The 60,948-nt window shown below is 36.2% G+C and overlaps 1 protein-coding gene across 2 annotated transcripts; it reads right to left on the bottom strand.

Annotated features, from left to right (window-relative positions):
• Positions 1 to 1,364: 1,364 nt before the first annotated feature.
• Positions 1,365 to 32,035, bottom strand: Dsc1 (desmocollin 1). Of its 2 annotated transcripts, XM_074070095.1 has the most exons (17): positions 31,605 to 32,034; positions 29,160 to 29,244; positions 27,508 to 27,710; positions 26,195 to 26,314; positions 25,211 to 25,366; positions 19,660 to 19,804; positions 18,547 to 18,713; positions 17,398 to 17,532; positions 15,945 to 16,130; positions 14,579 to 14,838; positions 14,299 to 14,441; positions 8,345 to 8,557; positions 7,671 to 7,904; positions 5,659 to 5,780; positions 4,322 to 4,576; positions 3,525 to 3,570; positions 3,210 to 3,442 (listed from the first exon to the last, which is right to left on the bottom strand). In XM_074070095.1, exons 1-16 carry the CDS (start codon positions 31,665 to 31,667, stop codon positions 3,535 to 3,537), a joined length of 2,523 nt encoding a protein of 840 aa, XP_073926196.1. In that variant the 5' UTR covers positions 31,668 to 32,034; the 3' UTR covers positions 3,210 to 3,442; positions 3,525 to 3,534. The 2 variants fall into 2 exon arrangements, with proteins under 2 accessions (XP_020009266.2, XP_073926196.1); XM_020153677.2 differs by lacking the exon at positions 3,525 to 3,570 and having other exon boundaries at positions 1,365 to 3,442; positions 31,605 to 32,035.
• Positions 32,036 to 60,948: the final 28,913 nt, after the last annotated feature.

The following is a 60,948-nucleotide window of genomic DNA, read 5'->3' as shown; positions in this document are numbered from 1 at the left end:
TTTTTCTTGAACTTTACAAGGTAGAAAATACTCTGCCTAAATTTTAGGTATGAATTCTACATAAAACTCACATATCTCAAATGAAGCCTTGAAATTTCTTTTTAGAGTAAATAATTCATTTGACATTATATCAATTAAAAGTTCTGAAATATGGGCAAATAAAACTCCACAGTTACAGGTATTTATTGTTGCACACTGACAACTAAATTAAACAAAATGTAGATAAGAGGAAAGCCACACCTGTTTTAGTTTTTTTTTTTTTTTCAAAACTAGGGAATAAATTCCTAATTCTGTAGGTTGGTTTGGGTATTTTAGTCCCATAAATCAAATAACTTACTTAAAAAGTGTAGATTTTAAGTAATTTGTCTTTACAAAATGCATATTGTGAACGCACTTCACACATTCATTGCATGATACACAGCTAAATTAGCATATATACATTAGACTAACATGTACATTTAAGTTAGTATGTATATATACAGTTGAAAATTGTTATTGTCTTATTGTTGATAGTAAGGATTTGAGGTAATAGAAGGATGATTTTTATCTTTCACACAAATAATATCCATTGCAACTGTTTTCTTTTTTAATGTGTTCATTTACTTTTTTTGGCCTACAAACTTAGCAGGATTAGTCATCCTTAATAATTCTATTTTCTGTTATGCTTCCTTTCCCACCCCCCTTTCTCTAGCTAAGTAGAAAGACAAAGGAAGTATCTGGTCAAATACAACATTCCTTCAGATTCACTAGAGAAGTATATAAAGAGACTGAAGAAATGCAGTGATATACACTATTTACATAGTCCTAATTTCAGTTAGGATTTTCAAGGAGTGCAGAACTTTTATAACTGACATACTATAAAAAAGGATAATAAAAATTCTCAACTCTGAACATCTATTTTGAGCGTGTAACATGGTTCAAATAATTTACATTTTCTACAAGTAAGCATATGCAGACGTATCAAGTTTTATGAAATACTTTGGATAAACTCAGAAAGAAATTAAAAGTTCAGTAAGGTTAGGAAGTGTTTAATGAGGCTCACTAATAAAAATTACATCAATTTTCATCTCTCCTAGTGTCCCCATGAAACTTTTTCATGTGAAATATTTAAAATCTGAATGAAGACAAAGAAAATTGGATTGTGTATTTCCCTCACTGTAGACTTAACTATAGAAAATAATTCATAACTATTAACTTATTAATACTGACAATTAACTCATATGAAACATTTTATTTACAAAATAAATTTGTAAACAGCTGGGCTGACTTTCATAAATTTCATCAATGGTGAAATTAATATTTAATTTGAGATGTAAACAGACAATGACTTTGAATTGCCTAAATAAATCAAACAACAGTTATAGTTTCTCTGTGAGACACATTTTAATAATACTTTGAAAATATTTTAAACAGTCCAAACTGTATCATACAAATTCATTTCTCACATTTTAATTATTCTTCCTATGCTTTACATTATTTGATGACTAGAAAACTCTGCTTATGGATATTAATTGTTCTTTTTTCCTTAGATATAAATTTTTTCTTCTATATGTAAGCAAGTATAGAGAAATATGAAGACCATATATATAACTTAATGTTCAACTAATAATTTTGATTGCTCAGAGAGTATATCTATATTCATGAATATAACATGATATTCTGATATATTTCTAAATTTGTAATAATTTAAAACTTCAAAACTCAGATTATTGTCAGAGTAACTTGCACATCACACAATAGAAATCACATTACCTGCCAAAGTTATCTTACAATGGCCATAAAAATCATACATCATGGACACTTTATAAAATATAATCTTATTAAAACAATCTTTTTTGTTTTAATATTCAATTTCATAACAAGAAGCACCTTTCCTTAGAAACTAAGAATGAGAAGACTAGTCACAAAATGCAGAAGAAACAACCACTCATTTTTTTTAATAGATAACTAGTTAATGGACATTTTAAGAGAACAGTGTGGATGAAAAATTTCCATGTGATGTAAATTGACAATTATAAATTCATAGAGTTTGCCACAAATGACCAATAAAAAATTATTGAAATATACAGTTTCTTACTATACTAATAAAACATGATGTCTTATTAAAATGTTATACTTTCAAAATAATTTATTTACTCATGTTTGATAATTGACCCATCATTCAATGAATGTTTGGTCACTGCAGCTATAATCAATTTAAAATTTTTAATACATACATGCTGGGCATTATTTCTGATTTTCCTATTTTTAAAGCAAAATTACCAATGTAGGCTGAGTCTCAAGTTCCAATATGGATGTTAACTCAATTTTTGGCATAAAGGGCCAACCTCTGTACAGCAGGGTTGCAGTCTAATGCCTCTAGGGTTGGTTATATAAATGCTTAAAATGAAGAGTGAAAACCAGGATAGTGGGTTTGTGTCACTGTATTTGTATTTGTTAAAGGTAACAGTACATCAGGTTGGACAAATAAGCATATTTTTAAGTCCATGTCAACCCACAGGCATCAAGGGTGCAATTCTTTCATGGAATCTTCTACAATCTTGGCAAATCTCTGCTGCTTATGTTGCTGTGAGCATGTTCTGGTCCATGTGGTTCCAACAGAGGACCTGGGAATCTTATAACAGCCACATGAGCAGAGAGACTCCAGGACTAAGTGCTGAAAGCTCCTGAAAGAAGAGAGTGGCTGGTGGCGGGGCATGGGGGGGACACAACCTCTCAGAGGATGAAAAGTGTGGTGAGACTTGAGCTCATTTACCAAACCAAAGACTGTACCTCAGAATACTTAGAAATCCTTCTTAAACCACTCAGCTAGAGAGAGAAAGCAATTCTCTGGCACTAAAGAAAATATTTCTAGAAGCCTAATTCTCCCAAAGATTTTGAAGAAAATATTTAATTTGCACATCCAAAATGAAAATTCATTTTTGATTATCCTCTACAACACCAACCTCTCCCAGGAAAACTTCCATAGCACACAAAGTAGCCAAAGTTTTCAGGTGCAAGACTACACATCAGCTGTCCTGAAAGGGCCCTATACACATGCACAGAAAAGATGAAAACCGTATGCCTGGACGGTGGAAGTTCTCTCAGATAAGGAGAATTTAGGGGAGCCTCATATTTATAGTACCCCTAGCTATACACGACTTTACCTCCAAAAATCAAAACCAGTAGCAGATACTGCTATCACTTTACATTCAATAAACTCCTATATATGTATTTGCAAATGTTACGCTATTCAGAGGCACATTTATTTCTTCACACATGTCTTTGCCAGTGTCCTAAATTTGGGTTCCAGATGATCTAGAAACTCCAGCCCTTCTTCTTCTTGCCTATCACTGCAGCAGCCAACGGAGCCAGCCATAGAGCCTTTGCCTTCATAGTTGTAGGAACGAACGTAGTCTTCAGAATGTTTATGTTCCTCGTCTTGCCCACACAGATATACCCTCTGTATCAAGAAAGAGCACATTTTATTATTTTTTTAAAAAACACCTAAACATATTAGCATAAAAATGATGTCTTTGATTTACCTTTTACTGTTTAATTTTTACTCAGAGTGTGTCCTCTAATGGATTCCTACATATAAAAAATGCACATGATTGGTCTGTATTATATTCATTTTTAAAATATAGCAAATAAATAAATGTTCCTAGAGAACACATTTATGAGAATGCAGGCTACACATACATTGCACAACTAATAATTTTCCATTTGAACATAAGGTGTGTGTAATTGAAATTTACCTCTGTAGCTTCCTTACATATATGGAGAAAGCTGATATAGGCTATGGTTCCTATGATTATACACTATTATACAACTATAATAATAGTGGAATATATTTAACTGGGTAATATCAACCTATGCTCTCTAATCTGAAACTCCCTTACCCAAAAAAACCAAAGTACTGAAATAAAAACTGAAACAAAAGTTTAACGATCTATCAGGTTGATTTCAATAGCCAGGACTTCATAACTATATGGAGAACTCAAGGATACTGGACAAATGCTTGCAATTTATGATCTGTTCATTATTCTGTCACAAATACTTCACCCCAGATGGTTTTTCTGGACATTTTTAGGAAAGAAGCTATCAACATCCACATAAGGAACTCCTAAATCAAGTTCTGCAAATTATATTTTAAAAACTGAATTTTAAAAGCTCATTTTTTTTCTTTGGGTTTGTACCTGACATCCACATCTATAATAAAACACAACATTAAAAGGGTGCTGTGTTCCAGTTGTATGTAGAGTAAAACTTTTGGGAAATCCTGATTTCTAATTAATGTTTAACTTTCAGGTAATGTGACTGTGAAGACATTGGAACTTACTTCGCCAAGCCGAGGTTGGGTGAAACTGTGCCAGTCTGAGTACATGTATCTGCCAGTGTCTGTTACACCCTGTCCTGCTACTTTGCTGGACTCCAAGGTGTGGTGGCCACCTCCTTTGTTGGAATCCAAAGTGTAGCCTCCTTTAACCATTTCAAAACTTTGCTGTGTTTTGACTCCTTGGCCACCAAGAGTACCAACAGACATGGTTGTGTCACAAATGTTGGATGTCTGTGTGGGGATCCTGATATTTGCTTCCTAAAAATAAAGTTAGAGTTATAAAATGAATGAATCAAATTGAAAAGAACATTTTACTTTCATTTCTTTCTCATCATAGAAAAATCACTTACCTGCCGTGCCTTAGTTCCCAGATGTAAAATCAGAAAAATGATAGTAGCCATCTCACAGGTGTTATGGATAAAACTGTGTCTCCTAAAAATTCATATGTTAAGATCCTAATCCCATATCTCAGACTGTGACTGCTATAGTTTGAAAATGAAATGCTCCCCACAGGCTCTCATGTTGAATGGCTTGGTCCCTAGTTAGTGACACTTTTTAGGAGATTGTGGAAATTTTAGGATTTAAGACCTAGCTAGACAAAGTAAGTCACTGGGGGGAGTGGAGTCCTTGGGAGTACCCTTCTCTCACTCTCTCTGTTTCCTGTCTGCCAGGAAAATGAAGAACAACCTGCAACATATGCTCTTGCTGCCATGGTGATCTGTCAAGCAATCATGGATTGAACCCTCTGAAACCGTGAGCCAAAATAAATCTTTGTTCCTTTCAGTTGTTTATGTCAGGTATTTTGATTATAGTGACACAAAAGTAACTAACACAGTGATCTTATTTGGAAATAGGGTCATTATAGATGTAATCCTTTCAGTTAAAGTGAAGTCATACCACATTAGGTGAGTTCCTAATCTAATATGACCAGTATCCTTATAAAAAAGGGAAATTTGGACATAGATATACAGCCATCTAGGAAGATTAGACTTATGCTGCCATAAGCCAAGGAAATTCAGGAAAGTAGGAGAGAGGCCTGGAATAGATCCTTTCCTAGTGCCTTCAGAGGGCACATGGCCCTGCCAACAACTTGATCTCTGACTTCTAGCCTCCAAAATAAACAAAATATTTCTATTGGTTAAGTCACTCTGTTCCCGCATTTACCACGGTAGCCCTTTGAAGCCAGTATAGTAAGATTATGAAGTCTAACTGAATTAAAATATGCAGAACACTCAGAACTCTGCTTGGCATTTCAGGTTATCATGATTGCTACTAGTGCGTAATAATCAAACTGTCATTGAATCACCACACAAGTCCAAGGGAAGTTAAATCTGATTTACCATCACTTCTTCTCCAGGTCCTTCGGTATTTGATACAATTAAATTTTGTTGGGCTACATCCTCTGGGAAACATTTCTTTACTGTTTTCTTAACAGTAACACAAAAACATGTAAACAAAATACCTAAAACACACAAAAAAAGATTAAAGAAGATTCTTTTTCATTCTGGGCTATATTAAATAATTTGATAATAAGATTTTTCTTAAAATCTCTTTGTACAACTTTTTTTCAAAAAAAATCAACCATAAATTGAGATCACTTCTGGTCATAAAACATAAGACAGACTATTTTTAAAATGCATTACTGTATAGAACATTCCTGTCTTAGATTAATTCTCTTCCCAGATCCAAACTTAAATGTATCTCTTACTTTCTTTACATTGAATCAGTTACTTCATCTGACTAAAATTTGAGATAATTTGTCAGTATTTAAAATTACACAAACACAAACACAAAACAAAGAGCATTAAGCATAAACATAAACAAGAAATCAATGATGAAAAGTCAATGTCTGTTTTTGAAAGTGTGTATCAACTAATATAGTGCTAAGAGAAAAATCCAGGTTCACCTGAAACTCAAAATGAATTAGGTCCTAGGAAAGACTATGGGGAAAGTTGCAATCACAACAGTTCTTCAGAGTTGAGAGGGAAGAACTTAATCCTGAGAGAGTCTTCTATTTCTTTCACATTTCCAAAAAGCATTTTTTTCAAAGTCAAAATTTTCGTTTCCTTTGGCCGCATTACTTTTCCTCAGTGTCTCATCAGATGACTGTTTTTCACTCACTGAAGCCTTCTCATGATGTATTCTAAGTCACTTCATGAATAATATTGAACACGGGGCTGGGAGAGTGGCTTAAGTGGTAAGAGTGCCTGTCTTGCAAGTGTGAGGTGCCAGGTTCAAACCCCAGTGCCACAAAAACAACAACAAAAAAAAAACCAATTAATATGGAACCCAAAAAAGCAAATGTAACTACCCTGCTCCCACTAACTCTTTTTGTATTTATGTATTCTTTATACAAACTTGAAAAATTATAATATCTTATGTGGGAGGGAATATTAATAACTTTATCCAACTTCTTCATTTTAAATGTGGAGAAATGAGTTCAAAGAAAAAAAAATAATTTACTGCATATTTCACAGGGAATTATTGAAGAGCTAAGCCTGACACCTCTGAAACTTACTTTAATTTTTTTTTTTGGCACCACATGCTATGCAGGCACTCGATACTTGAACCACATCCCCAGCTGTTTTTGTTTTAGTTGTTTTCTAAGTAGAGACAGCAATCCTCCTATTTACACTTTCCACAAAGCTGGGATCACAAACATGTACCACTACACTCAGCTTTTATTGGTCAAGATGGAGTCTCATTAACATTTTGTCTTGGTTGACCTTTAACCATGACCCTCTCTATCTCTTGAGGTAGCTACTATCACATGCATGACCCACTGTGGTTAGCTTAAAAATTTTAATCTGCAGTTGTTGATATGTTTCTTGCAGGACTCAGATCCCAAGTCATAAAATAAGCACAGGATTTTTAAAAGAACACATACATCAAAGTTTGTATGTGTCATTAATATGAAGAAATGCTGTATTTTTTTTTCCCAAAAATGACATGGTTTGGATAAGTTTTCCCCAAAGGTCCAGGTATGAAAGTCTTAGTCCCCATCTTATAGTGCTATTGACAGGTGGTAGAGCCTTTAAGAGGTGGGGCCTAGTGAGAGGAAGTCCAGTCATTGGAGGGCATGTCCTTAAACAGAATATTGGGACCCTGGCCCCTTCCTGTCTCTCTCTTTGCTTTCTGTTTTGCCATGAGGTGAGCAGCTTGGTTGAAGCACATGCTCCCTGCCACAGGCTGGAAAGCAATAGAGCCAATTGACCTTGGACCAAAACCTCTGAAACTGAGCTAAAATAAACCTGTACTTCTTGTAAGTTGTTATCTAAGGTACTTATTGCAGTAATGGAAAGCTGATGATCACATAAACATCAGTTATCACATTCTAGATAGTGATACTTACATAGTAACAGCGCAGAACCCAACACCATGGCAAGAATAGCCCATTTTCCAAGTATCACATTGGATGGTTTCACATCCCTCACACTCATTCTACATTCAGATGGAACTGTGCAGTCACATATTCTCACTGATAGCACATGTTTTGCAGAAACACCATGTCTGTCTTGTATTTGGATAGGCACAGAATAGTAGTTATAATTCATATTTTTCAGTGGACGAAGAATGGCACTTTTACCTAAGGGAAAATGTCAGAATATGTATTGATATGATCTTTCAATAGCAATTTTATTCCTAATTCATATTCTTGGAGGTAAAAGTTAATTTGGAATAAAAAAACTAATAATGAAACATTTTCTTCCTTAAAAATGATTTTGACTTCTCAAAAAACCAGGAAAAAAATTGATATTACTTTATACTCACCTTAGACTAACCTACATTTGACATGTTATTAAAATGACCATTTAAATGGATTTTTATGTTTTCTTAAAACATAACCAGATTAAGAGTCTAAGCATAACATAATATATATTTTAAAGCCAGGTATTATCATTTTTAGGCTTAATAAATTATTATCCTAAAATGAATACATATTTATTATGATAAACTAAGGCAAATATCAAGACCACCAGCCATCCTGAACCCTTATTGCTTATAAGATTCAACATAAATACTTACCGTCCTGTGGTTCTAAAGCCCAAACTTTGGAGGCAGAATTATCCAGAAGGAATTGAAAAGGTGGACCATTATCAGGCCCATCTGGATCTACAGGTTCCAGAACAGCATAATCCTTCTCATGCTGACAAATTGTCACTTCTTTGTCAATTTGTGGTGGGTGATCATTAGAATCTTCCAAAAGAACCATTAATGTGCCAGTGCAAGACCGGCCAACTAAAACAAATTTTTAAAACAGGTTATTTCTCACTGAGAGATGTGTTTAGTTTCAGCAATTTATGTAATACATGATTGACATCTACATTCAACTAGCTTTCCAGATCTCAGATGGATTTATTACAAGGTAGTGACATGTCACTTGTCCTGGAGGTCTCTGGCTAGATTAGAGGATCTTTCCCGGTGCCCATAGTCAAAAGCTATGAGTTTATGAGGAATGTCACTGTAGAGTAACCTGTTGAAAGAAAAATTGACTTCTTCTATCTTTCTTTATAGAGAACATATATCCACCTGAAAATAAAAATACTTTCTAAGCCTCTTCTCCTTTTCCACACATTCTTCATTCAAACCTTGTATATCTTCTCATCAATGCTTTCCCTCTTGTCTACTTTGGTACATTTGATACATTGTGTGCCACTACTAGGAATGCTTTTCTCCTCTTCCTTGCGTGCTAAGCCCTATTACCTTCTTTTTTTTTTTTTTTTTTAGGTGCTGGGGCTAGAACCCAGAGCCTCATGCATGCTGAGCCTGTGTCTATATCTGAGATACATTCTTAGCCCAATTTTATTATCTTAAGAAACTATTCAAATGTTATGACTCATGAAACTTGTTGTGACTTCTTCAAACAATGATAGAACTACTCTTCCCAATTTACTCTGGGCACATTGCTCATACCTTGGCTGATACAGTGAACATTGAACATGTAACACAGTAAGTCATAGTTATCTGAAGAGCCTCATGATTTTCCAATATTTCTTGGCTAGCTATAACTTAATGTTACTACACTAAATGTAATGCAGTTATTATTTTAAAACTTTGAAAAAATTTTTAATTAAATAAGCCAGAAAAATATGCTGTACCGCTACCCTACTTCAATTAATATGTTCCCATTAATTGTAAATGTCTCATTCATCTGTTGATCATGACTATTATTGGCCTAATACTTCATGCATAAATCATAATAAATATTTTTAATTAAAAAGCTGCTCATAATTTGTGTTTGAAAGATAAAAATAATGAAGTTCAGAAACATACTCAAATCCCATCATTTGTGAAAGGATAATAAACTCATAAATAGTAAAGTCTCAAAAGTAAAGCAAGTAAAAACAATCGGTACGAATTTTCATTTTCTTACAATGAATGCTGGTCTAGATATTGAAAAACTTATGTTGAATTTATCATAAAGGCTACTATAAATCATATGCAAATATACTCCATCTTTTCTTCTTAGATTGAAATAACCCCTAAATCATATCATGCAGTATATTTCAGAGAAATTTTTTCCTGTTGAGTAATGAAAAAAATAATTTACTCAAAATGATTATTAAATTAATAATTTAAGGTAACTACTGTCTGTATCTATTTTTTAAACTATTCTGAGTTTTAGAATATTTAGAAACAAAAGAGAGAAAGAGCTGTTTGGAAGAAGAACACTGCAGTAACACATAAATATTTTGAGACTGTCAGAAAATTATAAATAAACCTAAATAGAAGTAACAACTTCAAAATCAGCAAAGTAACAAATTAATAATTGGGGGGAGCCTTTTTTAAAGTAAAAAATGTAGTTGCAGACATTACTCATAAGTTGACATATGCACTATGATTTTTACCTTTGAAAGTTAAGTAGACAGCCTTTGTCTTTATGCAAATATGAGAGAAATCACATTTTTTAAATGTAATTTTAAATATGGCAACCACAGGAAAACAAATCAAGGTTCATTTAATCCCATATTCAACCAGCATTTATCATAACATTTTCTATCACAGTCTCTGTTTTAAGCATGCTGATAAAAACAGAACGAAAGATTATTGAGATGTTTTTTAATGGAAGTTAGTCAAAGCTAGAGCTGAAAATACTCTTAGAAAATTTCCAACCCTACAAAAAAAACTGATGGTAACTTTTCACTTTACCTGTGGGAAATAGAGGCAAAAATAAGTAATTGCTAATAAAGGTTCAATGTCATAAAAAGTAACTGGATATCTTTGTCTAGTCCAAAAGCTTACTTCTGATTTAGCACGTAAGCAAATGACAAGTATTTGTGGGTAAGAAACATCAGTCATAGAGCTGGTAAGTATATATGGGCTTAGTGACATCTAAATTTGTAACACTTCAGGCTGGCGGAGTGGCTCTAATGGCAAAAACACCTGCCTAGCAAGTGTCAGGCCCTGAGTCCAAACTCCAATACTGCCAAAAAAAAAAAAAAAGTTTACTCTCCAAACTCATAACACTTCAATAAGAGTGACTCTGAAAAGCATAGTTCTCTGATGTTCCTTAAATGTGTTCAATTCACTGCATTATGAATCTACTTACTACATATGCAGAGATTTTTAATTAATTGTTAGAAGGTGGATCTGTTGTGCAATGGATAGCACACTGGACTTCTAATTAATTGTTAGAAAGATTTTAGATGGTTTCTTCTTCTTCTTCATCTCCTGCTCTTCTTCCTTCTCCTCCTCCTCCTTCTCCACCTTCTTCCTTCTTCTGCCTCTTCTTTGCAGTCCTGGGAATTGAGCTCAGGGACTCCTGTTTCTTAGGCAGGTGCTCTATCACTTGATTCATGCTTAGGTCTTCTTGCATTGATTATTTTTGGGATAGGATTTTCCTTTATGCCCAGGCTGGTCTGGACCACATCCTGCTATTTGTGCTTCCCTGCATAGCTGGAATGACAGGTGCATGCTACCTTGCCCTGCTTTTACTGGTTGAGATGGGGTCTCACTAAATTTTTGCCTGTGCTGTCCTCAAACCACAATTCTCCAAATCTCCACCTCCCAAGTAGCTGGACTACAAGTTTAAGCCACCATACATAACACATTCTTTCTTATTAAGCTACAATATACATCCCATTAATTCCCAACAATGTGTTCATACTCATTTTGGACTCTATACACAAAATGTTTACCACTTCTACATGACACCCCTTCAACATTTATTTCAAGAAAATTCTTTTTATATACACAAAAAATAAGGCAATATCTTGTAAATTTTAGTTCAATTTTTTACATTGAAACCAATTTTCCACGTGCCAATTATGTCCCTGAAATTGTAATGTTCCTGGTAGTGAACTTCACAACCTGTACAAGGAGGTTTATAGGATTCTCAAACAATAGAGAAATGAAAAGTCTCAGTATTTGCATTGAACAAACATATGCCAAATTCTCTGCTAGATGTAAAGGAATGGCTCAGCAAAACAAAAGGATCCTTATACAAAATTGAGCTCATAAACAATCTAGCTAGAGGAACAGAAGATCCATGAGAAGCAATGAAAGTACCCTCTAGAATGAAGACACAACATATGTGATCATTTGCTTATTATTCCCAGTACAGGAGTGCTTAAAAGATGTTAGGAACTGAACACTAGTGGGGAAAAATTGCAAAGCTGTTTTTGCCATTTGTCTGAAGGGACTTGATCTCAAATAGGAGGGGCAATGTGTTCTAAGTGTAAGGGTATAAAATAGTGATTTCTAACAGCAGGGAAACCAGTCTGACCGACAAAGCCAATCCACAGAAGTACAAAGTCATGATCTGGCTTCTAAGAAAGCACAGAAATACCTGGCTTGTCACTCAGAAATGTTTGTGACAAACAATACAAAATGTTCATAAAGATACATGTGGACTAAAGTTCAAAGAAACAATGTTTTGTATTGCCTTGTGAATTTTTCATTTAAATTTGCAACTTTCTCACCTTTATTTTTTCTAGAGGAGACCTCTAGTGTCTATGACCCTTGGACATAGTTGTATAAAATTTTCTCTTTATCTCCTATTACTGTGCTCTCCATGCTTATAAAGTATCTTTTAGCACTAACTGACACTGTTAATTTCTTATATTTTGTTGTCCATAATTTTCTCCTCTCTAAATAGTATTTCATTTTCCTTTCATCAAGTCTGCATTTCTGTGAACTTTCCCCCTTTATCTTTAATCTGAGAAACTCTTAATTATCTCCACATCTGAAACTGTCTAAGCATTCTTTTATGGGTAAAATTTTTATACCATCACCTCTCATGAGAATATAAAACTGGAAAGCTTTCATTAATAAGGCCAAATCCTCATCTTATGATTCCCAGTTTCTGCAGCAACTTCCCTTGTACTTTGAACTTTGACAATCAACCTCGGAGGAATAAATGAATAAATATAATAAATCCGTGTAGGCCATCACAATTGTGTCCTTGAACCATTTAGATTTCATTTTACAATAAAAAGAGTAGAGTGCTAATTACTTAGAATTATAGAGTAATGACAAACCACATTTCTCAGTTAATATTTTCCCCATTCTCCAGCATAGCTTTTTTTTTCTACTTATATTAAAAAGCATACATTAAAAGTATGTGTGTGAAAGATATGAAGAGGAAAGAAAGATCATATGTAGGTAATTGAGTAATGATATTCATGTTTAGATTTTCATTCAGAAGCAGTTTTAGATTTTTAGTTCATGTGAATAATTCTTTGAAAGTGCTTTAAAACTCCTCCCTAGCTAAGCTGTGCAACATGGTATTATCTATCCCTTGGGCAACAAATGAAGCAAGCCTGAATGAGGAAATAAGAAAAAGCTAAATAGGGCAGATTCATTTGTGAATCAGTTCTCCCTTTCCACATAAATATTAAGCAGCTGACATCTTTATTAGTTTAATCTTTTATCTCTCTTTTAATAGATGTAGGTCTTGTTTTAAAACTGCAGAAGAAAGCATCTAAGAAAACATTGTATACTATTATCAAATTATCAAGCAACAAAATCAATAAACCAGAAAAGTTTCACTGCTTACTTTTAACTTGTGTTAATTTCCATGGAATTTGATATATATTTATTTTACCTATTCTTTCTAAAGAAATACAATGATTCTATAGAAGCAGAATATAACATTACTGTACCAGCCACTTTTATGTAAATAAAACAGTGGTAGCTTTCTTGGATTAGGCAAATACTCAAAAGAATCAGCTCCGTTAGAAAAGTCCAAGTTTACTGATATTTACTACCTGTGACAATTTGTCTCAAGTGGGTGATTATGTGGCTGATATAATGAAGTGAAATAGTGAAAATTTTATGTGTATTTTTGTCACCATTTGAATATTTATTTTATGGATTTCTATGAAATACATAGCATGTGCATCAGCATAACAGTACATATATATAAATAAATGCAACTAGCAAACATTTAAAACATATTTATAAATATTTTTAAATACTTTAAAATAGCTTACTGATGGCAGTCTATATTCAAAAGGGTTTCAAGATCACTGCAATATTTGAAGGACATACTTTACAGAGTAGGTTCAAAAATTAACCTGGAAGATTGCAAACTACTCAAAAAAATTAAGTCATCATTTATCCTTTCTTTAGGAAATAGGATTAATGATTTATTCTCCTTTAAGAGATGTTAGAATAAAACTACCTTGAATAAAACTACTGCTTTAGATGGGTTGAACCCTTTCAGCATGCTCAAATCATAATAATCCAAATCTGTTCTCCTAAACAAATTGGCATACTGTTTCCTTAACAGAAACAAAATAATGCAATCCTCAAAATTTAGAACTTGGCTATTTATTCATTTGTAGATTCTCATTACTGATGCACTGTGTGGAAGTCAATACAATGAGCAATTGCAGTGCATACACTTTTGCATTACACATTATTATTACATTAATGTAAACATTGTTTGCATTAAGTTTTGTTCAGAAGCAGATTTTCCCCAAGTTATCTTAGAAATGCATCCCATAAATGTTTTATTTCTAGAAAATGACACTCACCTGCATCTGTTGCCACTACTGAAACATTGTACTGGTTGTTCCTTACAAATTTTGATTCTCTATCTAGTACTTTTACAGTTCTCAAGTCTCCACTTTGTTCGTCTATTTCAAACCAGTTATCTTCATCTCCCAACTTCCGATACCTAAGTTTTAGCAATCAAATATAACTCATTAAAACAAAGAGGTGACATGAACTTAAAGTTTTTCATTTTGAAAAATACATTTTGAAATCAGTTTACATCCCAATTAAAATTAAGGAGCGTTTTGAAAAGTACATTACCTTAAGCCAACGCCATCACGCGTGTCTGGGTCCAGTGCTTTGTATCCAAGAAGTCGTTGGCCAACTGGGAGGCCATCTTGGCTCTGAATAACTTTCACAGGAGGCTGGCATTCAGGGCCCTCATCGTTGTCTTTAACTTTCACAGTGACAGTTGTAGTGCACATTGTAGGAGTTTGTGAGTTTGCTGCTTTAGAGAATTGTGCTTCATTAAGTACGCCAACTTGCAAAACAATTTGGTGATTGAGTTCATAGTTCAATGGCTGTTTAATAAACATAGTTTAATCAGTCAACATGTATTATCATCTAGAAACTAATGGTTATGACTCCAAATTATAATGTAAAGAGAATTTGTTTTTGTTTTGTGGTGCTTGAGAACAAACTCAGGACCGTGCACATGCAGGTGCTCTACACAGAGCTGAATCCTGCCATCAATATCATCTCGCATTTAAAACGTTATCAATGTTGATACAAAAACTAATAATCAGCTCTTAAAATGATAAACATGGTCAGATGCAAATTGTTTGTTTTAAGACTCAATCAACTTTCATTCTCACTTTTCTTTTGGAAGATGCTGCCATCTTTTATTTATTAAAAGTTTAAATGTTAATTGAAATGCAAAATAAGTGTTTGAAAAATTCAAATTTTTTCATTACTTATCATATGAGATAACAGGAACAGCTAAAATCCTTTCAAGCTAATGCATAAAATGATTAGGTAGAGATTTAGTGATAGAACAGTTACTCATATCCAAGTCAAAAGATGTCACAATATTACCTAGCAGCACCTATTCAAAGCACATTGCATTTGGATCTGCTTAGTATCTGGTCGAAGGGCTCAATTTTAGATTGGATAGTAAGAAAGACTCCTGAAACAACAGCTGAACAGTCAAAGAAAAATTTACTGTAAATAGATAAAAAGAAAAGAGAAAGACTATGCAATATAAAAATTAAAGGGCCTTTTTTGGAAATCTTATTAAAAACACAATTTCTACATAAAATTTCTGAGGACATCTGCTGTCTCTTAGAAATTAATGGAGGAAGATGTGCAAGAGGTCAGTGAAGGTTATAGACAGAAGAATTAAGATCCCTCTAAGGCAAATATCTAATTTAATATTTAATATTTCTCTGCCTTGGTTTTCCTCATATATGGAACAATGAGTTTTGTGCCTGACACCACTTTCTTCTAAGAAAATAAATGAGGGTAAAATAATAGAAGAAAAACTTTATGTAAACCAATGAAAACCATTTAAGGATTATATTGTGATATTCTTCTAGTCATATATGTACAGGAAGTATTACTTTTAATTTCAATGCATAAGCATAAGTAAGAATGATTTAAAACTAGATTGATTATTTTATTTATTTACCTTGACAACACACAGAACTCCTTCATTTGTATTTGGATCTGTGGTAATTTTGAAGTTTCCATTTTCATTTCCCTGTAGGATTGTGTATACAGCCTTCGAGTGAGGGGTATTTGGCAAATCTTGGTCTTGCACCTTCATTCGCAAAACTTCAACATCGATTCTGTTTTCTTCTACTTCCGTAGAATACTGGGAAAATGGTCTTTTATTATAAATCGATAGTCTTAACAATGTGGTTTTCTACTCTAAAAATTATACTTAAAGAAAAAGGTGATACAGAAATGTACACTCATCTTTTGAGAAAGAATTTATAAGTTTAATGCATAGTTTTCTTCATTTGTCCTAACCTGCTTTTCCAAATCTTTTCCATTCTTCAAAGACTAATCATGACGTAACTTCTGAATTTCTATGAGTTGATCTCCCTAATCATCCCCCCAGATGTGTCTCTTTTGTGAACCTCTACAATATTTACAGTGTACTTCCACTCTTTAGACATAATAAGCACTGAGTAAATGTTTTATATTAATGTGTTAAACACTATTTGTAGATAATGATTTCTTATTGATTTCTTATTAATGATTTCTTATTAATGGATGGCTTGTTTTCATACTTTTTTTAAACTTTGATTCATTGGAAAACATTTTAAAGAAAAAGTTTTCCCTTTTTTGAGACAGTAAATCATAGGTCACTAACCCCCAAAAGAAACATGGTTACAGAAAATAAGATATTAAAAGACTAAAAAAAATAGTAAATCAGAATCTGCTAGCCATATAAGATGAATATATAGATGAAAGATTGTACTTGGCTGGAGACACGAATCCTAATTATCCTTCTACATGGTTTATATGTATGAGATCTTAGGAAAGTTATTTAACAGACCTATCATTTCCTTATGGGATAAAATATACTCTCACATGTTCTAAAGACTAATGTAAAGCTTATATGAATGTGCCTATCACTGGATCTGCAGTTTTGTCATTATTTGACTTGTGCTGTGGTATAGATTCATGAAAAAATGGAAGACTGCTCATTAAAAGTTTAGGAAAAAAAGAACTACTTCCTAAAATTATTGTTTCCTCCCTAAGGGAAAGTTTGCTCATACATAATACAGAAAGAGCCCCTGTGGGTTGTGGGCCAGCTTGTTCCCTGACTCCAGAAAAGGATACAAACCAGCCCATTTTCCATCTTCAGAATTTAAAATGCAAAGGACACCAGAGAGGACCTTTTCTTCCCCACCTCATAAAACAACTTAAGTCCAAGGAATCTCATACTAGAGATTAACAATCAAGAAAATGCTGAACCAGTGAACTGCATCAAGGGTGAAAAAGTCTTAGGCGGCCAAGCACATGGTGAATGATAACTATTTAACCCAAAATGTGATCTCACAGAGCCACCAAATTCAAGTTTTTTTGAAAAGTAAGTGCATCTAGAGAAATGAACACAGAGATATACTCACGGAAGTTTCTGTGAAATATGGTGGGTTGTCGTTTTCATCCTCAAGTGAAATGGTAACTGTTCCAGTAGTGAATAAACCAAAAGGCTGCCCACCCATGTCTCGCACTTCCATTACTAACTGGTAAGTATCACATTTCTGAAAAAAAAAAAGAAAAGAAGGAAAAGGTCACGTTAATGAAAACTCTATTTCCTGTAACTAACAATTATCATAGCTACAGTTTGTGCTGTGATTATTTTGCAAATATTATTTTAAAATATGCATATATATATATGTATGAGAATTGAACTCAGGGCCTTGGTTTGGTTAAGCGTGTGCTTTTCCACTAAGCTACACACCCAGCCCTAAATGTAATTTGTTGTAAACATGAATACAAAACAAAGAGGCTGGCAAATCAGTAAGCAGAAAGCTGATGTGCCTAACATAACATTTCAAAATGTAAAGCTACTTTATTCACAATTGCTAAAACCTAAGGAAACTAAAGTTCCCCTTAGTTGATAAATGGATAAATAAACTGATACACTGCACAATGGAATATTATTCAGCACAAAAAAATGAGTTATCAAGTCATGACAAAATATGGAAGAAATTGAAATGAAAATAACTAGGAGAAAGAACCCAGTCTGAAAAGACTGCATACCACAGGATTGTAGCTACATAACATTCTGAAAAGGTAAAATTATGGAAACAGGAAAGATCAGTGGTTTCCAGGGGCTGGAGGGGATGAACAGATGACTACAAGGAGTGAAAAGGATTTTTAGAACAGCAGAACTACTCAATGACACCATAATGGTAGAAGTACATCATCATCATACTTCTGTCCAAATCCATAGAATGTTCAGCACCAAGACTAAGCTAATACCAACTATGGATCTTTGGTGATAACAATATGTCAAAATAGGTTCATTGACAGTCACAAATATACCACTGTGGTGAAGGAAGTCAACAGTGAAGCAGCTGTGCATGTGTGGGACAAGGGTAGAACCCTGTATGTTCTACTCTATCTACTTGTGAACCTAAAACTGCTTCAACAATGCTTATTAATTTTTAAATATTACATATATTTAAGTCAAAATTACTTATTAGAGCAAAAGTAAAATAAATCTAGAGCAATTTTATTCATCAAAATATCAAATCAGTTCAATTAATTACCTCTCTATCCAGTAAAGGTGTGGTTGTAGTAATCACACCTGTATCTGGATGTATGTTGAAGTGCTTTGGATGATCTGGCATTTGCTGTAGGATTTTGAATTTCAGACGAGTATGTAGAGTTCCAGGCTCATCATTGTCTATGGCTGTCACTTGTCCCACTGAAGTTCCTGTTTAGATAAATCCAATATTGTCAAAAATTAAATCATGATACAATTGAATTATAAGCAAAAATAAAATCAATGTATTGCAGTAGCAAATTCTCCCAAAAGCCACAAAAGGATGAGTTTTAAGGTAGATGTGGTAGTACATGCCTGCAATCCTAGCACCTGAGAGGCTAGGTCAGGAGGATTGTGAGTTTGAGGCTACCTGGGCTACAAGATAGCAAGACCCTATCTCAAAACAAACAAAATTGACAAATTTTAAAGATAATCTGAGAATATATTAAATGGTCTACAAAACTTCTCCAAGTCCTGCCTCCCTTGGAACTTCAATTAGGTGGCTACTATGAATAACATGATATGTTTTCTAGGTATAAGAGACCAGTTCCCACCTTATCCATTGTAACAATTGTTCTCTAATTCTTTCTCCCACCTACTATTCCAACTCATGTACTATTTTTAATGGAAACTTTTCTGTATAACTTGTCTCTTTTAGAATTAATAATGTTAATTAGAGGAATAGCACATCTTTTCATGTGATAACAAAGATTTTTTTAATATATGTGCTGGATTAGCAATAAATGCAAGGAATTACTAGTATACACAAACAATAAACATTGTGCACCAGTATAAGTACCATTTAGACAAACTCCATGGCCCAGACATGAGAGTATTAGGAATATTGCTTTAGCAATCCACGGATTGTGAAAGTGATATTATACATTCATACTTACATGATAACAGAATGGGGGAGCCATATGAAAGAACATCTCTCACAAATTTTAAAAACAAACTAAACAATCTTTGTTTATGATCTTTGGTAAGCTAGGTCACAATCTTGGCTTCAGGTGGCATTAAACCAGCCAACAATTTGTTTTCAACTTCTTGGAAGATAAGCCAAGAAAACCAATGTGTATGTTGTTATAAGTCTAGTTAGGATAAAATGTGAACTTACCAGATCGGCAATTTTCAGGAACACTGAAAACAGTCAATTTGTTTTCGAAATATGGAGCATTATCGTTGTCATCTTCGACTTTGAATAACAAGGGGAGTGGATAATCAGGTGCGTAGCCATCTGCAGTTGTTGCATAGCCATAGACCTAAAAGAAAGGAAAGCACCATTGGCTTGTCCCCAAATGACAAATTATGCACACAAGTAAGCTTAGCAGATGGGTAAAATGAGTCACTAAAAAAAAATCCTCAAAAATATCTGTAAGAAAGGATGCAGTAGAGAGGTCATACACAGGCACAGTGCATGACGGCCACATGGCTTCACAACGCCTTCAGGAGTTACTTCTCATTATTCTACCACTAAGTACCATGCACTCCAACCACCATGAACTCCAGGTGTTCTCTGAATTACCTGCATACTGCTCTACTAGTTAAAATGCATATAGACTTTCTCCATTGTACTAGTAACAAGCATTTTTTTAAAGTTTATGAAAACACAATTCTATTTATTTATAAATTTATATATATGTAAATATGTATCACAAATATCTCCAAGTGATGTATCTTCATGTATTTTCTCATCTTTCTACCATAAACATGTATTTCTTTCTTTAAAATGCTAGTAAAAGCATATATATGTATATGTGTGTATGTATATTTCATCTCAAAATGATCTTGGTCCCACTGCCAGGATATAATGTCTTTCCCCTTTGAATTCCATCAAATTATTTTTGCATTCTTCTTACGTGTTTTGTACACAGTAAGTGTTCAATAAATAGTTGTTGAGTTAGATAAACTGTCTTCACTTGACAGACCCAAGTAAACCTGCTCAAAGTGAGCTCTGTATTGACTCAGTTCTTTATAAGAATTCTTCCTGATTTTCCTACTGCAATTATTTCTAGAGTGGACTATGACTATAATCCCAAGTATCAAACTCTTCTTTTTCCCTTATTAGCCTTACTAGTCAGTTTCCAAGTTCTAGAGATTATGGCATTTTTTGTGTCTCTGTCATCAGTCTTCTCTTTTCTATTCTCACTGACATTGTCCTATGTGACTCCAGATGGGTCCTACATGTAACTTTACAAACTTTCCTAAAGTTGTCCAAACTGACCTTCTCTTCTACTCAGACAGTGTCAGAAGTCAGATTTTATTTTCAAAAAGCACAATTTTAATCAGATATTTCAGTGACTTACATGTCCCCTACTAAAGTAAACACAAAATTCTCACTATTATGTTAAAAGCATTTAACTGTTCATGTTAACCCTCCAAGGGAAGGAATTTACACCCCAACCTAGGATAAAAATATATTAAAATAGCAATTCATCTTCTCCCTGCCCCTTTATTCACTTTTCCCTAAACAACACCAGGTGAACTTTTCATTAATAAAATATATGTTTTGATTTCTATCATTTTGTTCTCTTTATCTTATTTCTCAATAAATTTCCAAACCCAGAAATGGAATATGGGAACATACAATTGCCACTTCCCTACCCCCACCTCATCAATCACCACCACCAACAACAACACCACTATGCACCTTCATCACCACATCTAGGACATCCAGATGTCATACTATTCAGCCTTCCATCCACTTCCTCCCTTTCTTCCCATACAGATCATGTGAATTTTTCTTTGTAAAATGCTGCCATGTTGAGACTTGGGACTAAAGAAAAGTATAAATTGTTCTATATCTCTATTAGATTACAATTCTCCTCAGGCATGAAGCTTTATACATGCTGGTATTTGAGTCCCTGAAGTGCCTAACCCAGTAACTCAGCACCTTTCATTGGGTAAGTTCGTAACAAATAACTTTTCCATTTAATTCCAGCCAGATCTTTCCCTTTTAGGAAGACAAACTATCCCTTAAGTTTACTCTATAAAAATTGTACCTCTTGTAATGAACTCTTCTACCTCATTCTAACAGCACTAGGATGCTGTCTTGCTATCATTTGCCAAAATTTTGCTAGTTTTTCTCTTCAGAAGAAATGAATATCATCTGCTTCCCATCATATGATCACTTGTAGTTTGAAATAGTAATATTTCTTGATATTTGACTACAAATAAGTATAATTTCCATGCCACTGACTCAGATGTAACAATTTTGTTTCAGGTACTATTCTGGTTTTACCTTTCTCTCATAATGATCCAAGTATCTCCAAAGTATATCATAAATGAAACCACTATTGCAAATAGGATGATCTACTCTAAGAGAGTAGGTAACCATTAAAGCATAGCCCAGCACTCTAGAAGAATCCACTCATGTTCATGTGAGAGAGAAAGTAATCATAAATATTTTCTTATTTAGACATTACAGTAACACATTCAAAAAACTGAAGAAAAGTAATGGTTTTGCACACCAGATCTCACTGCTCTATAATAAAAGTGACAATAATAGACTGAAATGTCAGTATAATAAGACTAATAACGAATATTGTTAGTCATGATTTCAGCCCATTAGAAGGATGTTATTTAAATATCGTGGGTATATTATTATGATATCCTTTCCCCCTTTGAATTCTTTTGGATGCTGAAGAAACTCATCTCTTTTAGTCCTGCTGTATTTTGCTAAAATTGCTGTCATCTTTGGGAAAATGCAGACAGCTGTCGATACAAGTTGGAATTTGAGGTTGGTCTTGCAGTAAGAGCAACCAGAGTAGACTGGGCAGAGAAGGCGAGAATAGCAATGCCAAAGCTGAACAGGTACAGAATGTGAATTAGCAACACATATATGAAGACAATGGATAGATCAGTGTGTCTGAAAAAGCAAATAAACATTACTTCATAGTGGAATCCTGGTTGAATAGTTAAGAAGAGACCAGATTAATGTAGATTTTCCCAAAAGTATAGATTCTCACCAACTCAGAAAGAAAGTGTTTGCATCTGCTTTCTTTCATATGATAGTTTATAATTGTTGAAGAAAGCATTTTTCTTGTGCAATTGCTGTTTCAGAAACTTGGAGAATTTGCGTTGTATGAATCTCTGCAAAATTAGATCAATGGTTTAAGGCAAACTTCCCAAATTGCGATAATGGAATGAGTTGCCCAGGAAAATTTCCATGAGCTAAGATTAAACAACACAACATGAGGCAAGAGAGAACAGGAACATAGTAAGACTATGTATTGACTAGCTCCATGGCTGCTGCTCTCAGTAACTGATTAAATATATTATTAAAACTTCACAATTATATAAATTAAATAAAAGCAAAGAATTGGGTAATTCCATCAAAATCCCCAGGACAAAATTCTGGAGGATGAATGTTGTGTGCTTCACCATGAGCATATCTTTAAAGAGTTTTACAGTTTTATACTTGAGCCATGCCCCCAAGCCCTCTTGTTCAGATTACTGTTTTTGAGGTAGAATCTAACTAACTTTGCCTAGGCTGGCCTCAAAATCATGATCCTTCTACCTCTGCATCCCAAGTAGCTAGGATTGCAGGCATGTATCACCATGCCTGGGTTACTTCTTGTTGCTATGCTTCACTTAATAAATTTTGCTATTTTTCAAGTCCTGCTTCTTAATGCCAATTCAGTCTTGACTTTGTTAACAGGCATTAGAAAAACATGGATAATTCTTATGGGTAAATTGCTTAAAAGCCTAACTTTGAGCATAAGTTCCAAACTATGTTACTCACTTGTCCCTTAAAAATGTTAAAAATAGCAAAGTAGTTTACTTTTAGTTTTAAAATATTCTCCCATTCCTCCTGGAAAATGACTACCATAAGAGACAAGGATAAACTGAAGGTTGAAAAATAAGAACCTATCAGGTCACCTCACAGCAGAATGGATAATGAAATGAATATTGCAACATATAGAGTGACTTTTAGAGTTACATCTTTGCTTCTTGTGAAGGAGCTGTAAAAGCAGCAAGGAACCTACATACTCTATCAATTATTTATTTTGCTTATGGACAAAAAGGTAAAAATTGTTCCAGTGGGGCTGGAGGTATAGCTCAGTGCTAGAGCATGTGGTGAGCATCCATAAGGTCCTTGGTTCTATCCCCAGCATCAAAAACTAAAAATAAAAAATAAATGGTTGCAATGGCTTTGCTTACCTCTTCTGGAAGAGCTGAGGTAAACTATTTTTTAAGTAACAATTTTATACTATTAGGAGTAAAATGTTTCTAAGCTAGAGAATTAGGGAGGGAGCATAAATTTATAAAGAAAATATGTCATAACAATCTCCACTATTGTACTTGATTATAAAATATACAGAATGAAAATTTTGCATTGTTTTAAAACTTATGCTACCTTATACCATACTTTGGCAAACGTTCTAGGAGAGGTCCCGGTGTCTCCTTTGTATGAATGATAAGGTCTTTATTGTTCTAGTCTTCACTAATGGCTTTGTAGTTCACATTCTTCCTTAAAGTCAGACTATACTCTAGTCAGGGTTAACCGTTGTCATTTCTTTTTAACAAGTAGATCTTTCTATTGTGGATGTGCCTTCCTGGAGGATTTAGCTCTTCTCCTCCTTCCCCACCCTCACAATTGTTAATTTCTTTCAGAGTTGACTTTTATGTGGCCACAATTTCCTGTTCAACTTTCAGATGTCTGCTAAAAAAATACTGTCTGGATTGCCCACTTATCAAATAAGTTTCTTTTTTATAAATTCCTTCAGCAAAGAGCTTCTTTACTACCACCTTCACTCATAATTCAGGACAATAAAAGTTTAACCAGTATCATTCACCATCACCCCAACAGAGTTTCTCTGGTCCTTCAGATTAGAGTCAGAACACTGACGAGAGATATGAAATTTGAAACAAAGAAATGATTGATTTTCAGAAGAGATGGAATTTGTCTTTGGGTAGGATAAGAGAGTAAGATTGATTGGTAAAGTTGTTCTGTATTACTAAGAAAATAATATTGTAACCAATGAAGGAGAGAGAGAGAGAGAGAGAGAGGAGAAAAGAAGCAAATGGGCTGAAGCAGTGGATCCAGCCACAGTATATATACATTTTGAATCACCTCAGGTGACTAGGCCCCAGCACAAAACAATTAAGTCAGAATTTCTGGACATGGTCCCAAGTATCAATTTGTTTGGTTTTTTATTTGTTTACTTTTAATTCTCATGTGATTTACAACACACAGCCGTGGTTGAGCATAATTAAGGTATCTTATTATAGAGAATTCTTTTTTTTTTTTTGAGGCAGGGTCTCAACACGTAGCCCAGGCTGTCCTTGAACGCATGACCCTTCTGACTCAGGCTCCAGAGTGCTGGGACTACAGGCATGCACCACCACGCCTTGATATACAGAACTCTGAGCTCAATAAAATACTTTGCTGCTTCTCCAGAATTCCACAGATCAAAATCTGTCCTTTAAAATTCTGTCATTGTATTTTTCTATACTTTTCGCAAGGTTTATTTCCCTGGTTAGTTATTTCCCATTGCTTTAGCAATAGCACCAATAAAAATTTGAAGTTTACATTGAATATTAATAACATTTCAAATATTAGATCAAATATTTGAGTCTTACTATGTAAAAAAGCAACACTGAAAATATTAATAAGCCAATAATAATAAAGATGTAATTATAAGTAAATATTTCAGCAATCCTACCAAAAACTGATCGTACTGCTCACGGTCAATGCTTCTTGTGCAATAAATATCCCCAGTGTCTTTCTCTATGTAGAACAAATTGAAGGGCTCTTTGTCCACTCCTGGTCCACTTATGGAGTAAAAGATGGTGTAATTCTGAGCAGCATCTGACTGGATCTATAACAACAAGTCACAATTAGGAGCAAAGCAAATGTGTCATAGTCAATGTCTTCATTGTGATAAACTGTGATAGTTTATTTTTATCCCTTGTTCTCTTTCTTACTAGTCTTTCTTTCTTCTGCTTATATAACCATCATCTCCTAGGTTTTCCAAATTGCTAGTTCCATCCATTCTGCAAAGCTACAGGTTGTGTTACTTGCTTGATTCTAAATTATTTATTATCTGCGGAGTTATAAAAATTGTGGAGTAATATGCATTTACAATTCTTATTCACAGATTCTTATTCCTATATAAAGTATACTAATGCTTTCAGTGATTCTGAGTTATTTGGAATTTAAAAATGTCTGATTAAAAAAGTATTCTGGAAGTAATACAACTTTTCTTGCCCGATTAATTCAGAAACTTCATCATTCCAAAACTGTCCTATGCTTGCATTCTAATTATGTGGCAGTGAGACAATGTGACTTAGTAAACAGAAAAGTGACCATTTTTAGAGGATAAGTGTTAATTTAAATAGTTGAGTTATGCAAAATCCATAGGCATACCCTTTGCAGATGGGTGCTACAAAATCTTTCATAGTATTTAGGTGAATTTGGATGCAAACATATGGAAATAAGAAATCCAAAATGTCTTTAACGTGATTTCTGGCAGAAAGCAATAAAATATATTGGGTCACTTCAATGTGACCCTAGTTCTGGTGAATAAGCAATCCAATTATTACCAATAATTTAAAGCCCTGGTTCAATATATTATGCAATTTTCAAATGGACAATTTCAACAACCAAAAAACTTTCCACATATGAAATCAAATAAGATGAAACATACCTGCTGAACGTGCTGTGGAAATGGACCTAATGAGTTTTCCATCAGAGAACATGGAATAGGAGCCCATCTTCTCTTACTGCGCTTGAGGATGGAGTCCTTGATATGTCTCTTCCTAGGAGCCTACATTTGATAAGAAACAAAGAAATATAACATTCTTTACCAATCTTGGAATTGAGATTTTTACGTATACATCAATATGAAGAAAATAAGTCAAGATGACATATAACACTGCCATGGATAGCCTCCAAAGCATTTCTATTTTTTAATAGTAACAAACACAACAATAAAAACAAAATTAGACCTCAGACTGCATTATATTCCCTAGAACCATATATTTCCTGATTCAATCAGGTAACTATCAGAAATCTATAGAGCATTAGAATAGATGTCACCTTAAGATGCTACAGACCCTCTTAAAAAATAGATAATCCATTAACAAATATTTAAAATTGATTTTATTTCATAATGAATGGTACCACCAAAATCTTTGGAAACCCTGTCTATAGTGCAAAAGACACAGGGCACCATTTGTTCAAGTATATTTTATTTCATGCAATGTGGAGCTACTTCACAATTTACATTTTTTAAAAACATGTTTTTTAAGGCTTAAGCATATTTTGAATTCATTGAAAATAAATACTTACAATCAGAAGGAATTTAGCTGGGAAATCCTCTTAAAAGTGAATCACTTACTGATAAATGATTTTATAAGACCAAAGTGTCATTGTCCTAAGTTTACTTCAAGTGAGATATGAATTTCAGCACCCTTCTGCCTTCTTATGCCCAAGACTGATCACCACCATTCATTACAAAACAGTGAAAACATTCAAATCCATCCAGTGGACTGGCCACAACTTCATTGCCTGAAGAGAGACCCCATGGACTTTTCTGATAAGATAGGAACAGATTTTTGGCAATCTCTTTCCCCATTTAAAGAGACACAAATCCACAGTCACCTGGAAATAACCACACAGGGGGTGTCACATCTCTAACCATGTTCATTTTCTGTGAGTTTAAGACCTGACCCAGTCTTGTCCTTGTTCTTCATATTGGTTGTTCTGACTGCCACACCTCAAAATACTATCTGAAACCTTTGATAGTCTGACTTTGCTCCCTGGCTCAGAGTCATTCAACATTACACAACTGTATAAATACCTCTACTCCTCAACAGTCTAGGCTTCATTTCTGTTCGTTATAAGTAGAAAAAGCAAACATGATCATTCAAGGACAATTTAACCTGAAAAAAAGCCTATGAAATGAACTACTCCTAAGAATATTACTATACAAGGCTACTTAAATCTTGCCTGGTATACCTTTTTTTCTTTTGCTGACAGTACAATTTCTATCTCTTTTTGTTCCTGCGTCTGACTGTCAGAGAGTAAAACAGAAAAACTCTTCCTTTCAGAAGACAAAAGCAGGTCATGTGTTGTGTAAATGGAACCATCTTCTAGAATTCTAAAGGCTGGGTCGCTGGACTGGATTAGGCTGGGCAACCTGAGACACTCCTCCAGATTCACTGCAGGGAAGAAATTTCACAGCATTTGTCAGATGAAACAGGCACAGAACAAGTTTTACGGGAAAGGCAACTGCTAGTGAGTGCAGGAGACAGAGGAAGGCGGTTACACTTGGGCCCCTGCTGTCTAAAAGATGAAAATTAAGTAATTAAATTATTGGAGTCATTTTTCCCATTAATTTCTCATGAATTAAGAAACTGTTTGCCCAGTGTCATTGGATTTAGTCTATTTCCATTTTGCCTATTATTCATGCATTTGTGAGTATGTATATATGTGCGTATTGATATATCTGTGTATACACATACAACCCACATATATACACACACAGATGTTCCTCAACTTACAATGGTTTAATTTTATGATAACAGCGATATGCATTCAGTAGACACTGTGCTTTGAATTTTGAATTTTAATTTCGACCTTTTCTTAGTCTAGTAAATGTGATAGGGTCCTCTTTCTGCATGCTGGGCCGTGACAGTGAGCTGCAGGTCCTAGTAAGCATTGTGATTAGAAGGGGAAACAACTGAAACTCTACAGTGGATTGTGTTCCTAAGCTACTATGTTTGGTAGGTTAGTGTATTAAATGCATTTCCACTTAAAATGTTTTCAACTATAATGAGTTTATCAGGATGTGACCCCATTGTAAATCCAAGACCACCTAGAGATCTATAGATACAAATGGATGGGTGGATGGCTAGATAGGTAGACGGACAGAAATGCACATTTATAGCCACCAAGAAATTTGTTGTTTTATGTCAGACTGTTGATTTATCAATAAATTATTGCTTTCTATCACCTGTTATAATTATATGACATCTATAGATTGTGGATTTATTTGCATTAAGTCTTTTGTAGTTAAGACTATTGCAACAGTAAGAAAACTGGCTTATTCTTAAGCAATATTTCTTAATAGTATTGCAAGCAATCTTTGCAAAACATCTTTTTGATGTTAATAAACTCAATGCCTAATAAGTATTGATGATCTTGATAGTAAGATTCATTGAAATTTTATTTGACTTTCACAAGCTATTCTGTGAAATAGGTCATATAAATTCTTGGTGAACACTGTTCATTGTTACCAAACTTGAGTACAAATCTTATTTAGATTAAATTTTGACACATTTATTTCACATCTAATCAAGTAAAGAAACAGCATTAGAATTTTGACAACAGAGTAGTTAATGTGAATTAAAATATGTATCTAGCCTTGATGCTTTGCTTTGTATGAGCTAAGATAATTTGCTCATTTTTCTGGCAAGAAAAGTATGTAACTAACTTTGGTATCCTAATTATTTTTAACTGCCCCCAGAAAACAAGTATCCTATCTTTCATTGGAGGGCCAATTTTAATGGCAGATCACTACCATATGGCTTTTATCCCAAACCTTACAGGAGCAGCCTGAAGCAAATAGTGACAAGTTGTAACTATTAAATTCTCGACACATTTCTCACCTTTGCCTACAAGCGTTTGAGCCTGAAGATGAGCGGGAACATGAAGAGAAACTTTCTCACAAGCATCACAAAATAATTCCAGAACCTCAAAATGAAGAAAAAATCAGGAATTATATTTGATCATGCATTTTCACATTACAGTTTTGTCTTCTTGATAAAAAACATTGTCAATTTTGGAAACAAATTGACTTTTTAAGTTTCAACTTTTCCGTATTTTACAAGTTATTGACAAAAACGTGGCTTTAGGGACACCATAGACATTTAGTATCTACGAAAAACAAGTGAATCATTTTTAGAATCTATCATCATATTGTATAATTGCAAGAAAGTGTGTTGTAAACCACTGAATTTATATAGAATCTACTATTACTTCTAAGACTATTAATACGTGCTGTTCTGATGAGCCTGAAGAAAGTACTTAACTGTAGCATTCAATGGTCACATATTTGTACCAATTCTCCAACCATCATGTTCACTATTTGAAGGTGAAGTAAGAAAAAACATGAGGCCTTTTTTAACCTCATAAAAAATAATACCCACAGACAGTCACTGTTCTCAAATCACTTTTCTTAAACAGAAATATCTCTCAAAATATAAAGATGAATCTTCAAATGGGTAAAAAATTTTAATTAAATTCAAGACACAACTACTGTTCTAAAAGACTAGGTAGTGCAAAGAAAACATATTATCTGAAAAATAAAAGTTACCAGTTCCAGGCCTCTATAAGTTCAAAACATATTTTTCTTCTTTTGTTGTCTAGCAAAATGACTACATCTTAATCATTTAAATATAAAACAAATCACAGCTAGATTTCCCAAAACTACATAGGTCTATTTTATCATAAGTGTTTCTCTGACAACATATTTCCAGAATTATTGTGCAGAGGAAAGCAAAGGGATTAACATTCATGTTAAGAATATATGCCTCTTTTCTAACTCAGCTCAAGTACATTGGACATATTGGTAACAGCCTATTTAAACAAATTGTAATTTTACAAATATGTTAGGCAGATAATATGACAATTTGAAATTTTAAGAGTCACATTTTAATTTAATTTAACTTAAATACTCACTTATTAAAATACGACATTCTTTTTTATTTGATATTTTAAATATGTTCATCTCTAATGTCAAGAAATGCACTAAATTATATCTAAAGAACTTTCTGAGGATTAAGCCTTCCACTAGTAGTGGTCTAAATATACACTGTGGGAAAAAACACATTCTAATCAGAAATATATGTGTACATGCATATATGCACACTTACATATGAATATGCTTATACATATACCTAACGTGTATGCATGTATATGTGTGTTTGTATGTGTATGTATGTCATACAATATATCGATGTTCCCACTCCCACCCTCATCTTCTCTCCTTCCTGTCCCAGGTCCCCACCTTTATGATGCCCCTCACAGGCAGAGCCAATGGAGGCTTTCAGGCTTCACTTAAATCAGTGCTAAGTAATTTGAAAAGAGTTGTGATCAGTAACCCTTTTAGTCAGAATGGAGGTCAAGGATGAATGGGTATTGGATAAATCAAAGGACACTGGGCAGAGCAGGGATGAAAACCAAAAGAAATCTGCAAGGACTCCCTGGAAAAACATTTTACCTGAGTAATGCTAACTCAAGGTGGTCTCTGAGTTCTCTTCTCCCCCATCAGTTATAGGATGGGAAGTTGACCATCAAACCTACATTGTATTTATATGGAGAAAGTACCCCCATGTAGTAAAACCTTCAAATTCTGAAAACATAATTTAAAACTAAAATATTTTGGTAAAATGGAAAAAAAAAGAATTTCATGGTTCTTCTCTTCCCATCAAACAAAAACTAGCATCTTATCCACAGTTGCAAAGCTATTGAGAATCCAAGTGGAAATCAAGTAAATGGCATTTTCAATGCTGTCACATTTTGCTTTATTATTTTCCTTGAGTCAAAATGCTTGCTTCAACTAAGAAATCTGCCCATCTCTTAGCTTTTTCTGCATAAATTAAGAAAGTCTTCAATAATTCCTATACTCACCAAGAATTCTTTTCCTTTTCTTGTGGCTCAGTGGAATGAAACATGTTAAACACATGAGATATTTAATGACTAGTAACTAAACAAATCTCAGAACCTTCTGGGCCTAATGCCAAAGGACTGAATTTATTCCACTATTCCTGAGAAACACACAACAGCAAGACTGAACATGGCATTCCCTTGCAAAGCCTTACCATGTTGGTGACAGGCACTTGAAGAGTTAGCTAAACCCTCCCCAACCTGGATTACAAGGCTCTCAACTCTTTCCTTAAATTTTCTCAGATCTGCTTTTGTTTTCACAGTCTATGTGCCCTGCCTTGCTCCCTTTCCAATTCCACCCCCCACTTCTCTCTTTCAAGCCCAAACTGGAGGGAGGAAGCGGGTAGTGACATGCTTGATTCCCTAATCCTTTGGATGTTACTCACCAGGAGAGAGAAAAGGAGCTGCTTACAGAAGATGCTCCCTGGGGCAGCGGAGTCCACAGCCATCAGAAGTGGTCCCAATGGCCAGGGATGGTGACCAGATAATGGGGTGACCTGAGATGTACAGGGCAACTAAGCAGAGCCTGGAACTTGTCAGGATGTTCTGTGGCTACCTTGGCACAGCTGAGATGGCTTTGGAAGAAGGTCAAGAAGCAAGTGATAAACAGGAGGAGGAGCAACAGAATTGCTTTCCTCCTATTCTCTGGCCAGTTCCTCCTTCCAATCCAGTTACCTCTGAATGTAAAGAGGATTTCCTACAAGTGGGAAGAGTGAGGTCTAGAGCACCCCAAATCCAGCCACTAGCTCCTCCTCATAGCACCTTTCAAAATTTCTCCTGTCACTTAACACATAAGCAAAAGCAGAAGGGAACACCCTCCATCCTCAGCCCTCCTCCCTTTCCCCCCAGGTTGATACTATGAAGTTCTCCCCAGTTATTATGCACTCCCACGGCCTCCCCTCCTTCTTGGCCTTATTAACCTGCCTTGCCCCCAGGTATAAACATAAATTGTGCATGAACTCCATGCAAGGAAGTGATGCCTTCTTGGGTGCCATTGGCAAATCGGAGGGCATGAACATGCACACAGATCACACCCATCAGGAGTTATCTCCCCATCTGAGCATCTAGGTGTAGTCTGTCCCATAGAGCACTGTAGCTTTGCCACAGATCTGGCATTCCGGTTTACAGCAGCAACTTCACAGGTGCATTGTGTCTACTCCCTATTATTTTCTGTCTACTGGGGTTTAGTCCTCTAGACAACCCAAGGAAATTCCCAACATATATCGATCTCATAAAAGTAAAATAATAAAGAAATAGCTGGGATGCAATTTTTTTATTGCTTTCTTTTTGTTACACATAAAGCCGTACTTTTTATTGTTATCTTGTTTTTTCCCTAGGACAACTACAATCTATGAGACCAAATCTCATTAAAATCACTCCATTCTCCCTAATTATAATTGTGCATGGCAGGTAATATCCTGGATATTCTAGATGGCACAATAATGCCATCATGTTTAGGTTTTGTAAACACTAATGACTCTTACAATGGGGACTTTAGCATCATTTTTCCTGTCACACTCCCCCTGAGCTCAGTGATATCAGTAGGACTTGATGTAGGTGATGATGAAGTTGGGGGAGGAGGATAAGTGTTTTCAAATGTTAATTGCTGAATTTCAGGTGTATAAAGAGAACTAAAGTGCATACTTACTGGGCCATTGCTACAAACCCAGAGCCAGAACAGGCATTGCAGGAAATCTTCCCAACAGTCCAACGAGGGCTCCTTTCAGGAGACAATAGAACGATAGGAGAGAGAAAACTGTTTCTTGGTTCATGGGTGGAAAATAGAGAAGTAGACGTTTGAACCCAGGTCTGTCTGCCAGCAAAACACTGCTCATTTTCATTTTTGTCTGTATGTTTGTTTGCCTAGCTTGTGGAAGCCACCTAAAAATATTCAGACAGATTAATTCAGTTTTAAAGGATTATATGCTAGGAGAGCAGCACCATTCAGGGAGAAAATAAGATTAAAATCTTGGCTGGGTGCTGGTGACTCCTACCTGTAATCCTAAACTACTCAGGGAACAAAGATCAGGAGGATCATGGTTCAAGGCCAGTCTGGGTAAAACGTGAGACTCTATCACGAAAATATCTAACACACACACACACACACACACACACACACACACACAATGGTTGGGGGACTGGCAGAGTGGCTGAAGTGGTAGAACACCTGCCTAGCAAGCATGAGGCCTTGAGTTCAAACCCTAGTACTGTCAAAAAAAAATGAAGATTAAAAATCTTACAGTGTTAAAAACTATACTTTTGGGTGAAGAACACAAAAGAAGTTCAGAAGATAGAATAGAACAAGGCACTACAGCAAATATTAAATATCTTAGCATTTAAGAGAGAAATTAGTAACAGATATTAGGTCCTTAGTTCACACTTAAGTAGCAGAGTTTATTTTAAATATATAAATATTGCATAATCTGTTATCTACCACAAATTTAGGGTCATAAAAAGAAAGATTTAAGTATAAAGACCCACATGATCCAAATAGTTCTTTAATCTTTAGCTTAAGGTTCATCAAGAAAATGCACCTTTAGCATGGTACCAGTGGCTCATACCTGTAATTCTAGTTACTCAGAAGGCAGACATCAGGAGGAGCACAGTTCGAGACCAGCCCAGGCAAAAAATAATAGATCCCTATCTCAGCCAATAGCTGGGCATGGCAGCACCTGCCTGTCATCCCATCTACAGTCAGAAGTATAAATAAGAGAATTATAGTCTAGGCCTGTCAAGGCAAAAACAGAGACCCTATCTCAAAAATAACCAGAGCAATAAAGGGCTGGAAGTGTGGCTCAAGCAGAAAAGCACCAAACAGCAAGATTGAACCCTAAATTCAAACTCCAATATTGCCAAAAAAAAGTATACCTTTAAAGAATTTAAAGAATGGGCCTGGTACAGTAGCTCATGCCTATAATTCCAGCTACTTGGGACGTGGAAAATAGGAAGATCATAGCCCAGCCACCCCAGGCAACAGTCCACCCTATCTAAAAAATAACTAAAACAAAGAAGGGCTGGGGGTATGGCTGAATTGGTGGAGTACCTGTCTGGTAAGTGCAAGACCTTGAGTTCAAACCCCAGTACTGCCAAAAAAATAAGAATGTGCTCATGGATATACAGTGACAAATTTCACAGGAATTGGTTGTGCATGGCTATCTTGCAGGAAGGAAAGGCCTTAAAACAGTCATTTACAGACAGAACTATTATCTCTGTCATGTGACCCAATTTAGTCTAGAACACTAAATTGCTAAGAACACTGTATGCATTGTTGAAGCCATGACAAGGCATTTTGAGTTAAATACACATGACTGAAAGAAACCTGACTACAGGGGTAAAAATAGAGTCCAACCTTATGTGAGAAAAAAAAAATCTATGAACAAAGGGAAAAGGAAATCTTAGCTGTGCAAAGCAATATTTTAGGTTCTGTGAGCTCAATACACTACAAAGGAAAGCCCTTTCAATTCCACTGGACTCACAGACTTTATCTGAGTAAAAGGTTATTAAAAATTAGAAGTTAAAATATGTGCTCTAAAGTTAGTAGTCATATTTCTTAAGTTTCCACACATGACTACTCCCCCTTATTGTCAAAGTTGTTGACAGACCTATGAAAAGAAATGTCAGGGACACATCTCTGGATAATTTTGAACCCTATTCAGCACACACTTAACTCAAACTAGCTTAACAGAAACAAAACAAAATTGTTGAGGATGATGATTTGTTATGTCACATAACTGAATTTGAAGGGGTGGCCTAGATTCAGGAATAGGTTCTCTCCATCTCTTTGCTCAGACCCCTTGAGTTTGTTTCATGATCAAATATGGCCACCAGAACTTCCAAGTTCCTATTGGTCTGACTATTCATTGTTGAGTGGGCATGACTTGTTCCCAACTGTTTGAGCAAAACACAATTCTTCTGTCCTGAATTGCAAATATTGTATAAAAGGGCAAAAGTGGTGAAGTGAGTGCCCCAATATGACTCTGTGAGACACACAGAAAAAAGAGAAATAGTGGCTGAACAGGCAAGTCAACAGATTTCCTTTAAAAATGTCCTTTCTTTATTGCAATTTCAATGATGTCAGTCAATTATCCATTACTTATTAATACCTTCCATCTTATAAGCATTGTCCATGTTGCTGACAGTACAAAACTGAAGGCATCATCTCTGTCTCCATAGAATTTATAACTTTACACATTTTGGAAATTAGCTAAAATTATTCCTATGATGGTCAGAATTAAGATCCTGGTGAAATGAGCAAAACAAATATTGTCTACTTGTATTCATTTCTTGGTACTGCCAATTCTTATTTTTTTTTATGTCTTTCAAAGTTGAATAATTTAAAAGTGTTTTTCAATATGCATGGAATCTTCCTACTGACAATTTATCTTGTATATTAAGAATCACATTATTAAATGTTGACTTTTAAATATGAGAATATATGCCTAGCACCCCAATTTTGTTAAGATAGAAAACCAGGAAACTTCACCCATGATCTGAAGGTAATCTTTTGGGCTGGCAGAGTGGCTCAAGGGATAGAGTAACTGCCTAGCGAACATGAAGCCCTGAGTTCAAATCCCAGTGCTACCAAAAAATAATAAGGAAGGTAAACTTTCAATGTATATCTTTCCAGTCTAGTTTCTGTGTATAGAATTTTATACACATTGTTATACTTGTGCTTTGAATGAAATTTTTAGCATGCTTTTCCCTTTAAAAATATAAAATCTATTAAGTCATAAATGTAATGACATTTATCCTATGTCATAACAAGCTCTATGTATTCATCATGTTTATAACTATAATAAATTCCTTTAAATAATTGTAAATATTGATTTAACCACCTTCTAACTTTAATCACTTGTTTTCAATTTTTCACTATCATAAAAACTGTCTTTATATATAAGCCCTTTTCTGAATTTAGGATTATTTCTCGAAATAGAGTTCCACAAATAGAAGTTCTTGGTCAAAAGATAGCAGATTTAATGGTGACTTAATGACTTTTTATACCAAAAGCCAACTGGAATTACAAAAGCAGAGTACCAATGTCTATTCTTACTGACAGTGAATGCAGTAATAAATGTTGTTGAATTGAATATTACCATTTCACTTAACTGAATGAAAATTACTGTTCATTAAAAATTCCAACTCTTTGATAAGCAAGAAATTCTAATTCTGATTTTAATTGTTTGTCTCACCATGATATTGATGTCAAGTCATTGCATTTCTTTTCATAATGTATATGCACTTTTAATACATTGATACTTGTTTGGAAATATGAGGAAATTACCGCGTTTAAATTAAACAGGATAAGTTAGTCATTTAAACGTCTTCAATGAGGCTTCTTTTGGAGATGACAACACTGTTACTTCTTTTAATAGCTAGCCTTCTTTTGTATCTTTGTTACTGAATCTCTGTGAGAGAAATAGTATTTTTGTCATATATGTCCATTGAAAACCTAATCTTCACTGAGAACCATGATTATTTGCTGAAGTACTATCCATGTCTCTCATCTACAGCTTTATAAGTTGATCTGTGGACTGGATTAAAATGCAGGTATTGTCATTTCTATAGCAAATACAATGCATTCTTAAAGGAACTATTTTCAATTTCTTTGCTATTAAGCTAAAAATAAAATTAATTCTTCAAGGTTCCCGCAGCTGATTTTGTATATAACAAAAATAAATGTCACCAAGTATGGTAACATATTCCTACCATTTTCAACTACTCCAGAGATGGAGGCAGGAGGATGGCAGTCTCAAGCCCAGCCTAGGCAAAGTTAACAAGACTAAAAACGAAATGAAAACAAAAGGGCTAGGAGCAGGACTCAGGTGCTAGAGCACTTGCCTTAGCATGTGTGAGGCTTGAGTTCAATCTCCAGTACCACAAAAAAAGAAAGAAAGAAAGAAAGAAAGATCTGTTTCTAAATAGTGTTTCATGTAATACCACCTAAGAATTTGATCATATCTAAAGTTAACCAAACAGGTTGTAATTGAAATGGTTCTGTCTAAGGATGAAGATAAAGGGTTACCTGCTGGTATTCCCATGAGGTACCACTATTTCTTAAGTACTTGAAAACAATAAGAAAGATGAAGATGAGAAACTGAAATTGTTCTGCACAATAAAATGAAACACTGTATTTTGTGTGAATGGAGACAATTGCAGATTGTATTGTGTTTAGTAAGGATTTCCTTCCTCCATATGATTTCCAACTAATGTTTCTAAGACCTTTCCTGTACTTTGGAAATGTGTGTGTGCCAGTCTGCTAGTCTTTCTCCCAAGACAAATGGAAGGCCTCTGGCACAATGAAAAGAGCAGCTTGGAAATTGAGATATTGCTGGATATTGAGATAATCTCCTTGTGACTAGGAGATCATTTTTCTAATGAGAAGGACAGATATACACTTTTCACACCATAAACATCTGCAGACAAGATACTGAGCTAAAATAGGAAGTAGAAAGGATTTTGAAGGATTTCAATTTTTATGTTAGAATTTGAGAGGAATTTTCATGCTTTGCATTGTTTGGATTTTTCCCTATATTGTGAAAAATAGCACACACACACACATACACACACACACAAGAGTGCTGTAATTTAATCCTCCAATTACCAAATGAGAATACTCTAAAAGAAAAAGGATTTACCTAAATTTATGTAATTAGTCTTGGATAGAACCTGGATTTAGGTCTTTAACTTTAAGTTGGTAGTTGAGTGGATTGTTGTTGATAAATAAAAACTCAATGCTGTAAGAACTGACTTAGAATTTTAAAAATTGGATGTTTGAATGTTTTACGGGTTCTCAGCTTATAACTAATGTTTCTAAATTCTGCAAGAACTCTTCATGAATTCCAGTTAAAAGAAATGGCAAACGCTAGGAAAGGCTTTGATATTACTAGTTGTGTCATACAACACATAGACAAAACATACATCAGAAAGAAATATTTTCAAACACATAGATATTTCTATGTTAATTAATAAAGCATGTAAGAACTTCTAACTTTCATATATAGTATATATTGTATAGAACAAATATGAGAATGAAAAAGTAGATAGCAACCCAAGAATATTTTTATATTAAGCTACATTAATAATAGACTTCTCCACTTCAAATTTGTGTTAACTATGGTTTCCTTTGTGTAAATGGATTCAGAGTAATTAACATTAGACAAAAGAAACTACACCCATTGAAGCACATGCTTTGTGAAATAGCCTCAATTAGCATGGCCTCCAATTACATTACTTTACAGTGCTTCTGCAATCAGTTGGTAACAGACCAACAGTGGGATAGTTCAGGAAACGTGACTTAAGAAAAATGCTGAAGTTAGGAAGTCCCAGATTTCATTCTCAGAGTTTAGATTCAGATTGAAATGAACCCAATATTTGCCAGGCCTTCAGATAGCGCATGTTTAGAATAAAATTACTATTTATTAATAAGTATCAATTAAGTATCTAGACCACAGCTAGAAAATGTGAGAAAAGCTAAATAAATAGGAAGAACAATTGTGACACAAAATGAGTACAACAGGAAGCTGGGAGTGGTGGCTCACACCTGCATCTGAGGCAGAGATCAAGAGACTCAAGATTCAACGCCAGTCTGAGCACAAATTAAGACTCTACCCCAGGAAAAAAAAAGCCAGGCATGGTGGCACATGTCTATAGTCCCAGCTAGATGGGAGGTATGGTAGTAGGATCAAAGTCTGTGGCTGGACCAAGGCAAAAGTCACAAGACCCTGTCTGAAAGATAACTAAGCTAAGAAAGTCATGGAGATATAGCTAGAATGGTCGAGCACCTGCCTAACAAGCACAAGGCCCTAAATTGAAACCAAGTACCACCAAAAGAAAAAAAAAAATGAAACAGTAAATACCAATAAATGTGAAAGAATAATGTTTATTCAAGAAATGCTCAGAAGCTTTAGAATGGAGGCAGAACTAAACTCTAGTTGCTGTGGCTTGGTTTCGGACCTAAATAATCTTACTCTATCTCTATTTGTGAACTTAAACACACACACACACACACACACACACACACACACAATTTCCCTTTGTTATAGAAGAATTAAAACAGAATAACATGCTCAGCCTAAGTAAAAAAATCTATCTGCAGAAGGTTTGGAAATCAAAGTGAAAAATACCTGAGTAAAAAGAAAAGTTGACAATAAAAAAGGAAACTAAAGAATGAGTAAAAAGAGATGACAATAAAGAAGGAAACTAAAGAATGAGGACCCCATGGCTATTTTCTCAAACTATGTTATTTTGTTACTGTTCTTGGTGATAAAGTTGTTTCACTCTTTTGTTTGTCTGTTTGCTAAAAGTGGGAAGCCTTCTAAGAGCCACTAAATATTTACCTTCTTAAAATATATTCATAGTGGGAATAAATCAAGAGCCCCCCTCAACATTGACTTTGGAATTAAAAATGTAAGACGAACTGTAAAGTAGGTACAGTGTATGTATGTGGGGGTACTTGTGGGAGGAGGGAGGGTGAACAGAGGAGATGAAGGGGAGGGAATACGGTTGATGGACTTCATATACATATACGAAATAGAACAATGAAACATCTTGCAATTGCTTTAAGTGGGATGGGGAGGGGGCTGGGAGGGAGATGGTGGAAGCAATCTAACCAATGTACAATGTAAGGCCATTCAGAATTGGCACAATGAATCCCCCTGTACAATGAATATATGCTAATAAAAATGAAAAAAATGGGGGGGAGGTGGCCCAAATAATGTATATACATGTAAGTAAATGTAAAAACAATAAAATAAAAAATTTAAAGTAAATAAATAAAAAATTTTAAATTGGATTATTTTAATAAAAAAATTAAAAATAAATTAAAGGGAAATGTGTATTTCTAGAATCCCCTGCTGATTTGAGAAGTACTAATGTTCATCATAGAAGCTGTGAATTAGAATGTTACATGCAATACTTTTTGAGCTATGATAATATAGAAGCAGTTCCTTCCTCCCTATCCCACCCATCTGGACTTGGTAGTTACAATTTGATCCCTAGTTGAAAGACATCTGTCTAAAAAGAAGCAGATTTGTATGGAGTCTCATTGGGTAGAGTCAATTGAAAAGACCAATTAACAGAAGGTGATTGACTCCCTGCCCAATCCATTAGCTCCCAAATGAGACCAAGGATGAGGTGTTCCAACAGGCAAGACTCCAAGGAAATTGAAAAAAATATGCTTGATTGCATTGCATTCTATACCCAGTGCTGTCATAAAAACACCAATTAACAAATGCCAAGTTCATTTGAATAAAAAGTGATTCAGAATTGGTGAGGAAAGTAGCGTCTGATAATAAAGAGCTGCTCCTCCCTCCAAAGCCATTTGAAAAGGTGTTTTCAATGTTTAGAATGATTAAGGATATGCAGATTTTTTGCCATAATTTAGTTTATTGTTTTTACATACTATGTGCAATGTGTAACTGTGTATGCATAAAACACACACACATTACAAATTGATTCTGGAGTGTTCTGAAGAGATCAATGGATAAACCAAATACACACACACACACATACACCATGGGGGAAAAAAAGCAGGCAATTTAAAAGAGAGGCTGAGCTGGTGAGAGTTTGGGTTGTTGGTAGGGTGGATTTTCTGTCTTGTTTTCATAGAAAAGCAAGAGGCATTGTGGATTAACAAAGATGTTGGGAAGGCTGGGTTTTGAGAGAAGAGTAATGTCATGGCAATTTTGTTTGACACAGCTTATATCAGAAGTAGCCATTATCCAAGATGAGAGTGTTTTTGGGTCAGGTGGACACCTGTCAGAAAACTGAGAATTGTTGAAAGGAAATTCTTCAGTGTTGGGGGTGGAAAGAGAAACTGTTCCTGAAATTTTAAGGGGTTTGTGAAATTGGTTATGCATCACACAGAGAAATCTGCGTTTGATCAAGGGTAGGGGTATACTTACAGAAGGCTTTAGGGTGCCCTCAGAATTAGAGTAGGAGGTTGTATTGGATGCTGAGATGCAGAGAGGGGCCTGTGTTTGAAGTGTAGGGTGGGGAAAAATTGGGCCCAGGACTGTTTGGTGGTATGTATACGACCTTTTAGATGTAAATAGCCTTTTATAGCTGTTGTCATAGAGGGCTATATTGTGTTTGGGTTCAGGACTCATTGAAAGTGGGGGTGGAGGGTGGTGTCAATATGGGTCCAGTCTAAAAGGGGGGTAAACAGAGCCAATAGTCAGCACTGAAGCCATTTTGGCCCTTTAGTAGTCTGTGTGAAGTGTCAATTAGAGGTTCCAACTGTCAGTCTGCCTAGGAAGAAAAGGAGGCAAAAACACAAGAAGAAGGAGATTTGAGTTAGAGAGAGTCTGAAATGTCTGAAAAAGTACCCTGGAGCCATAGCTCATGTATGAGGGAGAGGAAGTCTGAGGAGTCTAGCGAAGGGATACCAGTGAAAGTCTATAAGGCAATATAGAAATTACTCAGAACGACTTAGGGTTAGAGGCGTGGATGTCTCAATGATCCTAGTCAAGTGAAGTGAAGTGGGTCCTGTGGGGAGAGAGAGGAATATTTAGGTGGGGGGTGGCTTGGGAGACCCATCAGGCTGTGTGGGGGCTGACCCAGGTGTACCTTAGGTCAACTGCGGTGGATCCAATGTGATAGCCCCTTGACCTGGGCCATAGTGGGTGCAGTTAGAATTACTTGGTGTGGTCCTTGCCATTTTGGTTTCCATACCCAGTCCCTTTGCTGTATTGCCAGAAAGTGAGGTGGAGGAGTGGGGTATGTGGTGAAGGTCAAACGGTCATCCATAGAGCAATTTGAAGGGACTAAGATCTAGTGGTTTTCTGGGAGGGAGTCTAAAATGTGTAAGAGCTATAAACAAGAGAGAAGGCCAAGCAAGCTTAAATTTGAGACACAGCTTGGTCAGTTGTTTTAGGAGGGTACTGGCCCCTTTCTACATTACCAGAAGATTGGGACCTGTATGGAATATGGAATGTCCTTTTAATGCCCAACACCTGAGACAGCTGCTGGGTAATAGCTGAGATGAAGGCAGGGCTACTGTTCGATTATAGTGTCAGGGGTACCCCAAATTGGGAAATGATATGGGTTTGGAGGGCCTTAGTAACCTCTTTGGCCTTTTCTATAGAAGTGGGAAGTGTTTCATTCCACCCTGTGAAGGTGTCCACTAAAGTAAGAAGGTATTTTTGTCAGTATTTTACTCATGTGCCAGAGGAGGCATATGAGTAAAATCAATCTGCCAATTCTGTCTTGGCAAACTGCCTCATGCCCAGTGTGGGGAAAAGTGAGTGCCTGACACTTCCCTGGGGATATGTGCGGGCAGATAAGGCAAGACTGAGTGATTTATTTAAGAGCGAAAGTTAGAAAGTGGGAGGTTAGGTGGGCCTGTAACAGATGTAGCAAAGGCTTGTACCCTGAATGAAAGAGTTTATGGAGATGTGAGAGGACTGGGTATTCCAGAACCCAGGGAATGACTACAAAACATACATTGGTTTGGGTACCTCCCATCTGGGTGAGGACAGCAAGTTCAGCTGTGGTATATGGGTAGCAAAGGTGGGAAAGATGGGGAGTATGGGGGCAAGGGGTAATCCTTTTGAGGGAGTGTGACCCAGGCAGCAGCCTTGGCTACCGCATCCACCCAAGAGTTATTGAGGGAGATGAAATCAGTGAGTCTCTGATGGTCCTTACAATGAATGATAACTACTTCTCAGGGTAATTTGAGAGCCTCTAGTACTTGGTAGATTTGGGGGACTATTAGTGATGGGGATTCCCTTGGTTGTAAGGAAGCCTCTTTCCTGCTAAACAAGGACATGGGAATGCACAATGTGATAGGAATATTTTGAATCTGTACATATATTGATCCTTTTGCCTTTAGCTGCAATTAACGCCCTAGTAAGGGTGGTTAATAATACCTTTTGAGATGTGATGTGTGGGGAAGAGTCATCACTTCTAGTGGGTCTTGTAGTAAAGGGTCTGTAATGGTATATTCTGCTGCTGGTTTAGGGTCTTTAAAAGAACTGCCATCTATGAACTAGGAGGGAGCATCAAGTAGGGGAGGTGAGGAGAGATAAGAACATGTCGGCGGGGGAGGGGATTCTATAAGATCTATGCAGGAATAGGTAGGTGATTAAGTATCTTTCTTAGTTGTGGGGTCAGGGAGAAGAGAGGTGGGGTTAAAGGCCCTGCAGCATTGAAAGGAGATAAGGGGATTTGAGACAAAAAGCACATGTTGCTGCCATATACAGGTAGGGGAAGAGTTAGGAGAACCAGAGGAGGTTGTGGGTAGAGAAAATGGTTATGTGTTGGTCTAATGTAAATTTTTGTGCCTCAGATGTGAAAAGAGCTGCCACCCCTAGGGTTTTTCGGTAAGGGGGCCATTGTTGTATGACTGAGTCTAATCGTTTTGATATCTGTGCAACAGACCAGGCACATGACCATAATCCTGAGACAGGAGGCCCAGGGAGATGTTTTGGTTTATGTGCAGGTACAGGCAAAAGGGTCAGGAGTAGTCCCAGAGTCCAAGTGTTGGAGTCTTTAATAAAGCCTCCTTGGATTTGATGAAGAGGGCCTTGATTGGCCTAGAAGGGTCTAAAGTTTCCTGAGGACAACTGGGATGTCATGTGTAGGGACTTGGCAAAGAGACAAAAATTGGGAATCCACGGATGAAAATATCCAACCAGACCCAAAAAGGACAGATAAGCCTTGGATTATCTGTTTACAGGACTGTGGGATGGCCCTAAAGTGTGGGTTAATGGTGAGACTCAGGTAAGTGACTTATGAGACTGATATTTATGCCTTGGAAGGAGTGACCCTATATCCTTTTTTAGGAAAGAAATTGAGGAGTTGTGTGGTATGTTTGAGGGATGGGTTCAAGGAGGGGCTACATCTACATATGTAGGTCATCTACATATTGTAAGAGCTTGCTTGGAGAGAGAGAGAGGGAGAGAGAGATAGAGAGAGAGAGGGAGGGAGACTTGAGATCACTGGCCAGAAGCAGGCTGAGAAGTGGGGGTTGCCCCAGAAGCCTTGATAAAGGACTGTCCAGGTTAGCTGGATGGAACTGTGGGTATCAGGGTCTGTCCATGTGAAGGCAAACAGATCCTGGCTGGAGGAATCTAGGACAATGGTGAAAAAAGCATCTTTAAGGTCCAGCACAAAGAAATGAGTGTTGGAGGGTGGATTATTGGTGAGAAGAGTATAGGACTTGGGCAAAATGGGGTGTATAAGAACAGCTGCCTGGCTAATGAGTCATAGGTCTTGGACCAAGTCTAGTTGTTGGGTCACTTTTTTACTGCCAAGATGGGAGTATTATATGGGGAGTTGGTGGGTCTGAGAATTCCTGCCCAGAGGAGGTGGGAGATCATGGGTTTTAGATCTTGAGAGTTCTTCTATTCCTAAAGAGTACTGAGTTTGTCTGATGTACAGGTCTGTGGTTTTTTAAGTGATTTTTATGGGAGTGTGGTGGGTAGCAACTATGGGAAGAAAGGTATCCCATACTTGGGTATTGACGAAAGGGTGTCAGGTTGTGGGGTCAGTGGGGCATGAGTTTGTCAAGTGAAGGAAAGCATCTGGACAGAAGAGAGTTAAAAGTATCTGTGTAGTACTGTTCAAGTGTAAGGAAGCACTGAATTTGAGGAAGGTGTCCCGGCCAGTAAGTGTAGTGTGACATTAAGGAGCAACCAGAAAGGAGTGTGAAAACAGAATATAGAGAAGGAGGCCTGTAAGGAGAGAGTAAAGGGCTTACCATTAACCCCCACAATAGAGAGGGAAGAAGGCAACAGGGGTCTGGAAAATTCTGGTAAAACTGAATAGGTAGCTTCCGTGTTGATAAGGAAAGAGATCTGCCTACCTGAGGCAAAGTTACCCTGGGCTCTGAGGCAGCAATGCTCTTGTCTAGGGCAATGGCTCCTGGGTCCTGTCAATCTTCTGTCACCAAGTCTAGGAGATCTGCCTGTCCTGGCTCAGGGGTAGGCAACTGGTGAGTACTGGTTATCTTTTGACAGGTGGATGGTTTCCCCTGTGGACAATCCTATTTCCAGTGCCCTGTGTAACCACATAGAGGGCAAGGCCCTGGCAGCTGCCCAGTGACCAGGCTGGCCACATTTGTAACAGGACCCCAAGGGAGCTTTTCAACTCTTGTTGGTATAAGGATAAAGTGTGTTATATGGGCCATTTTGGAACCCCTTTTGAATAGCTTCTGCTAACATCAGGGATTTGGCTTGATCCCTCCTGAATTTTGGGGGCTTTTGTTCTTCTTCTCTATTGTTAAAGATTGGAGGAAGCCTTAATAAGGTCACTCAGGGTATCTCAGGGCCATACTCTAATCTTTGGAGATTTTTGCAGATGTCAGGGGCTGACTGACAGATAAAATGAAGGTGGTGGTAAACGCAGCCTTTGATAGTCTCAGAGGTTAGGTGGGTGTACTAATCATTGCCACTGTTTAGTGGTGATTAAAGGTATATGGGTTTTCATCTGGCCTTTGAATAATTTCCTTAATCTTTTCAGAGTACACTGCCCTTAGAGTAACTTGTTGATCCCTGCTGGAAGACAAGTTATAATATTGCCCCTTCATCTTAGATCCTGGGAACCTGCCTGACAGTCCCAGTGAGGATCTTCCCTGGGGACAGCAACTGTCCCAGTGGGGTTATGGTTAGCATCCTATTGGTGGAGTGTGTCTGCATGGGCTTGAGCAGCCATCCAGATACAGTCCCTATCCTCAGGAGAGAGAGTGTTGGAAAGGATGACATATATGTCATGCAAGGTCATCATAGGATTGGGTGAGATAAAATAATTCTTTGCAATTTGTGGTGGGATCTGACACAAAGGAGCCAAGGTGCTTTCCAATTTGTGATGTCAGAAAAGGAGAAAGGAACATGAACACGAATAAAGCCCTCCACTCCCGCCACCTCATGGACTAGGGAAGACAATGGCCAGGTCTGAAGAGGAGGTGGAGTAGAGGAGAGTACAAAAAGTGAGATCAGGTATGGAGAGCCGAAGGGAGAAAAGGTGGGTGCTGGGAAAAGGGTGAAGAAGCAGAGGGGGCTTCAGCTGGAGGAGCAGGTGGGAAACAAGATGTTTTCCTTGGAGGGCCCAGCCAAACACCTCTAGGGTCAAGCAGAGTTTAGGATGGCCTGAGTGATATCAAGTTGAGACCTAACACTCATTTATATGGGATTTCCTAGGTCAGTGTTTTCCAAATGCAGCAAATTATCAGAAACAACAGGGTGTTCATAAAAGTGCAATTTCCCTTGGCCCATCACAAACTTACTGAATCAAGTTCCTGAAGGAATGGACCAGGAATTTGTATTTGTAATAAGTACCACCAGGTAATTTCAATGAATAGCCTACAAACACTCTGCACACTTAATCAGTTGTAGAGATTTTTAAAAACTACTGATTCTGGGACCCACTCCAGACCAATTAAATCAGAAGCTCTGGGATTGGAACTCAGAGACATGAAATTAAAAAAAATAAAATAACTCCAATGCTCCCAAAAAATTAGCCAACTTTGTTACTTTTATTTTAGTATGCTTTTGACCACAAATGGGCAAATATATTCCTTCTGTTCATCGTTCACATAGATTTTTGAATAAGGAAATAGAAAGAGAGAAAACAAAGAAGTCCCAATGCATGTTCTGAGTATCTAAAAACTCTAAGAATGTCTTACCCAAACTCCTGACTTAATTAAACTATCCTAACTACACAAATATGTACTTGTTACTTAATAATTTCCTTTTATTTTTATCATCCTATCTTATAGAGAAAATGCACCCCTTTAATTTTAATTCAAATAAACAGAAAAATAAAAGTTTAGTATTAATATTGGTTAACAGTATTTACCTTTTAAGTGTAACTCAGGTTTCTTTTCAGAGGGTATAAATTTTTTCCTTTTTAAAATATATTTTTTATTTCCAGCTAAATTGATTATGCACAGCATTATTATTTATTCAAGAAAATATTAAGTAATGTCAAATGTGATTTGAAAAGCTTGCATGCTTACCGATATTTCTTAATTCTGTTCTTTGAACAGACAGGAGAAATGCTACTTTGTACTTACTGAATTAGGAATATCTTTTCTTTTTCTTTTGTCCTGGAGTGGAAAATTTTTCCCAATTTATCTCTGGAAGCAGCTTCATCAGTCCTAATGTGTTATTAATTTTATGGCTGTGTTCTTTTTCCCTGTTTAAATTTAATTTCTATTTATATTAAAGTGTTATGTAAATAACAAGTATACCAATGTCTAAAACCCCAGTTCTCACTCCTTAAAAGCAACTGCATTCAACTCTTGACTACAAATGGTCCCAAACTTATAATGGATGAAATTTCAGTTCTTTGGCTTTACAATGGTGTAAAAGCAATACACATCTAATAGAAACCATGTTTCAAGTTTTGAGTTTTGATCTTTTCCTTAGTAGCCCGATGCAATAAGAATGCTGGACAGCTACAGTCAGCTACAGCTCCCAGTCAGCGTGCTATCACAATGGGTACAGTAGAAACCTACGGTGTGCTCTGCTGTTAAGCAGGTTAGGTTCATTAAATACATTTTCAATATAATGATATTCTGATTTTAGCATGGGTTTATTGGAACATAATCCCACTGTAAATCAAGGAGTATCTGTATTTCTTCCAATTGCCACCTATTATTAAATAATGCTCTTATATTTAAATTGTTATTTTCCAAATTGAGACCATTATTTATTGGCTTTGTACTATAGAAAACTGGTATTTAGCTCTTTTACAATATTCCTTCCTCAATCCATAATTCTCCATGAACTTCTTTCACAAATTTTAGTTAAGTCAATATCCACTTTCTACATTATTATGACTGTCTGGGAAGGGTTTTTCGTAGGGTCCATCTGTCTAAAATGCTACCACTAGCAACACTACCACAGGATACTTGACACTGCCACCCACAGACAGTCTCAAAGTCCAAGCCTGTCAGAGCTTGGAGTTTCTTCTTACCTGTCACTCAGCTTTTGTGCCCCCTGCTTAGATTTCAAGTCCCTGAGAAAAGATTGTTAATCTCTTAGCTCAGCATGGCAGAAGACAAGGAGAAGGGATCTCTCCCTTGTGCCCTGCCTTTCACAAAGTCTGACAATGAATACATTGCCACACGTTAAGAAGAATAATAGTGACTATTTCTAATACAATATTATGTTCTAAGCCCTATTACCATTACATTGTACATCCTGTTCATAAGCATTTTATGGGCTTATTTAATCATCACAACATTCTATGTGGTAAGAATTACTTTTCATTTGAGTATAAATTACACTGAGAAATTAAGGACCTAGATGACTTCCCAGTGTTACACTGCTGTAAAGTAGCCAAGCAAAGATTCAGACCAAGGCAGTTAGGTTCCAGAACTGTTTTAAGGCAGGGTCATCACTACTAGCCCACGTAGGTAACAATATGGTTTGTTGATTTGATGAAGCAAGGTGAGAAGAACAGAGGAGGTTGACTCCAGAACAAATGCTGAATTCTTAGACTTGGACAATAGTACAAAGATCTTCTGAGCTATGAGTAAATGTGGGTTGGGGCAGGTGGATGGAGATACCAAAGTATGCATATATAAGCAAGATAATGAGAATGGTTTTGAGGTGGTTTAGATCTTGTATTCAATTTTTGTTCAGAATAAATAAGGTCTTCATTTCCAAATATGATAAGGATAGAAGGCAGCCAGCAGATGGTTAAGTATTTATAGTAACCACTGTGTGAAAAACTATAAAGTTCTTCTGTCTAGGGACAATGAATAGTATAAGCTTTAATCTTTTCTATTCTGGAAAATATTCAATTTTCAATTAACATGAAGGGATGGTAAATTCAAATTTGAGGTGTATTGGTCAGGTTCACCAGAAACCAAGGGTCAAAGGTAAGAGAGTAAATGAAGTTATAGATGGTAGTAACTGAGCTGGTCAAATACCATCATCCTTCCACAACCACCATTGTAATTATAGTACCTATCATTTATTCACTGGTTTCTGTGCCTCAGACATACTGTTCAATTCTTTATACGCATTATCTAAAACCATGCTCATAACAAATCCATAAAGTTGGTACTGTTATTATTCCATTTTATAGGCAAGTAAACTGAGATGTAGAGAATTTAAATAACTTCTTCAAGGTAAGAGAGCCAGAAAGTAGAGACAGGATTTGAACCTACTCTACATCAGCCAAGACAGTGTAAATAGGATAAAATATCTTAATCAAAGATTAAGAGTTGAAAAGCAGATAAAATAAAATTAAGAGAAGCCAGGTGTCAGTGGTTTACTCCTGTAATCCTAGCTACTCAGGGGGCAGAAATCAGGAGGATCATGGTTCAAAGACAACCCAAGCAAATAGTTCTCAAGACCCTATCTCAAAAAAAAACTTCACAAAAAGGGGCTGGTAGATTGGCTCAAGGTGTAGGCCCTGAGTTTAAGCTCCAGTACTGTAAAGAAAAAAAACAAAAAAAGTAAATAAATAAAATTAAGGGAATAAGAGGATTAATTTACAGAAATTGGTTATGGTTGGAGAACAAAATATTTGAGTTTATTCCTTTACCCCTGAAGTAGTTCTGGGTGACAAATTTCAAGTTTCACTTTGGAAGTAGTAAAACCACTTGGTGCCCATGTATGCTTAAGACAGAGAACAATCTTGGACAATGGATGGTGGGAGTTCTGGGAGATATATCATAAGGTTTTCAGGAGTTCACATATTATTAAGCATCAGTTGCCTGTAGGGGTGACCAACTCAGTGCTAGTCCTGTGTATTGACTTTTCCTTCTCCCATGTTTCTCTCCTCTGCCCTTCACTCTTAATCTCTAGAACTGCTTCCCAAAAAAGCATCTTGCACTCAAGGCTCCAACATGTCTTATGCTGCTTCCGGGAGAATGCAGGCTGAGACAACAGGAAGATAAAAAAACCTCAGGATAAATGCTTATTTCTGGAAGGTGGAGAAAGAGGGGAGAGTTGGGGGGTGATTATTTTAAGGAATTTGCTACTTCAATTGTGGGAACTGATGAGGCCAGAAATTCATGTAAGATAACTCTTGCCTGATGTTGTAGTAATTGCTGTATTCCTTGAGTCTAGATTCTATAGGGAAGCTGACAGGAGCAGGACTTAGTCTTGAGAATTATTCTTTTTACTTTAGGGAAACTCAATCTTGCTCTTAAAGCCTTCAACTGAAGTTCACCCACACTGTGAAAGATATTCTGCCTCAATTAAAGTCTACTAGTTATATAAAAAAATACCTTTACATCAATAAATTAAACTGGTGTTTGATCAAACTGACCCCACAAGCTAGCTAAATTAACATATAAGCATAACCATCACAGACTTTTGAGAAAATAGTCTCTATTCTTAAAAAGAACTGCAAATGCTAGTCCATTAGTACTTGCAGGATCCAGGACATCCCATGTTGGAGCTTGTGGTGGAATAGAGTGATAGAATATAAAACTAGAAAAGGGAGAATTTTTTTAATATGAGAGCATGTAACTTAGGATTTAATATGCTGCTAAGAATGTTCCTTGAAATTTGGACATGGACATGGTCTAGAGCAAATGGAAGAGTCACTGGAGGTTGGGGACTAGAAGGTTTGGGGAGGAGCAATATTTGGCTTGAACTCATTATGTGAGATGGCAGAACCCATCCTCAGATTATGTTCTTTGAAAGGGCTGAAAGGGCATTCTGTACACTAAGAAAATGAAGACTGCCCTGGAGCAAAGTCACTGCATCTTTGAGAAGACTGAGAGTGGTTTTCTTCTATATGCTGGAGTTGGTAGAACATCCTTTAGGAGCTGCCATATCTTTCCACTGACAATGGAAAATAATGAGATTCCAAAATGGCAGAAGACAGATGTGAGTTTGACATATTTATTATAATAAGTAGGAAGACTAGAGTGATAACTAAGGTACCTGGGCCCATCAGGCTCTGTGGTGATGGCTAATACATTATGATGTTCTGAGGACTGAGATAGATCATTGCTTTATGAAGAAGTGGTCATCAGAAGGCAAAGGCCATCCTGGGTCTTCATCTCAGTCCCAAACGTAAGTGAGGTTGCAGACCCAAAATCCATTGATTTGTTCTCCTTGAAAAAAAGATCTGTAATGCAACTGAGATATTCCATGATGAACTGGGTATTATAAATCCAACAAGACATAAGACTAAGTGAGAGTATGGAAGGTTGCTTAGATGGTGAGATTATTCCTTTGGGATTGGGCCCAACAAGGCCCAGAAGGCACAAAGAAATTATATAATCCTATAGCACTTGTTTTTCTTGTATTCGTGTCTCTTTCCCAATTAGCACATATAACCTCGTGGGGATTAACTATGATCAACTGAGGAAGTAGAGGGAACAAACCTGCCATTGGCTCACAGGAGAGTTGGCACATTGTGTTGGACTAGCTGACGTGTACCTGGACACATTGTTAAAAGGAAATTCTCTCAATGGGTAAAGTCAATGGTGGTATTCCTGGTTTTTCTCTTTGTGTAGAGGAAGAAGTAGCCTGAAGTTCACATATTCATAAACTCCTGGGCAGTGACGAAAGACTAGGCTGATTGGACAGGGTCCTCAGGGAAACAAGAATAGAAGAGTTGGAAAATGTGAAATGGAGGACATACTGATGATAAGAGTAGCAATTAAAAAAAAACTCATGATATTTACACCCATCTGCTAGTATTACTTCCAGTTCAGCATCTCAACAGTGTTCTTAGTTAACTCAGTCTATTTGTGGTAATTGCTCAGCCTTTCAGCGGTCTTCTCCCTTCTCTTATTGTCTGTAAGTTTTCTCCCTTTTCTCCAAGGTTGTTCATACAACCTTAGAGAGGTAAAGGGGACATGTATTTCTGTGATATTGTGTTGCAGTCAAAAAAAAGTGTCAATAAATTCATTTTCTGATTTAAGAAACATCATTTTGGCCCTCCCTGACCTCTGCTGCAGAACACAGTATTTCAGTTGAAAGTTTCTGAACTCTATAAATATTTGTATGATTAGTTGACTTCTTCAAACTATTTAATCTTCCAATTCAGGCATAAGCTATGATTATGATTATTTTGTACTTGTTAATAAATGCTTATATTAAGGCACCTTGATACCACACCCTACCTGAGCATGTAGGTGTGTGTGTGTGTGTGTGTGTGTGTGTGTGTGTGTGTGTGTGTCTATCTGGGGAGGACATTTTGATCTAAGAATGTTTGTATTTTACAGTATGTTGATTTTTATGTATTTCTGTCATTTCATCCATTTTAAAACACATTTTTTTTAAATTTTTATTTTATTCATATGTGCATACAATGTTTGAGTCATTTCTCCCCACTTCCCTTACCCGCTCCCTTACCCCCCTGCCCCCTCCATCTCCTCCCCATCCTCTCACTACCCGGCAGAAATTATTTTGCCCTTATCTCTAATTTTGTTTTTTTTTTTTGTTCATTTGTTTTTTTTAGCAATTGGAAAATAAGTTTTTATAGGAAATTCAAGTAAAGAGAAGCAGGCCGTGAAAATTGTCCCAAGTCCTGCCACTTAGAAATGGCTTTTCACATTTTCTGTTTAATTTCGGTCTTTACTTACATGTATATAATTTTTTGTTTGCAAACTCAGGATCATCTTTACACTGCTTTGTTACCCTGCTTTTTAATGTAATATATCACAAATATTTCTCCCAGGTCCTTTATATTTTTTTTTAATGCATCATAACTCAGTCCACTCTTGTTGGATGGTTAGTTTCCACTTTTTTGCTATTATGTTTATTATGTATTTTTTTTAATTTTTATTGTTTTATTATTCATATGTGCATACAATGCTTGGGTCATTTCTCCCCCCCGCCCCCACCCCTTCCCTTACCACCCACTCCGCCCCCTCCCTCTTCCTCCCACCCCCTCGATACCCAGCAGAAACTATTTTGCCCTTATCTCTAATTTTGTTGAAGAGAGTATAAGCAATAATAGGAAGGACCAAGGATTTTTGCTAGTTGAGGTAAGGATAGCTATACAGGGAGTTGACTCGCATTGATTTCCTGTGCATGTGTGTTACCTTCTAAGTTAATTCTTCTTGATCTAACCTTTTCTCTAGTTCCTGGTCCCCTTTTCCTATTGGCCTCAGTTGCTTTAAAGTATCTGCTTTAGTTTCTGTGCGTAAAACACATTATTTTAAAATACTCTTTCTACATTAAAGCCTACATTGGCTGAGGACAAGGGTCCACTGGAAAGCAGAAAAATACTAGCTGGTGCTGTTTCATTTCTAGGTATCACAGTTTGACCCATCAAAACCATGTACTTAGCGTTAACAATTCCTAAGGGTACATGCAAAAACCTTACAAAGAAGGCAAAAGGATTCCTTAAGAATCATAACACCTACTTATGGTAATTGGAACCATAGTCATGTGGCTATAAATATGTATATAAAATAAATTATAAAGCAGTGCTTTACAAAGGTCCTATGAAACACTAATAAGCAACCCTCTATTGTTTACTAATTTCATGTTCAGTAATGTGATGATTAAAATGTTCAGTGCAAACAGCAACAATTTTTCTCTTTTCCTTTTATAACCCTTTCAGTGTTCTATCCTATTTTCTCTTTCGGGTTTTTCACCTGTTAGAGAAGTGTTAAATAGTAGTGGGATGAAGCATTCCTGCTTTACTTCTGATTTTAATTGGAGCGCCATGCATCCCCTCTTAGTATTTCCTGCTCTTCCTTTGCATGCTTTAAAAGAATCTGGTTTTCAAAGACATCACGACACAGTGAGAAACAAAACCCAGGAATTGAGCAAAAACACCGTCTGGCTTTTATGTAGATGGTGGCTTTGGCTACTGCTCAAAGTGCCCAGCTCAGGACTCTGTTTGCACACATGTCATAATCTTCCTGTTCCCACACTCAAGCCATTCCACTGAACATTCATCATTGCTGCTCTCATACGTACAACAAGCCATCTTACTCCCATCTCCAAGGCCAACCTTGGAGGCCTTTAAATGTGAAGAGTGTCACATGGTGTTGGACACCTGGCAGCTTCCTCACATTCAGATTTTCATTCTGGTTCTACTCAGCTGTGTGATCTTGAACAAGTGAATTAATGTGACTATGCCTCTGTTTCTTGTCTATCAAAAGGGCATAATAACAGTCTCTACCTGGTAGTTTTTGTGAGGTATAACTGATAATGTGTGTAAATTACATAATGAGTGTGTGATATGTAGTATATGCTCCCTGTATATCATTGACTAAGCTGGGAAGAAGACGGCAGTCTGCCCATTCTGGAGTCAGGACAACCTGCAGCAGCTATCTATGATGATTCCATTCTTGCCATAGCCTGTCATATGCTTTCCAGAAATTTATCACCTGGAAGTTCCAGGCTATTCTTTCTCTGTGTGTCAATGTGCAGTCCTTTATAGTCCTAGCTCTTTATTGACTACAAATAGGTCCACAGGAATATATGGACCTAATAGATCTCACTGTAGCTTTATAGACATGAATGTAGATGGCATGAGCTGAGAGGCAAAAAACCAGCAAAACAAAAGCTTTCAATATTAGAAATACCTCTTAAAATCCTACGATTTGCTCAGCCACATGACTGGGATTTCCAAACAGCTTCTGTCTCAGACTCAAGCCCATGTGCTACACCTTGAATTCCAAACAAAGGTATTTGCTCCTAAAGCAAAGTTCTAATGCAAAAAAGAAAACCAACCTCACAACTGTCAGCCACCCTCAGAGGCCCTCATCAGGCAATCAGACAAATATGAGGTTGCCTGTTAAGACAGCAAACTTTGTTCATATAAAGACAATATACTTCTTTTCCTATTTAAAAAAAAAATCATATAATTAGGCAGAGTGACCAAATTGTATCAAATGAGTATCTTCTGAAATCACTTTTTATTACTGTCTTACATATTAATAAGAGAAGCTCAGCTTCATTTGCAAATGTCCAACTTTTTATTGTCACAGTTCTCTCACACCTTCTTTAAGTTGATTGCTAGGCCTATTTATGTCTTTAACTTTGTCTATATTGGGAAGTCCGTGGTTTCTAAAGATTAGTGAAGAAAATATTCTTCATTTCCTTAAATCCTAGACTCAAAACCATCAAGCTTTTAGATTCAAATAACTGGTCCACTGGTTTAAACACAAGTCATAAGTAGTGTTTATACAGCTTTAATGAATTCTTCACACTGTTCCAGATGTTTTATATCTGTTAATTTATTCGCTCCTCACAACTTAGGAATTGTGAGGAGTGAATAAATTAACAGATATAAACATAGATGCTATTATTATCCTTTCTTAAAGACAACAAACCCAAGGCCTGGAGTGACAGCTAGAAGACAGAGCACCATTTAAATCCAGGCATCTATCTTTAGCCACTGGACTAACCTTCCTCTCTTACCAATGCATGAGTATTTGATGAAGAATACCCTAATAAAGTCAAACCCCTCCCCACCCCTGAGAAAGGGAATCATTATAAACACACATCAGGTGTCATCCTAGAAAGAGGAGGATAAATAGGATTTAACCCTAAAGGTGCAGAATGGGTTTGGGGGAGGAACTGACAAGAAAGGAAGTGAAATAGCAAAGCAAATACAATTTTATACTTTTGGTCCTATTCATATTTTTCTATCATCCTAGACAGGGCTAGAGAAACTGCATTCATTTCAACTTTTACTAAACTTGACTTGAATTTCTGGTCCTGGTCTAGCCTATGATAACTTGGAGTATTTCTCTCAGTGGCATTTGGATTAAAAGGGTGGGGCAACACCCAGGTGCCTGGCAAACCAGAAATTCCTGCTCTCATTCTAGACCACATTTATCCTGGGATGGGAAAAGGAAGGGATCAAGGATGTTGGCAGCACCACAGGTAGTATTTATGCCGAGTAAAGTTTGCACAGCCCAGCTTTACAACTACTCTGCCAGTGGATTTTCTGTTGTGGTTTGCAATAGTGAAATAACTGCAAAGTGATTTTCTTCCCTTGACTCTACAGATCTGGGTACCAGGACACAATCATAAATAATAATCTTGTTTACCTTAGAGCTCAACTTTTCCTTCGATAGCAAACAAACAGGCTAGGACTAAATCTTTTCCTATAAATGAGAACAAAAATTATACTTCAAAAAGAATGGTATAACTAACCTAACCCTAATACACCCTAGTATCAAGTAATTCGCTTAAAAGTAAACTTTTCCCAGCTTCTTGGGAAATGGCAGGATTGTGGTCTGAGGACAGCCCTGGGCAAAAAGAAATAAAAAAAACTAAAAGGGCTGGAGACATTGCTCGAGTGGTAAGTGCTTGCCCAGCAAGTATGAGGCCCCTGACTTCAAACTGCACTACCACCAAAGAAAAAAGTAAGCTGTGTGCTTTTAACACCAAGCTATAAAAAATGTTCGTAGCCTAAGTATCTACTGCTAAGTTAAATGATATGCTATAACTTTACTACTTCTCACAGCAATAAGACCTTTCAGATCATTCAAAAATGTAATACAGCCAAAAGAATGATTCTCAGGAATTAAAGAAAACAAACAAATTAAAATAGTTAGTTCATTTTTTTCACAGTGAATTTTACTATTTTATACCTTTTAATTGCATAAAGCATAATTTACTTCATAAAATAAAGTTAACTTCAACTTCTTTGTTCTTCATTTTAACATAAAAGACGATTATAATTCCTTTTAAGACTTACAAGTTTTAAGATAATAAATTGAAACTGGAAAAGAGTCTATTAATTCAACATTATCAAATCTGGAATCATTTTGGAAATGCTGACAAATTTAGAGTCTCTTCTGTTTGATAGTTGACTCTTCCAAGGTATATAATTGAACAAGTTTCTGCCTGTATCATTAGTGCTTATCCTAACTCAGAATATGATTCATTCTGTCTTTGCATGCAGAACAAGTTTTAGTTTCTAGTTAAGTAATCATCACATGAACTTTTTTCTCACTATGGATTTGATAAAACATTTGCTGATCCAATGTAATATAGGCTATTCAAAGACACTAGCACATGGATGTTTGAAGTTCTTTTCAGACATTGTTAGTATTGAAAGCACAGTTTGTAATCCCAAAGACACAATCCCAGGGTCTGTTGAATATAATAATACTTTATACTACCAAATCATCTTTCATCAGAAATTTCAAAGGGCTTCTACAAACACTAATTTCACCTTTTCCTGTTACAATGCAAGCATTGTAACAATTCCAGAGGACTGAGCAAAGATTGGAGAAGAGTCCCAACCTCTTCAAACCTTGAGAAACTGTGTCAATGGGTGGTCAAAAGGAAGCCTGCCCAGAAGCAGCAGGCATAATACCATCAAGAATTGAACTTCATCTCAGCTATGTCCGGGGAGAGTTTTCTTTTTTTTAAAAGTCATCATGGATTTGGAATTTTGTTAAGAATTCCATGGAATCTGGGTGCAAATGCATCTCTTATAAAAAGTGAAAAAACTTTCTTGAGTGGACGGTGGTATAAGATGGTACTCTCTCATACTGTGCATAGAGATAGAGGCCCTGGGAGTGAGAAACAAAAGGCTCAAAGACTGTGGTCAAGTCCTTAATATACCCTGCTCCTAGCTCAAGGACTTCCTGGTAGCTTAAGTTTTGGTGGCCAGAGGTTCAGGTTTACCTAGGCAGTCTCAGTTTACAATTTTTGTTGGAACAATATTGTAACATTGGCCCCTGACACTCTCAAAAATATTCTGGATTGGGGGAGAATTTATAAGATCACCTAAGTGGATAGTTCCGAATTTAAAGAACTTTCTTTAAAAGAAAGGAAATAAGAAAAGAAATGCTCAGCTCTACTTATCCTTTCTAAGCCTCCAGTTTCTCATAAAGAATGAAGAGAGGCCAGGCATGGTCACTCGCTCATACCTTTAATCCCAGCTACTGTTGGAGGCAAAGATCAGGAAGATCACAGTTCAAGATCAGTTCAGGCAAAAATCATTTGTGAGATGCCCATCTCAATAAATAAACAGGACACGGTGGTATAAACATTTAATCCCAGCTTCCCTAGAGACATATGTAGGAAGATCGCCATCTGAGGCCAACCTGTGCAAAAAGCATGAGTCCTTATGTAATAAATAACTAAAACCAACAGGATTAGAGGTGTGGCTCAAGTGGTAAAGTGCTGGCATAGCAAGCAGGAGGCCTGAGTCCAAATCCAAGTACTACTAAAAAAAAAAAGAATGTTGAAAATGACACCTATTTTATAGTGCTGTTATGAGGATTAAATGCAGTGGTGCACATAAAATCTTCAATGCCATGAAAGGCCCAGAACCTGGGAAATTCTCAAAAAGTTAAAATCTCCATCCTTTCCTTGCATTTTTTCTATTATCACATAGAAAGAAAATTCTAGCATGAATTGCTCCAAATAAATGTAGGTGCATTGAAGCATCTTCTTCACTTTATTGAGTTTTCACACAATTTCAGGAAGCCTCACAGACCCTAACACTCCTTTCTGGCAGAGGTGAGATGAGAAGACACAAGCTTGACTCTTCTGACAAGATGTCTAGCTGAATGAATATCTCAAGACTAGCAGACCAAGGGGATTCAGTTACCACAGGAGCCAACCTTTTCTGTCCAGATTAATCTCAATTAAACATAAAGAACATTCTGATTAAACTAAGCATGGATGAGGACCTTGGAAGGAACTGAGTTCCCTACCATCATTCAGCTCAAATATTAATAGATTAATTATCTGATCAGGATATTATTATATAGGAGGTTTCCACTTCAGGTGGGTAGTTAGCCCAGTACTGGGCTACACAGGTCATTCATATGTCATTTTCTTTCTGTATGTATTATTCACTTTGATACTTCTTGCATTTTGCAGGAAAAGATCTAGCCTATATTTTTCCTTTTCTGAGCTTCTCATGAAAATTAATGAAAAGTACAGTTTAAACATTGCAGTTTTCTAGTGATGTTATGTTTGGTTTTTCAACAAGATCATTCCTTACACTCATTTGGACTACTCACCATTCCTATCTCAAGTGCTGAGCATAACATACCGAGTGCTCACAGTATTTAGTGACTAGAAGTACAAACACATTCCTATAGATTTTCCCATGGCCATCCCAAATACAAATTGGCACTGTAGTCAGCATCACCTGTGGCCATGAAACGTATTATTCATGTCCTCCTGTGATGCAAGAAGCAAGACATTCAGCAAACCCTAGAAATGTGTTGGCCCTTTGGTTATGACTCAAACTTTTGAATATAGAGACTGAAACTACAGAAAGCTGTGTCAGTCAGGCTGACAAGAATAAAAATATAATATGCCTAAACATTATAATGAATAGCACAAGTGCAGCTTCATCAATACTAAAAACACAAATCCATCAAGATGATTATAGTTGTTCAGAACATGAGACATATTCAGGCATTCTTGTCTGACAGTTTAAAAAATGTTTCATATGGTTACCTCAAATATAAACCCAAGCTAAGACTATAAACACCATGGGATAAATGTAACAGATCCTCAGGGATTTCAATTATTTCATATAAGTGAGAAGTTGTTGGTAAAGTAATGTAGTCAGTAAATAAAATGGTTTTAAATTGAAGAAAAATAAATCTAAGATACAATCTAAACTTAAAAATATATGAAGAATAAATTTAGCTCACTTAGGAAACTTTTCCCAAAATTACTGGTATATTGAATTTTAAAATACAGCATGATATTTATTGTATTAAAGTTGAAGTATTCAAGTAGTTATACTTGTATAAAACCATAAATACAACACACAGTAACAGCTACTGGGATCTGATGTCCCTATTGTTCCCCTTGGAGCTTTATTCTGCACTTCCTAAGAGGTTTGCTTTAGTGTTGCTAATATCACCATCTTGTCCCCCTATATTTCCAGCAGGAGAACTTTCTGTGAGAATAGACTACAATACCTCAGCCATCTCCCACCTCCCCAACAAATGCATTATGTGAGAAGGGCAAAGCATGTGAATTTTCCCCACATGAGGTATGAAATTCAGGGCATTTTGAATTTTTATTGAAGTAAAACTCTTCGGTTGCAAGTTCCAGAAACCCAGTTCACACTACTGAGGTCAAAAAAGATAAAAGCTCATTGCTTCACAGAAACAAGGAATTGGAAGAGAGGGGTAAGAGACTTGGGGACCAGGGGCTGGGAGCCAGTGGCTCACCCCTATAATTCTAGCTACTCAGGAGGCAGAGATCAGGAGGATCCCAGTTCGAAGTTAGCCCAGGCAAATAGTTGGTGAGACCCTATCTCAAAAAAAAAAAAAATCACAAATAACAGCTGGTGGAGTGGCTCAAAGTCTAGGCCCTGAGTTCAAGCCTCAGCACTGCAAAAAAAAAAAAAAAGAGCCCCATAGGGACCACAACGTTGCCAGGAACTGATGCATCCTTTTTTTTTCTTTTTTTCTGTCCCTCTGTTTGTCTCCACTCACATATTGTCTCATATCTTCACCAGTAGAGAAGTTGAAGATTTCTTTAACTGTCATTTTAATGAATCCCCAAATCCCAAAAAGACTTTGTGCAGTTATTCCTGAGCCACGGTCCACCCTATGGCCTGATGAAAGGACTGTTCTGATGATCATCTCCCTTCTGAAGCATGGAATTAAAAGAAGAATGGATTACCAAAGGAAGAGAAATGCTACCTCTCTAGAAGGAAAGAGAATTATAGTTTGCTGTCCAATACAACAAATAAATGTCCCTGGGTCCAAGGTGGTGGGTCCTAGTCTAGCTGGGATAAAAAAATGACCCAGTCAGAAGCATCTTTCTGTTTTTGTTTTTTTTTTTTAGATTTTTTTTTCTTTTATTATTCATATGTGCATACAAGGCTTGGGTCATTTCTCCCCCCTGC

Source organism: Castor canadensis, chromosome 4 (genome assembly GCF_047511655.1).
Source record: "Castor canadensis chromosome 4, mCasCan1.hap1v2, whole genome shotgun sequence".
Classification (NCBI taxonomy): Eukaryota; Metazoa; Chordata; class Mammalia; order Rodentia; family Castoridae; genus Castor; species Castor canadensis.
The sequence above is the reverse complement of the archived record's forward strand: the minus strand, read 5'-3'. Positions and strand labels throughout refer to the sequence as shown.

Excerpts from the sequence above, each read along its gene's own strand:
- Dsc1 (XM_020153677.2), bottom strand. The coding sequence starts at position 31,667 with ATGGCTGTGGACTCCGCTGCCCCAGGGAGCATCTTCTGTAAGCAGCTC. Across the intron at positions 29,245-31,604 it reads AGCTCCTTTTCTCTCTCCTG|GTTCTGGAATTATTTTGTGA; the intron begins GTGAGTAACATC and ends CTTCATTTTGAG. Across the intron at positions 3,443-4,321 it reads CCCAACCTCGGCTTGGCGAA|AGGGTATATCTGTGTGGGCA; the intron begins GTAAGTTCCAAT and ends TTCTTGATACAG.